We start from the raw sequence: 72089 nt of genomic DNA, 5'->3' as shown, positions 1-72089 counted from the left end.
TTTTTTATCACAATATATCATCATTATCGTCATCATCATTCACACAATAAATAAACTTGGTAATAATTGACGCGATAAAAAACATCTCACCGCCATTGTTTATTGTTTTACCGATTTTAATGAAGCGTTGACCTTTGGGCACTTCTGTCGGTAATAATCGATGCTATAGAAGTTTTGCATTGCGATTATTTATCGTTTTACCGATTCTAATAGAACATTGACTTAAATGTATTGATCGGGAATTATTCATATTTTTATATTGCCACGCTTCACGGAAAATTCTTGAAGAGTGCAAAATAAAAGACAAACGGACAGACTGAAACTCGACTCGCGTTGACTTAGACATTTTGTATTTGGCCACGTGACCACGATAAAATAATCCAGTTGCATTGTGATCGATCAAGTTGGTTAAGAACTTTTTATCAACTTTTTACCTCGATAAACATTTGTAATTTTACATCATGACGGGATTGAAGAAATATGGATGCTAAAACATAAGCAGAAAAATAGCCACTTTAATCAGCCAATGACAGATTATAAGTGCTGTAAACGCGTAGTCTTTCATATTCTCTTTTGTAAAAATGTTCTCTATCTTTCAATAATATTTTAAAATTGTCCAAATTTTTGTACACAAAAACTGGATTTAGCTCCTTGGGGAGCTGTTTACATTTACACATTACAACAGAGATAAAGAACATTTAAGAGAAGGTAATACAAAAAGTCTAGGCATCTACAGGACTTATGATCTATCATTGGCTGGTTTAAGTGGATACGTTACAGGCTGTATTACATTCACCATTTTTCTCATATTTAAACATCTCTTTTCCTTTAATTCTTTCATCTTACAAAATTAGATGAATAATTCTTATTCAGTATATCAGAGCGTATAATTCTAATTCAATGTAATTCAATTAGATAAATCTCACCCGCATAAATAAATAATTCAGCTCTCAACCTTAACCAAACATCAACATTGAAAGCATCAACCACATACCCGAATCTGTTTTAAAGACTAAATGTCTTTCTTAGGATTCACTTATAGAAACGAGCAATTTTTTTTTTTTAAATTACGAATTGATTATATTTCATCCTTTACTTACCAAATTCAGTTAGGAAAAGCGCGAACAAATATTTACATTTACAACTTTCAATGTCCCTTTCACTGTCGCTCTAAAACCACCCCTCATCGTCTACAAGGTTGAGACAAAGCGAAGTGTAATAAAATAAATAAATAAATCTTTCGGCCATTTCAAACATTTTTATGTTGGCAGTGATAGGAAACTTTAGTGGAGTACCAGAACGCCCCCAGGTGACACTCAAGGCCAGTCACCGGCAGCGCACCCAAAAACAGCAGACTTACCCAAAGACTACTGGTTGCAAACCAACTTTTGCCACCACTCATACCTACTCAAACTGCAATTATTGAAGAGTTTTACCTCATCAAACGAAAACAATAAAGGAGACGTATATCCCATGCTCAGGGAAGTCCTCAACAAAAGATATCCACTCACAGGGGCACCCGCAATCAAAAACCTCAGTCCCCAGACGCGTCCAGCGACTCCTGTTTAGTAAAGGATTAATTACCTCCACCTTCCCTTAGATGGGGACAAAGACGGCGCAAACAGTGAGAGTTCCGCACCTTGACCAGCATGGATCCATTCCTCCCATATAAGAGCAATCTACTGGTACAGTAGACTCGGGGGTTATCTTTATTATCTATTCTGTGGGACTGCCCACTCCTGGACACGGAGAGGGACATGATGGTTTGTAGTCTAAGCAATGTGCCAAAACCAGTTTGGTGTACCGATCTAGTGGCAAATAGGAACAACTTGAAGGCATTTTCTGCGTTTGTGGAGGGGTGGGTTCAAAATTGGGATCTGTTGGGGGCCCCTTGATCTCGACCAAACATCAACAGGTGAAGGAGTTGAAGTAATATAGATGTTAGGATTTGGGCAAAATGGTGAATATTACACAGTGTGCAAAGTGGCCACTTAAACCCGCCGATGATAGGTCACAGGCTCTGTAGAGGCCTAAACTTCTATATTACCCTCTTTTAAATGTTTTTTGTCTCTGTTGTAATATGTTCTCTATCTTTGTTGTCATTAGATGACAAATTATGTAAATCTAATATTTATAAAAAAATGAAATTTTATATCAGTTATGCTACAACATTATAACGTTGCCGTTTTATCTACTTTCAATTTTAAATTCTAATTTCTCAAGAGATCAGTTTACATTTTAATCATTTTAACAAAATACACAATGTTAATATTTGTTTTAAGAAGATTATATGAACCGGTAGGGGCATATCTCTAGGGACATAGCCAAATTCAAAAAATCGATCATTGTATATAAATTATTCAGGGTCAAAAACATAATATATTGTATTGGGAATCGTTATAGGTCCTGTTGAATATACAGATCTGGTGGCTTCCAAAAAGAATTTCAAGACTTTTAAAAAGTTTTGTCATCATTTTGGCGAATTGATCATGTCCAATCAATTTAATCCCAGTCAGTGAAGAATTCACTTCCCTCTCTTCTCAATTCATTGAAGTACATATTTTGTACTTCAGGATTACTTTCTTTCAGCACAAAGATGCTAAAACCACCAGATTTCAGAGAGCTCCTTCAAATCCAGAGCAAATTTTCCGTGCATGTGAGCACCGCCAAGGAGACTTATGTCCTCAGATGCGGTGTGCGGTATGTGGTGGGCAATCTGTATTGGGAATTGTATTCTTGGTTTTTTCTCAAATATCATATTCTTACTATCCGTCGTTTTATTTTCTTGAAATGTAATCACAAATTACTTAATTAAATATTTTATTGTTATTAAAAAATTTCGTTTTACCGTAATTTAAATTAATTGTTTATTGCGACATACGAGCGTATAATTAGAAATGTAATTATCATCATCATACTCCTCTTTTTACATCTGATGGTGCAAAGGACACTATATTAGAACACCAAACGCAGCGTATCATCAGGACAAGGTACTAGTTCAATGAGAATATTACAGTGTTAAACCACTTTCAATATTTCGCGTTGACCGGGAATTGAACCCGAGCATGATAATGTAATAAGTACAAATTTCAATAGCGAATAATTATATTTTATATGTTAGAGAATATTTTGTATAAACATGGTTTTTCAGGGCCACACAGTGAAACTTCAGAGGAACATTTTTTGTGATGTACTTTTAAAAATACAAGAACGGATTTTGTGTAAAATCTCATGTTTTTTAATTTTAAAAAAAGCAATTAAAAACGTATTTGACCAACGAAGCGATACGCACCGGATGCGGACTAGAGAAGCGGCTGGGTAGAAGTAGGGAAGGGGTTTGTGCAAGGAATACTAGTCAAATACATTAAGGATTATCCTTATTTTCAGATTTGTATTATAAAAAAAACTATCAGAATTTTTATTCAAGTTTTCCATGAGAAATATTTCTCTGACGTGGCCTGGCCTTAAAACACCGTGTTCGTAAAAAAGTACGTACTTGCGTTCTTATGATTTACCCGATGACGCGTGATCAAATAGACACTTTACAAGCGCGTAAAATATGGCATTTCAATTCGCAAGTAGTTCCCTTTCTTGCTTTTCTTTCTCACATAAATATTTGCATTTACGTATATCGTAATTTGAACAATTTTTAAAAATTGTTTAGAGCAATGCAACATTTACTAAAACTAAAATACGTTTAGTAAATAATTAAGTGTTTATTTATTATAGGTTAATGGATATACCCAAACATCAGTTTTGGGGCCATTTTATTTTATGTATTGGGTGTTAGATAAGTTTTGTGCGTTTTTTACAAATTAAAAAATAAGTACCAAAACTTAAACAAATTTGTGAAATTATACGTCATTTAAAAAAAAAAAATGCTTTACAAGGTATTATTTTTGCTGCGTTATGTTTATTATTTTATTTGATAACAAGCATTTAAAATGGAATGTATAGTTTCCGAATAGCACAATTTTTGACACATCTAAAATAAGAACTGAAGTTCGCGTTCAATCGAGGAAATAAAGGAGAAAATAAATTGGGAGAATACCTTATTGACTTATTTATTGTACAATAATGAAGAAGAATGTATTATCGACTAACTTCTTGTTAACCAATTTTTTCAAAAATTTACCGAATCTTTAAAGCAAAAAATTATCTTTCAAATGACGTACATAATGTACTTTTACCATTTTGTTTACTTTTGGTGCTATTTTTTTAATTAAAAAAAACGGACATAACGTATGTTAACGTAATTAAATATTTAAAATATCGGCCTTGTATTTTGTTTAGAGAATGTCTCCGAATGTCTTCAGTTGGCGATTGAGATCATACACAACATTTTGTCTTCCAACCTTTAATAATAATATGGCCCACTTTAATACTGTATCACGTATTTTAAAATTATATAATTATGAAGAAAGTAATGCTGATATTGATATTTATAACAATATTTTCAATAATTAATCACTCTTAAAATTATTTATTTTTCTTCAGTAGAATCAATAATAAGATATGGTATAAAGTCGTGGGGACATTCGACTAAAACTAATATTAAAATGATCCAGTATTCTATAGTTAAGCGAATTGTACCTGCAGAGATTTACAAACAAAGAAGTAATAATGATCTCCTGTACAAAACAATCAAAACTCTGCCTGTTCGAGGACTACTGTGGCTTTGCATCATTTTGGAACAATTTCATAGTAATTCATTCAAGTTTCCTCTCAAACATAACCATAATACACGCTTCACGTCTAATGATGGCTTGGTAGTACCAAAAGTATGTAATAAATATGGAAATAGAACTCTCAAATATTTAGTACCTAGAATTTTTAATTTATTACCAAAAGAACTTAAATTTAACTCACATTGTAACAAGAGCAAAATAAGAGAGTGGCTGAGATCAAGAGTTTATATATGAATAGTAGCTTAGGTGTAAATATTTTATTTTTTCATATATTTTCTTATATTTAAAAAATAAATTTATGTATTATTATTTGAATAAACATGTTTATTCTGATCTTTCCGGCTGTTAATTTTTATATGTTATTCATTGTTTTTATAAATGTAAATAATATTATTAAGTCAGTATAAATATAATCTTCACCAACAAGCTACAAAAAGTGGCTTGGTGGGATTTTAGTTTTATGAAAAATATAACAAGTGAAATTTTTTTTAAATTGTAAAAATGTATAATTATGCTATTAAATCAAATTAAAAAAAATATATAAGAGAAAAGTAAAACAATTTAGTAGTAATAATAATAGTAAAAAAAAAAAAATCAAATAGTCCTTTATGTTAGTTAGGTAAAATAATTTGTTATAACCTGTTAGTATAAATAATTCATATGACTTTCATAATATCAACATAATTTAATTAAACTAGTCAATTTTAAAAAAAACTTATTTGCACTTGTTGTGTTCACAAATAATTGATGAACAATGTCTGAACATAACATATTGTGATTATTATACCAATATCGTATGTATTGTTTATTGTTTGTGAACCATAATAAATCAAATTAAATAAACACCTAATGTTAATGTTCGTCGTAAATTACCGTGTTAGAAAATACCGAATTTTTGGTAGCGCGTAGTCGAACCTTGGATCTCTTGTCTATGAGTTCCGTGGGACCCCAATCCACCTTAGTTAATTTCCAAAGTATTTTTAATAAACTAATGACATTAGAATTTAATGATCAGTTTTGAATAATTCCATCAATATTAGTTTACAAATAAATGTGCAAGTGAAAATTCTTGATGGAAGTTCATTGTTATTTATTATAGAAAGTAAAAGACGAGTGATACTTTAATCCACAAATTTGGAATATCCAGTGACTGGTTTCATCGCTTTCGAGACTAAACTTTCAAAGATTTTGCAATGGCGATGAAACCGGTCAATGGATATTCCAAATTTGTGGATAAAAGTATCACTTGTCTATTATTTTCTATAATAAATTACAAATAAATAGCTTCAAATGATTTTTATGTTATCATAATATGTTATGATAATATAAGAATATTTGGCTTGTTTACTGTATTAGCAACATTTTCTCCATGAAAAAAGTTGAAGAAAATTTTGTTTTTAGGCAGTATTTTTTTTCAATTAATAATTTATTTATTATTTTGAGGTGAACCACATCTTAAACATAATTATAGTAACTGCACATATTCACTCAATAAAGTGCAGAACATAATTTTTTATTGCTCTTGGTACGGATCTGGGATAGAACAATATTGTCTTGTATATTGTATTGTCCTCCTCGAGTGATCCCAGCTTGACTTGTGCTAAAAAAATGATAGTTTTTAAAAACAGAGGAACGTAAAATTATTCTGAAGATTTTCTTTTATCGTGGTATTAAGTTATTCTCTTTACTAACATTACCTGTAGATTATTGAGTAAATTTCAAACATCAAACTCACATTATTCATGATAAACAGTTTTGTCAAAGTTTATTTCTTACTCTATTTGAATGTTGAGCCAAGAAAAATTTAAAGATTCTTTGTTTTCTTTGCCTTCTTCAAATAAAATAGCAAGTCAACTAGAACGAGACCAAAATATTAGAAAACTAGGCCACAATACTAAAAAATAAAGATGTAAAAAAATTATTTAAGAGTTATAAAATCGTATTTCAAAATAACTAGAATATCAAGATTTAAATAAATAAGACTTCCGTTTATTATTAAGGTAAAAATTATGTTTTTATACTTCGGTTAAACGAAGAATTTTTACACCATTTTAAGGAAAAAAATATAGTTACGGTATTACAATTTACAAAAATATTTTAATTTTGGGAGGCATTTTCAATGAGTTATGTAGAACATTTGATTGATAATTATTATCAACACCGTGGATTCACGTTAACATACTATGGAGTCATATTTGTAGATATTTACTCAGTAAAAACCAAATACCGCCTGCATAACACTTATTCTCTTCTACGGATGCGAATCGTAGCACCTCACTAGGGTCCAAAACAGCAAAATTCTGTATTTCGAGATTAGATGTCTCATCACAAGAATATTGGCTGTGCGGTGGTTTGACTGTGTAAGGAATGAAGTGATTAGAGAACAGACGCAGCAAACTTTGGTGACAACTGTCAACAAGCGGAGACGAAACGATTAGCTAGACCATGTACTGCGGATGTCTCCTGAGAGCCTTCACCACACTTGTCACCTTACAAGGCATCAGATTTTTGACTTCCTGGATGTCCACTCCTGACAGCTTGTCGGCAATTCGTTTTAAAACTACGGTACGTGAACCTGACTTGGAAGGATACGCAGAAGCTGGTAGACGACAGAGATGCCTAGAGGATCTTTATAACCACCATATGCTCCAAACAGGAAGCGGGCATAGAATGATGATTTTTATGCATAAATCTAAATCCATTCGACGTACAATAATTAATATTCAAAACTACACCAAAATGAATCTGAGCCTTCAGGATCCTAGTCTTCAAAACGGAAATGTTTCAAGCATTTTGAATTATCATAATAGGTTTATCCGATTTCTATTATGAGATATTTTAAGTTTGTGTAAGTTCAAACTAAAACTACGCATGAAACTATGTCCGTTACTTTTTTGCCGTCCTAATACAACCTGCGGCTCAAAATATTTCGTTACAGCCATTACGTACTATGTTGTATTTATGGAGGAAGCCTTTAACGATGGTAATCTATCATGCCCCTACGAGGAAAGTTGCATGTCTACGCAGAACGAAACTCTCAAAGTTTTGGGGAAAATTGAATTCACGTTTACATGATACCATTATGTACGGCCTACAACTTAAAATAAAACTGACATCCATCTTAATTTGACAATGACACTGAAAAGCACCACAATTTTATTTTATAAATCATGATTGATTTAAGAGTCTGTTTAAAATGTGTTTGAAGTCGTTTTATTTCGCTTTCAGTTAAAATTCATCAAAAATATGTTTTTACGTTCAATTTCCTTTTATTACTAAATGAACTATCTTAACTCACGTTTGAAATAAAATATTTTCATCTCTACAAGCGTTTTAATTCTATTAAAAATGACGATTCCACAGACAATGATAGGTCATAAGCCTTGTTAATAAACCGATATTCCCTTCTTTAAAATGTTCTCATCTCTTTTAAAATATACTTATTTATCAAACATTTTATGAGCGTATACATTTAATCAACATGTTAAGGCGGGCATATTGCCTTAGGGCAATTTATTCCTAGAAAATAAGTAGTATGTGGGCATATTCTAGGTATATTTTTATACATAATCATCACAGAATCCCATAATATTTTCATTTTATTTTATTAATTTTCACGTCCATAAAGCTTTTAGATACATGGAAGTTATATAAAACATGAGTATATAAACAACATAAAAGTTAAAAAATACAATATAAAGCAATAAAAGATAGAACAGTGTTAAGAAGTAAAGTTGGTATTAAAAAAAGAAGATGAATATATAAACAACATCAATTTTAAAAAATGCAATCTAAAGAAATAAAATATAGGAACTTTTTTTAAGTATGGTTGGTATAAAAATAAAAATAAAAATATGAGTGTATAAACAACATAAATTTCAAGAAAAACAATGTAAAGAAATTAAATATAGAACAAAAAAAATATATAAAAGAAGCTTTAGAACTAGATATTAGAAATAAAAAAAAATAAACAAATAAAATACAAACAAATTAAAGAAACACAGTCTAAAGCTTTTAAGCAGCTAGGTACATAATATTACAATACAATATTAACAAAATATTAAGCTCAGTTTGATATGGAACATATATAGGTAAATTGATTTTATAAATTTACAAGCCTCACGTCAAAGACATCGATGTTGTTAGCATATTGGTTCACAAGTACATGCATCCGTACTACTGGTGGATTCGCGCTGTAATTGGTCGATGATGGACAGCAGTAGACCAAATATTGATTAAAAATTTGCACATTACTGTTAAGAAAAGAGGAACGATAGGGAAGAAAGGAGGAAAAAGGAAAAGCTTTAATGTTCATTCAGTGACATTTCAATATTAATTTAAATTGAAATAAAGAAGCGGCGCGGCGTCTCTGACATTAGTGGGTAGATTATTAATCTAGATCTGTATAAACTCCCTAGATGATTAAACCCAGGACATACGAGTAGGTACTTAAAATACAATATTGGTTTTGTTATTTTTATTCAAATGACCGTTTCGATTCGCAATTTTCCATCCCTGTCCGTACCAAATAATGGCGCGTAGAGCAGCGGTTCCAAATTTCTTTGGCCGTTGAACCATAATTGATCTACCTTTTTTTATAAAACCCCATCTCGGCGATAAAAAAGTAAATTCAAAAATTATATTTTTAAGATCCATGACACCTTATTGTTCGCATGTTGTTACGTTAAACTTGAAAAGAAAGACTTTTTTTACATTTAAACGTTTATTGCACGTATTTATTGTGAAGATTTATTTTTTTTCGGGGTCAACTGCCTGTTTTTTACGACAAAACCCCTTCACTCTAGGAATCCCTGTACCCTTCCATGGAACTTCAGGGTTCTGCTGAACATTTATTAGGAACCACTGGCGTAGAACACTACATCGAAACTCAGATGACTGTAAAAGTTATCATTTAAAATAAACATGGAGATAAGATTATAATTCTCATTCTTTGGATGCCAGTAATTGACTAAATATTTTACTTTAACCAAACTAGGAATCAAACCCGAAGCATAGAAAAAAACTGCACTATAAAGCGGAATTATTTGCATACGATTTATTTCACCGAATTTTCACCTGAAAGTTCCATTGAGTGGATGGCTCTTCAAGTTGCAGTTTAAATTTTGCACACTACGCTGTATTCTTCAAAACGTAGCTATTATTACCATATTTGTTTTACTGATTTTTTTTAATTCGTCATCATTATTTTCTTATTTGCAATCATTGGTGCATCATCATCATTCCCTTTCCGCACCTAATGATGCATAGGAAACTGGATAAGCACATCAATCGCAGCATATCTTGATCATGATTGTTACATAAAAGTAAAATGATCAGTCTCACGCTTCAGGTATCAGTCCAGAGACTATGAAATATGTTAAGTGTAAAAACACCCTTTTAAATAAATATTTCATATCAACCATGTCGGGAATCAAACCCGAGACCTCTTGCATAGTAGCCAAACGCGCTGACCATTACACCGCAAGGCCAATTTTGTCATCGTAATTTTCTTACTCGCAACCGTTGGTGCATAGGGCACTGTATAAAGATAAAGCGTATAAAGATCACAAATCACAAAGACAAAGAGCATAAATACCATAAATATAATAAATCTGGAATATACCAATTAAATTGTAATGATTGCGATTTAATCTACATTGGAAAAACTAAAAGAAACTTCAATATTAGAGTAAAAGAACACTTAAGATGCTTAAATAATAATAATTTTTCTGAATTCGCAAATCATCTGATTGAAAATAATCATTTCTTCAATAAAGACACTGGATTAAAAGTACTTCATGTTGAAAATAAAATATTAAAATTAGACAACTTAGAAATCTTAGAAATTAAAAAAGCTATTTATAATAAAAAATCAATTATTAATAACCAAATTAACAATATTTCTTTTAGTCCTCTCCTAGCTTACTTCGAAAATAAAGATATCAAATTACCACCCATGTAAGAAAAAACCACTTGATTTATTGGGTCCACGTGTAGTATTTAGTGAACATGATAGAAATAAAATAAAAAGGAATCAATTCATAAGTTGCGTAAACCTTGACCAAAGAAGCTTGTTTGCTTTGAAACCGGTCGGTGAAAAATAAAAATTAGTGGTTATTATTTATAGGTATAGAAGTCAATTAACTTTTGCAGTGTAGATTCACTTTCAAAGCCAATATTTTACGTTCACCCCACCAAAAATTGAACCAATGACTTCAAGAGTGGTAAACAATCGCGTTTATCACTACGCAACGAGGCAAACGTATCTCCACTAGATTTCGATAACATGGTTTTATTTCACATTCTAAGATCCCATATCATTCGAAACGTTTTTCCGTTAATTAATATATAATTTATTAATTACACACACAATGTCAATTGAAGTACTTGATTTGCCTATTCCATTTCTCAACAATATGAAGAGCTTTTTTTTACTGTCTTTCCCTTGAATAAAAAGGTTCAATGTTAGATATATATGTCAACATTTTCTGTGCTAGGAGAACTATATTCCGCGAGTCACAAAACTGAGGCATACACATACATCACTTGATACGTTAAGGATACGAGTTTCAAATGAATTAGTTGCCTGTCGGAAGATTAAGGTTTAACTTACGTTTGAGAGATCCAGATATTAGGAAGGAACACACGAGTCGGCTTTAATTAATTTCCCGTACGTGATGTCATAAATTTATTTTAATCCCTTAAAATAAATTTAACGTATTAAAATATTTTAATTCGTTTTTTAAAATATTTCAATCTTCCAATTTTCTCTTAAAGGGATGCGAATATTTAAAACTATGTCATCATTTATTTGGTTAAACTGTTTTATTTTAATTTTTTTAACAGGGTTTCTTATCATTTTTATTCCTATTGATTTAATTCACTGGATTATTTTTTTGACTGCATCTTATTTTCATATTTCATAGTTAAAAATCATTTTCTCGAATCAGGTTGTGGTCCCGTGGCTAATGTTGTGGACTCGCTAAAGTCTGAGGTTCGAAACCCACTCTGCCTCAACTTGATTCCCATTTTCAATAGTGAGTCGTTCATTGAAAATCATTATTTATCATGAAAATAGACAACAAATACAACAAAGTAGAATATTAAAGTTAGTATATGACCTTCCTTATCCAACTGCAACTAGAAAACGGTTTTAAACAAACTAACCAATTAAATAATATTCAAAGCGTTTTGAAATCGCCTTGTAGGTGAACATGCCGCTCCCATCCTTACTAAAGATTTATTATTAATTAATGGTTCACCGAGGAATACTGGGCTAATGCACATAATGTTTCAAGCAAGTCGTAAAAGCAAGGAAGAGACTGCTTCTGGAAGTGGTAAAATATTTTACTTCCAGTGTAGCTTACAAAGTCAATACTATCTTTTGGTGAAAAACGGAGATAGGATTTTTTTAATGGTGGGTTTTTCCCCTAGAATGTATTCATCAGTGTTTATTTAAGATATCAAAATAAAATAAACTCATCATTTGAACTTTAATATTTTGTTTTCAAAAACATTACAAATTTGTTGTTTCGTCTTATTTTTATATTATCAAACCAACTTATATCTAATATTATTTATTGTTTCAGCATTTACTGTGTGGAAAATTTATTCTCAAATTAACATTAAATCATACAAACAATATTTACACCTCATTATGGGTAATTCAGAATACCTGAAACTATTTGTATTGTTTAATTTTAGATAAATTCATTTCAATAGTTGTATTTAAACAATTTATATACATTCAAAGGGCAGGCATATTGCCATAAGGCAATTTTTTCTTACGTACCCAAACCATTCGACTTGAGTTAATAAGTAAAAAGTATGTATGAGTATATTGTAGGTAAAATAAACTAAATAAAACAACTCAACAAACAACTAACCAAACACAAAGTTGTTTTATTTATTTTACTAAATGAAAAACCACAAAGTTAGTGCTTCAAATATAAACTTTATAATGTAGGTATATTAGATAGTTTGATGTAGATGATACTTTCGTTTGATATCATATTTTTTTTGTTTTAATTGTTTGTAAATTTTTTAGGAACTTTATTTTTTAATAAAATAACAGGCATGGTGGAAATCTTGAGAGGTGGGGACGACGTGTTGGCCTCTATCCATATATCTTCCTTCCTTTTTCTCAATCAGCATAGAGTTTGTATTCCTTAGGAATATTAATAATAGTTTTCGTCTAAGCGTAACTGACAGAGAGTCCCCTAGGACTCTAAGGATCTTCTAAATTACATAGATTTATTATAATCCTTTAATTTTATTATAAAATAAAACCTGCCTATTTTTTTTATGAAACAAAAATTTACTCAAATCTACACTATCATTGATAGATGAGGGGGTAAAGGTGAGAAGGAAATAAGAAGGAGAAAGGAAAAACTCAAATATTCAGATGACAACATTTCATTAGCGATTTAAATGTGAATAAAGAATATTGATGATAGTGGGTAGATTGTTCTTCAATAGAACAGCCACTACTGTCAAAGAGGAGGCAAAGAAATAAGCGCGGTTAATAGGTATTGAAAGGGTTCACTTTTACTAAAACGAAGAGGTAGCCCATGTTGTAATTGAGGTAAGAAAATCTCTCTCGGATAAACAGGCGGCGAGGCATTATTCAAAATATTACGAAGAAGTGATAGAATTTGAATGTTTTTTCTATATCTAATATTGAGCCAGTGTTGTTGCGTGTGGCAATCGGTTGTGGTCAAATTTGCAAAGATTAAAGATTTAGCGGATACAGACATTTTGTTTATTTTTTGTCCGTAAATAATTACATACTTTACAAAATTGCAATTCAAAAAACTTAAATAAATAAGAAGGGGAATTAGGTTTATAGTTTTCTAAAAAAGATCCAATTGGATACGCCATACCATCCAACACCAGGGCTTGCTCTTGTCCATTGTCAAAAGAATAATTGAGAGCAATAATCATAGAGTCCCTTCGCCTCTCTTGATATGGTTACATCGACGAAATAAAAATGCTAGCTGGTGACATAGATGAGTGAAAAGATCGAGCATTAGGTGCAGACTCGTTCTAGGATTGAAACCCAGTAAAGTGATTGTTGGGACTTTTGCCTACTATGTTTCCGGTCCCGTTTTATTTCTGGTAGAGTCAATATAAAATATTTGTTTTAAATGTGTGTTTACACGGCAGTATTTCGTCGGTTTTAAAATGCGGTGTTATTTGCATTATTATGGAGTTAATATTTTTATGACTTGCATAAAAGGCGTCGGTAGAGTTTTTCTTTCTAGTAGATCTCTTAAAATAATGATGATTATAATCTAAATTGATATTGTAAAATTTATATTTACTACAATAATAAAATATTTGGGGAAGTACGCCGCGTTTGACAATATGCCACACGCCACAATAAATGGCCTAAAATTCCTTAGTTTTTGCACTGATTAAGTGCATAAACTGTAGACTGCATGGGGATCGCAATCAAACATGTATTGAATTACAGCTGAAAATCCAAGATAAGCCTGAAAATATATTCACTACAAGTTTCTTGAAACTATGTTTTTGATAGTTGGTTTATTAAAAATAGCCGCTGTAGATATTTTTTTCAGAATAAATTTGGAAAATGAGGTCTTTAACTCGCAACTATGTATATGTTTGTTTGTGATGCCATTTTGCATGCATTTTGTTTTGACGTTTAGAATGTCAGGCGGTGGCTGTTTGGGGTTATATGCCACAGTTAGTTGGGGATTTAATAGTAATGTGCTTTTGTTTTTTTTAGAATGCTTCGACAGTACAAAACAAAACATCTTCAAACACGATGGACGGTGAAAGCACTGCAGAAAGCCGTATAAGATATTCTGCAGAAAGGGGGCTTTTTTCGCGAGATCTCTAGACGTTTCAACGAACCTGGATGCACTTGAATGTGGCGCATAAATTATATTAATTTTCAGGAGATTTTTCTGGCTTGTAAGTGCTATTTAGGACAAGAAAATGAGAAAAAAAGACTTGCGGAAATGCAATAAACCTTTGTGAGAAACGTACGCCATAATTTTTAGTTGTGCCATTATACCCCACTAGTGGTGTATATAGTATTTCGACTGTGTTTTTTTTTTCTTTAATTATAAGAGTTTTTCATATTTATTTTTACTTTTTAGTCATTTCGTGCCTAATAAATAAAAAAACTTTTTTCTGGGACTTGACTTTCTTCCCAAATCCCAATTCTTTTTTGTTACCATATTTTTATATTAATCGATTTTTTTCTAGTAATAGATTTTGGTTCTATTTTACAAGCAGAACTGATTTCTTTGTTTGTCTCAATATGAAAAAATACTGTGATGCTTACATACTTTATTCACATGCAAAATAGTAAATAATTCATTCAAGGCTTCCAAATTCTCTTGACTTCGTTTTCCAAATCTGTTGAAATATCTACTAAAAAGTTCTGAAGTCCGATATGTATTTTTGTGGTGCAAAAATATAATAAAACATGACAACGAAGACCGCTATTATTTAAACATCCTTAGATTGTTGTCATATGTGGAGAGGTTTCGTTATCTGCTGTTGCCATATTTATTATTTAAAGCTGTACTTAAACGCGGTTAGGGGGTATCTGCCGTGTTATGTCGAATGAGTTAAGGGCTTCGGGCGCTGACAGAGGAGTTTAGTGTTTTCGTGTTTGGTTAATAACTGAGCTTTACGGGAACTCGACAATTGGCTGATGAATATTTGAAATTTGAAAAAACTCGTTATCACAAAAACGTTATCAATTATTCAGTTTGCTTAGTCCACGGTATGTTATAAAATTTATTTATACTGCTGAATGTTGGCATTCACCTTAGAGTAGATTTTCACACCGTGGCGAAGCGAGATCCTAAATACGATCAGACGGATTGCGTTTTCACAAATTCATTTTAACTTTAATCAGAGAAGTATACTTATTTGAAAATCATCGTTTTTTTGGCTGACGAATTCATTTTAGATAACTGATTTTTAATTGACAGCTTCTGTGGTGCAGTTGATTGGACGGCCAATTATAAAACTGGTATCTCGAGTTGTTATACCCTATGGTGATATATAAAGATCAATAATAAGACTTATTGTATTTGACTGTAATTTATAATAAATGCTTAATATACTGTGGTTAGAGAGTGATTGTTTACTAGGACAGACAAATCAAGAATGACTTGCCAAGCTGTGTAAGTATGCAGACGACTGTAGATATATTGTTGTCACCATAATATACCTACATTCCTTACAGATTCCCTTCAATTGCGAGAAAAAATACAAGTAAAATTTTATCACAATTGGTCTGAGTGTATATTTCGTAACTTCCTACTATTTCCCTTCTTTTCCACCTCCTGGCAATTCTCAATAATAGAGTCATAAGCTCTGTTGATGCCTAGACGTCTATATTATCTTCTGTAAAATGTTCTTCATCTCTGTTTTAATACATTCTGTTTTGAGAATAAAAACGTAATCTAATCTTTTTAATCTAAGACAAAGGTAATTATTATTTCATAGTAAACATATCATGTTTGTCTATTGTGTTACCTTCCAAAATGATTTGTATATTAGAGGCTTAGTGCTAAATAGCCGGCAGCAGAGAAAACCTTTTGAATTTCAACGCTCGTGGGCGGCAGAGATTTTCGGGCATGAAATGTAAATTTTCTATACTTCCTTAGGCAGTTTTCTAATTAATAAACCGTCATTTCTTTTTTTAAAGTAAAGGTATATTCTATGCAACCGATACTGGATGGCGATGGACTGGTTATTTTTTAATCAGATGACAGAGCAAGTTCTAACATCTCTAGCAATGAAATGTTAGGAACTGGTGGAAAAACCTTATCATTATTGCTAACAGTAGAAACAGTCTCTTCAGCCAGAACCGATTCGTTCGAACCGGCAATTCGTTGTCATTATTAGTGTACGTATTGTTAGTTTCTGATGATGATGACACAACTGCATTGTCTTTACAAATCCGTTATTTCTTTGCGAAGTAGACTTTTAGGTGGCAAGCTGAACATTTATTTGTCACACTCAAACACGTGGCAGAACATTTAGATGCTGCTTCCTGATCCCGCAAATCCCGAGAGATCCCGCACATGCAATCTCGCTTGAACTGGGATCAGAAAATTATGCGAGATCCCAGTATAACGGAATCTTGGTATACCGAGATCGGAAGCCTTAACGAGATCGCATAAGAAACACGGACATTCGAAGCACGTATATTACGAGAGACATCGTGAGGTAGGGAAGACAGTGGGAGCGATACTGGAATGAACATGTCAACAGAATGCTAGTACACTGGATTTCACGTATCGTACCTCAAAGAAATCCCGAAGGCTGAAGACTTCCAGGCAGACCCAGCGGGATAGCTGGCAGTTGACTTCGCAGGAGACGGATGTAGCTGCACCAACAGATTCTTCGGATTGATGTTCTTTTTTTATATCAAACTTTTTGTACACAATTTAAATTGTTTAATGGTGGGCTTATTCCCAAATGGTAATTTTTTCCAACCAACCAACAAAATAAAAGTTTTATTAATACATATAATTTAAGTTACAAAACGTATTCAATTGAAAATAAAAAACGCTATAGATATACAATATGAATATCTATACTTGTATATAAATTACCATAAATCAATACGAAAAAGAGAAGAGATTAAGAAAGAGAAAGGAGATTTTTCTGTATCTGTAGAAAGAAGAAGAAGAAAATTATTTTTTGTATAACTAGCAATAGTGCATGTCAACTTTTAAAATCTTATTACAAAAAAAAAACACAATATGATATTTTATTCTATAATTATAACTTTTTTTTTAAACATAAGGTTGAAAATCCCGTAATCTAAACTTACACTTTGCAGTGAACGGAACAAAAATGGTGTTCGATACTTATTGCTTCGTGGTTTTCAATCAGTTAATTACGTACAGATTTTTGAAAATAAATCATTTAATTAATTAACTAAAGGAATTCGATAGTTCACCTAAAACAGAACAATAAAGCAATAATTTTCCCTACGGGTTTGTTATTATGATATATGGAATTACAGTGAAATGCCTTCAAATAAAGCGAGATTACTAAAATAATGAGACTGTCAATAATAGTTATATCTTTATCCAAATTGGATTGTTCAAGCATGTCGATAGTTTACGCAGTGAAACATTAATGTTGAATATCGCTATCATTATTTAAGCAACGTGTATCTTTTCCTTTCGACTCAATGATTTTTTCAAATAACTCGGTATCATAATAACGTTTTTAATTAACCAATTAACGTTCCATCGTTAAACGATGAAAGCTTGTTAACTGTTTATTTAATAATACTTCACCATTAAAGTTAATTGCAGTACAAACAGATTTGATGTAAGATATCAGACCCCTCTACATAAAGCTTACAATTTTTCTAGAACACGAACTTTTTAGGTCGAAACGCAAAAATGGTGTTGAAAAATTATCATTACTATACAAAATAATTATCGTTTGTTTTAACGCAACTAATAAAACATGTCAGCCTCGTGGTGTAGTGGTCAGCGCATTTGCCTACCATGCAAGAGATCTCGGATTCGATTCCCGATATGGTTGACATGAAATATTTATTTGAAAAAGTGTTTTTACACTAGATTATTTTATAGTACGTGGACTGGTACCTGAAGCGTAAAAGTTGTTATCTTACCTTCATAAAGCAAAAATGATCAAAACATACTTCGATTAGTGTACCAATACAGTGCCTTATGCACCATTAGGTGCGGAAAGGGAATGATGAAGATGACAAATATTGCATTATTTTCATTGATTTTTTTAATCCCGTGAATCAGTTAAATTTTATGTGATGTTGACTGACACAAGCACTAAAAAAAATTCCGTCATGCATACTTAAAATAATTATTTGCCTGCAATCTGTTTGTAACGCAGCAGCAAGACCTATTTTTGGAATCTGTATGTTCAGTCATATTACTTCACTAGTTTGAAAATTACCTGGCTGCGTTTTCCACATAAGTTGGAAAACAATAGCTTATATATAAAAGTCACTGCTCATCTCTGCTCCGGAATATCTAAAAAGAAGTCTAGACAAACCAGCTGACAGACGTCTTACATTTAGATCAGTAGCATTTACGGCTATACGTAAAGTTATTTTACCTGTACGCTCTCAACTAATATTACACTATTCAGTAAACGGACATTAGCGGTCGCAGGACCTATGGTATAGAATGCTCTTCCAGCAGAAGTGCGAAACTAAAAGACTCAAGTGGTATTCTGGAAAAAACTTTTTAAAATGACGATTTTTAAATTTGTTGTTTTTTTAATATTTATATTTACAATTTTATCTACGTTTGGTACATTTTTTATAACATAACATATCATTTTACTTGAAAACAAAAAAAATCCGATATGAGCATAGCCTGTGCGTGGGTATATTTAAACTAGAAAACGTTATGAAATCTATGGTGTAGAATGAAGAAAAAAAAATGAGGTCTCTGGGTCATGCAGAGCACTTCATCAGCAAGAACAAAACTCCAATTCCTAAAAATCACAGCAGGTTAGTTCAGTCTTGCATCATTTTTTGCCTCATAAGTCCAATTTCGTTCCCATCCTCGACTAAACAAGACAATCTCGTCCAATTTCTTATAATAACCATATATTCATTTTAAAATACATGCGAAATTGAGAACACTCAGATTTCAGAATGTATTCAAACCGCCTTTGTTTTTAAGCAATGTTACATACCATACACCTGTAGCCCGCATGTGTCGGAAATATAAAATAATATACTGCCAAAATAGCAAGATAGACGTACTTCTTTATTTTATCTCATATTTAACGGATTACTGCTTATAATTCAATTTTAATTAACAATATCCTTCAATTTGAAATGAACATCTAATTTTGTTGAAAAAAATTGTCCAACACCCTTATATTTTACTTCCAAATGTGATTTTATTTTTTCTGTTATATAAAATATTTGCATGTGGAATGGAGGAGTTTAGTTCTACGGGAAATTGCGTTTAATTTTATTTTTTTTACACTCGGTAAAAATGATTTTAATAAAAAACGAACTACTTTGAACAAGGTCACTTGTTGTTCCAATTCAACTTTTGATAGAGCGTTGTGATAGATTTTTAATGTACGGGAAGTCAATTCACCAATAATCAAAACACACTAATGTAAACATGTGACGTCACACGCGTAGTAATTTTAAAATTACAAAACTTAAAAAATCATTATGCTGACTATACGATACATAAAATACGAATATATTTTTGATATTTAAAAAAACACTACGTTCTCATTGCATCGACAAAAATCTAAAAATTGTTTTGTTTTTTTTTTAATTTGTATCTTTGGTGAATTACCTTATAAAATAAAGTAAAGAAATTAAATTATAATATTGCAAATTAGCTATGATTTTCCAATGTAATTCTGAATGCTTAAACAATTTTTGATACTAATGGTGTAGTGAAAATTAAGTTTACATCGTCAAATGTGAGTGTAGTTTTGTCCTACCACATGAAATATAATAAACCGACTAGTTTGTTCCTCGATGGCCATTTGACGATAGGTTTCTTCTTAGGTTCTATCAAAAAAACATATAATATGTGAAAATAAATCCAGTCAGCTGAAAAACAAAAATCATCTTTTAGTATCGCTTCCCTGCCGTTAATATGAAATATCTAATTTCCTTGGACAAAAAGTGCTATGAGGGACAGTAAATTCAGATTTTATTATACACCCTCGTAAAAGTTCTCGTTTTATAGTTTGATTCACCTCCGTCCTGACCCGCCTTATTTCAAGCCATCATTACGTATTCAGTGTAGCAGGAGTAACTTATTCATTACTCTCATATAACGATGCGCATAACTGATACAATACATATAATCGAATCATAAAATACCTTATTTTAATCAGTTTTAATTTTTTTTTCGGGTTATGATTTGTCATTAAATATTTATTATTGGAACATTTGAGTATGTAAGTGAAAGTTCTCGGTGGAAGTTCTTTGTAATTTATTATTGGGTTATTCTAAAGATTTTTTAGAAAAAAAGTCGCCAAAGTAGTTTACCAAAATGGTTTTATTTTACTCTAGTCATAATTAACGTTTGAAAAGGGTATCGAGTTATTGTACAGCGGGAATCGATTTATTCTCATAGGTTAATTTTTAAAATGTTTCCAATAAAATTGATTTAATTTAGTAAGCCTCATTCCTTTACTGTGAAAATAAAAATATTTAAGAGCATTTGTTTTATTTTATCCAATTTTTTTAAGTCACAAACAAGTGATAAATACTCTTGTATGAAGTACGTATATCTCGAAAAGGTGTCTTTATGTAAAATAATTATTTTTTCCGGAGAAGTGAAAAACCATTTTCCTCCCTATTGTGTTCAATGTTTAGTAGTTCAGACATTGTATACGTAACTATGAATACATTTAATTGTTTACGATATTTTTTATTGGAAAATGTAACACTTAATACAAAAAATATATAAAAATAAATCATTTTAGTTGGTAAAATAATTGGCAGAATTAATTATGCTCAAAATATTGCAAGGATATTGTCATTTTTTCCTTCATGCATTAGTATTGCAATAAAAACCCTTTTTGCAATAAAATAAGCTTTTTTTCTATTTGCATTATTAAGACCCCTTTTCGAGGGATGCTTTAAAATGTAAGGGGTAATTGGATTTCTCATCATTGATTTTAAACACGTTTTATTTTATTCTAAGATAATAATGATAACTAGACATTTATACATGCCATAAGAGATTTCATTAGTATTAGTTTGAATACAATGCCACATAAATTAACTCAATAAATCAATGAAAAAATATTGTTATATACCACGTTTAATATGCCTTATTAAGTTTATTTTATTTATTAGTTTCACAATTTATATACAAACGAAATTTATACACCTACAAGAGCGGGAATATTGCCTTAATGCAATATCTTCCTACCTACCTAAACCGTTCAGTTTGAGAAAATTACAAATACATGGACATATTCTAGATTATTATGCAAAACCTTATAATTTTATACAAAAATTTAAAATAAAAATTAACTAAAAGTTCAAGCTTTACAATGGAGGGAGGAGAGAAAAATTGATAAGAGACAACTTTAACATTTTGATGGTGACATTATAGTCTTAATTTAAAAGTCAATAAAGAATATACAAATATATAAATATACAAATATTTAATAACATTTAGTTATTAATATTTAATAACATAGACCAAAACTTAAAATGGAAAAACCATATTAGTGAAGTAGTTAAACGAATAAGGAAATAAAAAAAACATATTTATTTGATTAAGGAATATTTAAAAAAACAAGAATTTAAAAATAGCTTAATTCTCAATTGTACAATATTTGTTACAATATGGTATACAATACCAATTGTAGGTTGGGGTAGTGAATATGCCAATATATTAAACCCTCTTAAAATAGTGCAAAGATAATAAAATGTTGAAGATTCATACAGTAAACACTCTTTATAAAATAAATTTAATTTTACAAATTTATAGGGAAAAAAATTAAAAGAAATTGAGATGAATAAGTCACTCAGATACTAACATAATATTAAAATTCCTAAATTCCATCATGGTCAAAAAAGTCAAAGTCATGGTCAAAACAGCTTTGTCTTCAAAGGTGTAAAAAATTATAATAGTCATCCCAATGAACTAAAAACTATCAAAAATAATATATCAATAAATAAATTTAAAGTAAATCTAAAGAATTTTTTTGAACATGCGTAAAAACTACATTAAATTTTAGTTAGTATGAATGTATTATTGTTTTTTGTTTTTTTCTTTATAAATCCTATGTTTTTTTCTCTTTTCTAACGTACTCGTATTTAAAATTATATAAACTCTTATAAATAAACAACAACAACAGTGTAAGTAACTCTCGAAGAAAAAAGTTAGTTTCTTTTTTTGGAGAGTTACAGTGATAACATTTACTAGGTGTGTAAAAGTAGTTGTGTACAGAATTTTAAAAAAACATGTATCTTTAAAGAAATTTAAAAAAAAAAAGTGATAATAATGTTTGACCACAGAGTTAATGCTTTGAATATTAATAATAAATTAATATTTTTTTTCAATCATGATAAAATCCTAATAAAGCACTCATTTTCATTACCATCATTTCGACAACCACAATCAGTAGTGCAGATGGTACGTTTGTTGATCAAAGGTAAAAAATCGGTCTTATCCTTCAGGTGCCGTCTAGACATAGTGAAATGTTACAATGTAAAACCATATATTTGATTAACATATGTCGAGCTTGCCAGAAATCGTACTTGGAACCTTAAAAATGATGGACACATGCTGCAATCACTACTTTATGAGGCAGACAAATTTCCATTTGATTTTTTTCTTAGAATTTTCAACCGAGTCAAAAGTGATCGTCCAGATTTCTGGTTTTGCTTCAAAAACAGAACTGAACTTTTTATCAACCCAAGCACAGAATATTCAGTACTTGTCTATGAAATGAATCGAAATATTAGTAAATATCGATTTCAACAAACGTAGGGTATTTAAAATAATATTTACGAAATAAATATGAAACCCGTATGTAATCTAAATAAATAATCGAATTATTCAATAAAAACACACGATCGCATCACTAATCTATGCATATATAATATGTATAAATATACTCGTTTATGGCAATCTGCGCCATTTTCTATACTGAAACAATTTCTGTCAAGACGCTTTATATCTTAATTTTCTTCGAATTTCCTTAGACGAATTTAATGATGAAGTAAAAATAAATTGTCACTTGAAATGAGTTTTCACGGATATTTTTTGCTCCTAACAAAATACTTCACGCTCAATTTACAATATTCTACGAAATTAAACAATTGTTAAACTTTGATTGGAAATTTTAAATGACCAACTCAGTGGCTTGGATAATTAGTAATAAAAAAACTCAAGCGATTTTAGTTATTTTTTAAATTGTCGTTTTATCTTATCGTTTTTAAAGTGAAAATTATTGCGTCAAAGAAAGAAAACATTTTAGAGGGAAAAAATGTATTTCTAGGCATTTTAGGGGTTATGGCCTGTATTAAGCTGGTTTATGTGACCAATTTACACACGGTAACATTCACCATTCTATATATGTTTAAACATTCATATTTTCTCAAATCTTCCATCCGTTGACTTTTGTAAACAAAAAAAACTGAAACCCATATAAATATGAGTAAGATTCATACGTCTGAATAAGGTCACCTACATACTAGGCATCGCCTGAAAATACTTTTCAATGTTTATTCTTTTATTTTTAACCAGTTGGTTTTATGAACAATATGTTTGGTTCATACGGAGCTATTGTAATATTTATGTTGATTAAATACTGCTTTATTAAAATTTGGTAAGGTATTCAAAATAAAACACTTTATTCGTATTATTTTTACTTTCACTTTTTTTCCATTTGTTTATAACGTGTTTTGTCTTATTGTCAAAAACGTGTTTGAAAAGGTCCTATCAAGACAAAACACGTGATACATATTTAAAAAAAATAAAAACAAAATAAAATCCAATAAAAGGGTTATATTTTAGATACATTTCCAAATTGTAATATGGAATTCCACCAACTATAGCATACATAGTAAATACAACTTTATTCTAACAAGAGGCAAAACAAGTAATAATATTAAAGGTACATAGTAAAAAATTGAACGTAGTTATGCAGAAAGCAGCCAGCCATTGAAAAAAGAAACTGAAATAATAACTTATTTCTGAAAATAGTGAATAATTAAATCTACACAACAGTTGGAATGTTCTTTTACTTTGAATTATATGATAAAGAATTCATAAATTTGTTTTTTTTTATAAAACAAGAAAGATTTGCATCATTTGACCAACTTTAATGGTTTTTATAGCCTGGCTGTCCACACAACTTAAGATGTGTATTTTGCAAAAAACAGCCAGCCCTGGTAAAACTCTGACTTGTGTTGTTTCATTACGTATTGAATTTATTATTTTATATTTATATTAGGAAAATCGCTTAATTATTTGTTATAATAAATTAAAAAATAATTTAATTATACACAAACTAATATAAGCGTTTTGCAGAATAACGACAAATCTAATATTGAATGGATACCTCATTCGAACAATGAATGTATGATGTGACATTCTGTATTAAAACATATATAAAGATGTTTTGAAATAAATGAATTTTTTAAATTTAAATTCTTACGTACTCATTTGCTGAAATTATTTACGAGAACTATATTTTTGGAGACATTAATCATCCCATCAGCATTGAAAATTAAGTATCGTAAGATTTTTCCAGTTCTTTGGGTGTTTTGTGCAGATTGAGAAATGCCGTTTATGTGAACAACACTATTTTATTTTTTATTATTTTATTATTTAGAAAATGGTTATTACATTTTTTTGTATTAAAGCGGCCTGGTTGTTTTTAACAGAACATACAATTTACATTCCGCACCCGCTTACACCAATATTATATTTTTTTCAAAATTGTGGACTTGCTGCTTTCTGCATAACTATGTTCAATTGTAAGGTATTACCCGTTCTGAGATAGTTATCAATTATTCCTCGGCTATTTATATGCATTGTATTTACTATCTTTACATATATAATTCCTCTGTACGTGTGATGTTTGAACTTCTCCTAAACGGTTAAACTGATTTACGTGTGGTTTTCAGCGAAATGTAGGTCTTTGCGCTGCGTGTGTTCGTAGATATTAAAATGTTCAATTGAACCCGTAAAAAAAAGTTGGAAGCATCAATTTTTTTTAACAACCTACCAGGGTTGCATTCGATGAGAATGCATTTACAAAAAAAATGGAAGGATGTTGTTTTTTTGTGTTTAAAATAAGTTTGTTTATAAATGTTTATAAACAACATTTGCTTTTTATGGATGCCAATCAGATTATATTTTTACATTTATTATAATTTCTTCCCATTTATTTATTTTTAAATGATTTTTGGTAATACTAAAATAATATTAACTGACACTAAATACAATTTCGAAAATCGCATTTATGAATAAAGTGCACCCCTGTTGGTGAGAATAGCCGAGTTTGACATTTGCAAAAAGAATTCTATATTTAAAAAATATTTTTTTTATGTTTTGGTATTTAAACATAAACAAGTACCTAGGTACCTACTTATATTCAATATTTAAATATTGATAACTTTAAGTTTTGGAATTCTTATCAATGAAAAATCTTTTTCCAAAGTAATAGCAGGCAAGCACACGTTCGAGCAGGACAACGTCTGTTGGGTCCGCTAGTGTTATTATAAGTACAGAAATTAACTTAAAAACATAAATTATGATTTCAAAATACCGCTTGCGCGTGTTATGTAGGTATGCATTAGTATCAAGAATTGTTGCAACCCTGCTTACCTAAGTATTAATATCTCAGTATTCCTTCAAAACCCGCTATAACCGGACCACGAGTGTCATGTAATTGTTTGTTAATTGCCGCGCCGCTTTATCTTTATTGTCCATCCAACCGCGCCAGTGTGGCGCCACAAGCTCACTGCAGAAGGCCTTCTGGTTTATGCGTATTCGGCTCCGCATACTTAGTGGCAAGTGTCTGGACCCAACCACCTCAGGAACGAGAAACGACTGGAACAGGTCAGTGGCTTTCCTTCCTAGTACATCTGCTTTGTTAGAGGTTGTGGTTGACGATCGACACCGCATCGCTACGAGGATACTCACTTATTTTCATAAATTACAGTCCACTCCGATCAATAATATTGTAAAAGCCTTGGGGCTTTGCCCCGAGAATTTCGCGCCCATGGTATTTCAAGGAAAAATTATTTAGGTAATTAATTGGTTGTGTCCATAGAATTAAGAATAGTCCAGAAGGAGCGTAGAATTATATTTAAATACATCGGACTGTGTTTAATAATTTCCACACTCCGGCTTACTTTCGCCGCTCGTATTCGTAAAGTTGCCGGGTAATGTTGCTTAATTGGAAAAAAAAATCATAACACAAATGTAAAGTAAAAAAAAGTAATCTGTTAATTTCTCTAAAATTTTATTGTGCGCGCGGAAACATTGATTGACACAACAGAGTAGATAAGTAAAGGGTCATTTAGTAAGAGTAATTGAATTAGTGAACTTTGAGCTTATTACATGAAACAAATTTTATTTGACATAAAACGGATATTTTTATATCATGTTAAATAATATTTGATGTTTTAAAGGTGATGTCGTTCAAATGTTCCGCACAGCGTTGTTTAATCAAAGGTCTAATTTTCATTAGTTCTTTTATTAGATGAGCAAAGTAGGATAAAAAAAAATTCTACCCTGGCAACACTAACGAAATTTCCATTTTGTTTCTTCGACAATCTGACAGATGGAAAAATAATTAATTTTTTAAGTAATGCATTTGTTATATACACATTCTTTTGCAAATTACAGATGAAATGTAATTGCATCCTATTTCTTTTAGATCCTAGCAGTATTTCTAAACTTTAAAAGGACACAACACGGCATAGTTGAATTCAAATCAGGAGTTGCGTACTAAGCGACGTCTATAATGAAACTAAGTGGTCAAAATGTAAACCTACTCATTTATGAGTAGCTGAGTTGCCTTCTGTTTGATGTGCGTATGCGGTTTCTGGACTACTCTTAATTCTATGGTTATGTTGAGATTTTCCAATGAGAATTTTCCCGCTGGAATGATATATTTTATTGGGATTAAAAATAGGTTGGTCTTCCATCTATCGCTATGAAAGAAATACAATTTGAAATTTTAATGACATGATAGATTGCCCTAAGATTCTATCACTTATTAATTTTAGAGTCCCAGTAACGCAGACCAGAAACCAATCTCTTTTTAAAATTTCTAAATGTTCCACTAATTTTTTTCAAAATTCATTTGTAAATAGAACCTGCAATATGTGTAATCGGAAATTAAATTGTATTGATATAAATGACAAATTTTTAACCTCCTTTACAAATGAAATTTCCAAAAATAATTCAAGTTATGATGTTGCGCCTTGAATCCGCAGCCTATATTATGCAAGTTGTGCAGTTCTGTATGTAGGCACATAAAAAATGTACACTGTATGGTCAATTATAGTTGTATCACATATTATAATGTGCAACTGTGTGACCAATATTCAGAAGTAGACATATTTTTAATAATATGTATTACATTTACATTTCTAGTAATATTATAAGTTTTGTATGATTAGCTATTTTATGTTTTGCATAATTTTTATGTGACAACATTCACAATAATAATATTTTGTGGAAGCCTTAAATTGGACGTTTTGATATGTATTTACAGTTTAAATGTTTCTTTTAAATTTTTAAAAGTCTTTTGATTTTCTAATGAAATAAAATTAAAAATAAAATAAAAATACGATAATTTGTTAACAGTGGTGATCATTATTCTGTTCACAAACCCAAACCAAACGATCCATAGATAAAGCAAGTTAATTATAGAAATTTCAAGAATTAATTTCAAATGGATTCTGTTTGATATCCCACCTTACCGCCTAGTCATTTTTAAAAAATGTTGTTCATTATTGATAGGTATTATATATTTTATTAATCGTATTTTTTTCGTTCGGTGTGAAAAATAAGTTTTTTTTTACTTTTCGCCTCTCTGGCTATGCAAAAAAATATGTCAATCGGTCATTTTGCTGAGACGTGAATGAAACACAAACAACAAACACATTTTTGCATTTACAATATCAGTATGGATGGTTTAGACTCATGAGAAAAGGGTTTTTTTTATTATTTGAATAATTGCTTTGAAAATACAATTTCTTTAAGTAAAATATATAGTTTTTTAATTTTTATAAAATACTTTTGTGATTTATTTTTTCATTCCATTAAAATTATTCTTTATTGCAAACTATAATTTTCATAAAAAAAAATTCTGACAGCTTTATATACCACCTATTTTTAAATACCAATCATTTTACTTTCAATCTAGCAGCTTCGTGGTTTTGAGGCTTTACTAAATTTTTTTTCTAATAAATCGCAACATCTCTGATAAAATTATTTTAGCTTTTCGGGCTTTGTTGCGGACCTTGTAGGCTCGTTGAGGGACTTGTGGACCGTGTGGACCTTGTTGACCTTGAGAGAAATTTTAAGAAAATAAAAATGAAGTGGTTCCAAACAATATCTGTTTTTGCACTGCAATTTCGTGTTGCAATAAAATACAATTATTGTATCTTGATTACGAGTAAAGGGAGGTTAGTGTAATTTCTCTTACGCTTTATGTACCAGTTCAAGGACAATGAAAAATCGCAGTATAAATCCACCTTACAAAAAAGTATTCTAACCGGGAATCAAACCCCGAACTTATATGCGAAAGACAAGCATCGTACCTATTCAAATTCTTTATATTTGTATCAAATGTATTAATCGGTTTGTGGTCCCGTGGCTAGTGTTGCGTACTCACGGATTAGAGGTCCGAGGTTCAAACTCCACTCTACTTCAACTTGATTTCTAATTTTTTAAAGGTCAGGTATTTACAACTCGTTGAGTATGGCCACCAAAATTGAAATATTTGGGTAAATTAAAAGAACGCAAATATTTCTTTATAGATTTTTTTTCAAAACTTAATACTCATACAATGTTGTACTATGTTAAGGCGCTACTTCTTATGATTTATTTTGGCACAACCTTTTTAGATCTTAAAAAACAGGGTTGACAAATTTGGGCAGGAGCTTTGTTGATGAATGATAGCGAATTCTCGTTACCGCGATGTAATCTGTAAATCTTAAACCCTGTCCCATCCGAGCTGTCTTCCCCTCTTCTTGTGGCCAACAATGTAACGATCAGCCGAGATAAGGACACTCAGCTTATCACATCTTGCGCCTACAGCCACGAATAGTGTTGCGCAAGCCTAACTGGTAATAATAATAGAATAAATCTTTAAAATTTATTAGATTAGGCAGAATGGTGAATGTTACACAGTATGTAAAGTGGCCACTTAAACCAGCCAATTACAGGTCATAAGCCTTGTAAATGCCTTGACTTCCATATTCCCTTATTTAAGGTATTCTCCATCCCTGTTGTAATTTGTTAATAAATTATTTAATTTGTAAAAGGTTTCAGTTATCAACATAATTTCCCTATCTGCACCCAGTGGTGCATAATGCAATGAACTTCAATTGAATCTTGATTACTTTTGTTACGTAGTGGGTAAAGTAATAAGTCGCACGCTTCAAGTGCCAGTTCTTTAGGAAAATTTAAATATCGCAGTATTTCATTTCGAAATTATTATTTCACGTCCACCCTGCCAGGAATTAAAGCTAGGACCTGAAGCTCAGTAGGTTAACTCGCCAACTACTACACTACAAGGCGGAGTTATCTCCATTTGATTTCCTTTTATGAGAATAGCGATCGAGTAGAAAACACTCGTCCGGTTCTGGTTCTATTTCACACCTAGAATATTATGTTTGAGTTTGTATATGTTGTTAGGTGTAGATTTTAGTAAAAATGAACACGTCCAGTGCAAATTTTCTAATACTCAAGCTTTCCATCATAATCGATCATTAAACCAGTTTTGAAAGAGAATAATAATTTTTCATACTTTGAGAGCTTTTTTAGAGTCCTTTATAGGATACCTTGATTAAAAAGGGTACATATTTTATAATAATATACCACCAGAATTGATGATTTTACTTTTTATGATTTTGAACAAACAATAAATCTGATATCACAAGAGTATCGTTACAACTTACATTCGTAGAACAGTCCACCATTTAGATTTTTAAATATGTTTTTTATCTAAAAAAAAACATATTTTATTAGATTTACAAATTACAACAAACATGGAAAACATTTAAGAGAAGGATATGGATGGAAGGAAGGATAGAGAGTACAAACCATAAAAATAACGATTAAAATGTTTTATGGTTTTGATTATTTGAATTATTTTTACAAAAAATTATAAAGAAAACTATTTTTTTTCAAGTGAAAAATAGTTGGGAAATTTACTTAGGAAATTGACTTTTTGTAAAAAAAAATGTGTACATCTTTATTTATAAAAATATAAAAGCCAATGTTCGTTTCCGTGTCTTCGATAGATTAAATAACTACTGAACCTTTTGGCCTAAATGGTCCGACATGAAGTTGTCTTTATCGCACAGTATTAGGGAGGCATCTGCAAGACAGTGACAGAAAAACAAGGTTCAAATACCAATTTATCGTAATTCCCCATTCACTCACAGTTTATGTAATTCGAAACGTAAAAATAATGTGCTCGTATATATACTCAACTTTTTTAAACAAAATATCATAATTGATCAAACTTTCAATTGTGTTCATTTAATCTATTTACTTGTGTTCATTTACTGTTTTTTTTTATTATTTGAAAAATTATTTATCAACATTCTTGCATTTATTTTACGAAAATTGTGCATATTTTTTTTTCATACTGTGTTGCTGATAATATAATTTATTTCATCTTTGAAAAGTTTGTCTGAGTCTTTTGTTTAGTTTTGTCCGGTAGTTGATTGTATAATTTCAGTCCCTGATTTATTCATCTCGATTGTCCTCGTCTCGTTTTGGAATGTTTTATTTGATATTTTTCTGATATTATGTATTATGTCCATGTTTATAATTTTTTTTTTCTACAATAATATCAGTAGCTAACTTATGAATAAATTCTTAAGATTCTAGATGAAAAAGTTCATGAACATCGGATTGTTAAGTTTTTGTAAAGAGCTTTTTGGTTGGCCTTAGAAACATAGATACAGGAGGTCATGTACTAGCTTGAATATTTAATTTTGCTGTCGTTGTAGTCTGTTTATGTCATTTTTCGTTTTTGGTTTCCTGTTCCCACAGTCATTGCACACGAGTATAACATATTAAGGATTAGACATGGGCTTTATTCATAAGTTTTTTTTCCGTTTTTGGAATAAAGTTTTTGACATTTGAAAAAAGACTCGATAATGTTGCTATTTTGCTAATTATATTATTGAAATGAGTTGTCCAATTGTTCATGTCAATTGTTTGTCTATTGTTAGTTCTTAATAGTATTATTTTTATTATTGTTGTGTTTCTGATCCTTTATAATATTTGGGATGATATACTATTGTGTCTGTGTCAACTTATTGCTCGTCAACTAAAGGACTTTTAGTTCCATGAAGCTGGGACTTATGTCTTGAAAAATATTTAATACACTGCCTCTAAGTAAATGAATATATTTTTTTTAAAACGAGTATGTTTACTCAAATCTAGCAATGGTAAAGCATTGCCGGGTTCAGTTCGTAGGTTAAAATTGAAAATGTGAAGATTTTTATAATAATTAAACACACATAAAAAAATTATATTAGCTGTTAGTTTTCAGGAAACCGATTACTTTAAACTCTCGAGTAATGACAATTTTCGATTAAAATGTTCAAAGAACCACGATGCCATATCCGTTATTGGACTGAAACATTCTGTTTTTATTGAACACTTTACCGTTCGGAGCGTCATATCGTACAAAACGCTTCTCGTTGTATTAGCCTATTTCTACCCTTCACATCCATAAAACCCTCTACGCTTAATAACTACATGGGGAACACTTATGCGTTGATTAATTAGCGAAATTTCGAAATTTCGTAATTACGATACAGGTAACTAATTTGAATTAAACGAATACCCTGCCATGTTATTTTCACAAAGCATCCGTTAAATCGGTATAGGAAAACGACTACCTTTTTTTATGCAAAACACCTTATTTAGAATTTACTCCGTGAGTTTATTTTTTTTCACAAACGATTAAATGAGCTAACTGGTATTACAATAATTTTGCCATTTGCAATTAAGATTTTATGGTTAATAAATGTTTTGAATATATAATTTGTAATATTATTGTGGTGTACTTAGATATTTTTTTTACATAAATTTTAATAATCCCTATTTTATAAATATACTACAACAGAGATTAAGAACATTTTAGAGAAAGAAATATGGAATTTTGGGCATTTCAATGCCTTATGACGTGTCATTGCCTGGTTTGAGTGGCCACAGTACACACTGTTTAACATTCACACCATTTTATCCATGTTTTAACACGCATATTTTTGCAGTTATTCCGTCTGTTGGTCTTCGACTTTTGATTTGATTTTTGATCTGAATGAAATATTTTACTTACTAAACAACACCTAAATTTTTTTTTTTCAATTTTTGTACTTCTTGATTCACTTGGTTTTATCAACAATATTTTAAGTTCATCCAGTGTTTGCAAACAACATTTGAATTTTACTCCCAAGAAAGTTATTGAGATTTAAACATCACAACAGAGATGGAGAACATTTTAGAGAATAAAATATGGAAATCATAGCATTTACTGCACTGTCATTAGCTGGTTTATATTATTGCTGCCCAGTTAATCATTTTGAAGATTTACTGATGGATTTACATTGTACATAATTACTCTTCGATATATATTTATTTGCATGATTGAACGTTTCTCATACGTCAAAAGTATCATGAGATATTACAGTAAAAATACAGCTCCATCAGGAATCAAATCAGAGATATCGTGGTGTTTTATTATACTAATCACTACACTACAAGTAAAATAAAATAACTGAAATTAGTATTTTTAGTTATCTAACACAGCGTTATAGTTATTTTTACTTATTTATTTCACTTGTAAACTTACTAGTATAACATTATATTAATAATCAAAATAAATATACCTAAATTGACCTTTAAGTTAACATAATACATTATTTTGTATTAGTATTAAAAGCATTTTGATCGAAAAGTGTAGAATGTAGATGCTTCCAGCTTCTCTACTTTCAGGGAACTCATTAAACATTTTTATACCTTTTTAGTAAAAGTTGTTATGAGCTCCAGTCACCTTGGGATACCTCAAATCAACTTTACTTCTCGTTCCACACTTGCGGAAATCCTCAATTTAATATATTTTCATACCTTTTAACATAAATCTAGGAAACAATTCATTTTTCAACTTGTCAGGGTATTAAACATTTTTTTTTTTTAATTTTAAAATATTTGTTTTCTCTAATATTAATTTAATTTTGTTGTATTAACCGTACATAAATACTAATTTTATTGCTCTGTTTTGTGTAAATTAATGTTTTATTTTACTCGTGATTACAATTGTTTTATTAATTCATTGCTTTATATTTGTTTTATTATATTTTATTCTATATTACTTATGTTTCAGTAACATGTATTTTTGGCACATAAATTTACTTTATATTTGTATAAAATTTGTTTTTAATTTCTTACATTTGATTAGCTAGGCATTTATAATTAAGTAGTTTTAGTTTTTCTTTTTTATGTTATTATTTTATTATTATAGGACTACTTATGCTATAAAGATAGAAAATCTCCATCTTAGAACAGGCTGTGCCATTTAAGATGGAGACTATTATAAACAGAGAACTTTCCGTTTTCATTTTACATTAATTGGTTTTATATAGATTCCCTGATACTGAGTATGTATATTATTTTTTTGCAATAAATTTATACATAAATAAATAAAATAAATGATCGTTAGTCAGTTTTAATATTTTTAAATATAACATATCAATCTTATTTTTGTTTTTGTAAAAAAAATCCTTCTCTGGAAAAACTAAAATGTTTAATTAGCTTATCATATAGGTATAAATATATTATGTGTTAAATGGGTAAATAATACCTGTCACAACTTAGTTTCTGTTTTAGCTCTAATCATGACACCTTAACTTTAATCTGACATTAACTTTTTAAGCCCGCCCGCCATAGAGATAATGTTACATAAAATTACCTAATAGATTTTAAAACTTACTCAACGCTAATCTCCGATTCCGGTACAAGTTTCCTTCTAGGTGAATAAAACCCTTTGAAAAGGTTTTACTTCGAACATTGTCGTTAAAAATAATGTCACCCTTAAATCTCTTAATATTAAACGTAAGTGTTTAATTGTCTTAACTTCAAATTGATTTTATGTTTATTATCAACAATCATTTAAGCTGGCTAAGGTGTACATTGTACGTTTATTTAACTTTGGAGACGCGAAATACCCTAATAAAATTTATTCGGGGGTGATTCGAAGATTAGTTTTCAGGGCATTATTTAAACTCCGTAATTAACTTAGCTTTATAATTAAACAAGGCACAAAGAATATGTAAATTATTCTTGTTCGGAAGGAGCGTGACTGTTATTTAATAATTAAGATTTCCAACCGATGTATTATTACGTTTTAAGCAAATCGAATTAAATAAAAAACTAAACTTATTGATTCCATTACAGGTTATTGAAAAAGGATATCATTTTCGTATTTTCAACCAAAAAACAAAATATTATCCCACATTATTCTGACCCGCATTTTCAAAGTATGTTTTATGAAACACTAGATTTTTCCCGCGGTTTAACTAACTGTGTGTTAGGAAGAAATTATTTCGGAAATTAGTGGTGTGTTTATCAATAAGAGTTTCCGTTTATCAGAATGTTTTTTTTCTAATGGAATGATGTATTTTTTTCAGGATTGAAAGAAACTTGATCTTTCAACCATAGCTATGAAAGAAATACGATGATTCGTTAGTCTACGGTGACGTAGCATAACTATTGTGTTCACAAATCCAAAATCCTACAACAAACTGTAACGAAAAACAAACCAACGCAACCATAGGGGAAGCAAATCAGTTACAGAAATTTAAAGAATAATTTTCAAATTGATTATATTTTACATCCCACCTTATAGCCTGCTCATTTTCAAATAATGATCCTCATTGTTGCTGTATTTAAATTAGTTTCAACAGAGAGGAAAAACCTCTTTGAGAAGGCAATATGGAAGTCTAGGCATTTACAGGCCCATGACCTGTCGTTGGCTGGTTCACAAAAATCAACAGATAGAAGAGTTGGGGAAATGAATGTTCAAACATGAGCAGAATGGTTTATGTAAACACAGTGTGTATAATGTAAATGCCTAGACTTCCATATTCCCTTCTCAAAGATATTTTACCTCTCTGTTGAAATTAATTTAAATATTAATAAATCCCTAGGGAGGAAGTCCAGCCAGTCTGCAAGCATTTGGACATGCTCAAACATTGTTGAGTTACTGTATTTTATTATTTTCATTGTGTACTTTTTTCGGTTTTCGGGATAAAAATAATAAGGCAATATACTTCAATTTGACTATACAACTATAATTGTGTATGTCACTCTCCAAGCACAAGAGCTTGTCTCTTTTTTTTAAGTTTACGGTTTTAATGATCAAATAAATACAATAAAGTAGATTGTTACGGGGAAAAAAACAAAAACAATGTTAAGTACTGAATTAATTAACTATAAATTAAAAATTTAAAATTTGTTGGCCTATTTTACTTTCCATCTCTCCGGCTATTCTTGTGCAAAAATCTAGTCAATCGGTCACTCCGTTGACACTTGAATAACACTCAAACAAACAAACAAACAAACAAACAAACAAACAAATAAATAAACAAACAAACACACTTTCACGTTTAAAATATGAATTTGGAAGATATTAGTCCACAATAACTTTGACTTTACTAATTAGGACAAAATCATAGTTTGTATTGTTGTTTTATAAATTCTAGAACTGTTCAGAGTACGGTTTTACGCTCATATTTGCGTCACAAACTCTAGCAGAGATTTGACGTTCAAACCCTGGTCTATCACAACGTGTTTTCTATTTTATGGCTGGTTCATTAACCTGCAACTTAAGTTCAGTATTTGTGAGTGAGAAAAGTGAGAAAGTGATGTATTTGATTTGATCATAAAATCGCAATTTTTTAAGTAAACAAATATACAAATAACATAAATAAAAGAAATTTGCGTATCGCTTTTTCGTTCTTTCATTCTCATCATCGTGGATCAGAAGATTCATCAGAGATTCGCACCTCTTTTAAACAGATTTGCCGACTCAAAAAAGGTACAAAAAATAAAATACTATGGTACATCATAATAACACAATGTTTCGTAGCTGGTTTGTCTGTTATACGGTAAAAAATAAGTTCTTACAGCGGATAAGTTTCTTTTAAATAAAAAATATCCATGTTTTATTGGTACAAAAAACCTTTCTTTAGTAATCTTTTTCCAACACATGTTGCTACGATATTTTTTCAACGTAACTTACACCATCTACGTCAGGAAATCGAATGCGCGAAGCGGAAAATTGGTTCACGATACCTCACAACTTTTTACGTTTGAGTTTGTTATTTATCTCGATACTTGAAGTTTTTCACATTTTGTATTTACGTTTTTAAATAAAACGCATTAAAATAAAATGAAAAAATAAAACTTTTATTAAATTTGTAAACGTATTCAAACTGGCTCAATTCGTCGCAACAGAGAGGGAAACGTTTTTGAGAAGGGAATATGGAAGTGTTTGCATTTGCAGGAAGTAGGTAATAGGCCCTTTAAATGCCTGGACTTACATATTCCTTTCTCAAAAATGTTTTTTCTTTCTTTTGCAACAAACTCCCTAAGGAGGAAAGGCAGCCTCGTTACAAACATTTGGAAATACAATAATTGATATCGAACTTTCGATAATGTTCATTTAATATATGCACGAGTATGTACTCAAATCTAGCAAAAGCAAAGCATTGCCGGGTTCAGTTCGTCATAAGTAAAAATAAAATAAAAATTGCACCGTTATTCTTTTTGAAATCATCATCTTCTTTATAACTTTATAATGGTCCAAATCCAAATGTTATATATTTTATAAATCTTCTATCTTGAAGTTTGATTGGGTCGAGGGAAAGATGAGAAAAAAAACGTAATCGGCGAGGAATTATATCGATAAATGCTGTTTTATATTAAACACAGGAATCGGATTTCAAATACTCCCAGCTTTGTACAAAATTGAATGATATTAGTTTTACATTATTCAGTCCGCTTTTCGTTAACATTCTGCCTGACCCGATTTTAAATATTGGATTTAAGGGGACTAATTTTCATTATAATAATTGCTATTCCTCGTAATGGATCTGAAGCCAAAGCATTTGCACCCACAAAAATAAAAAAAATTGAGATATGTTTAGATTAAATAAAATATTTTACATTAGAACCCCCTCAACCAATATTTTGAGTCCGCCCTGACAAAAATTGAACCTCAAGCATAGCAAACGAGCCAACGCGACGTCCATGCTACGAGGCGGACTTATCTACCCTCGATTTCCTTTATCAGGATTTTAATCTGAGAGTAGCGATCGAGTCGAAAACGCTCGCCTAGTGCTCTAGCTCTATTTTACACATATAACTGTATACTTCATCCATCCGGACTGACAAATGCATTGCCCTATGCTTTATTCGGTATGGATAAGGAAACATGATGATGATGATTTTAAAGAGATTAAGTACGATTTAAAATTTGTTTTTTTATTTATGATTTCAGTACTTAGCGATAATTTCAAGACAGTTATAGTATGAACAATGTTTTTAGTATGTCCAAATGCTTGTGGACAGGCTGGATTTCTTCCTTAGGAGTTATTTAGATCCAAACTTGTTGCAAAAGAGAGGGAAAACATTTTTAAGAAAGGAATATGGAAATCTATGCATTTCCTGGGCTTATGATCTCCTCTCGGTAAATGACAAAAAATATTGAAATATCGAACTCAATGTCAAATGTCAATTAGTATAAGTTCGCTAGTGAAATATATAATCGATGCAGTTATGAAAAAAATTACCTCAAATGTTAGGTTTCCTATTCTGATATTCAATCATAGCACTCATTGAACTCTGTATTTTACATATAATCGAAGTCATTTACAGTTTGCATCTACCGTTTGGAGCCTTCAATGTAAAAAATACAGTATCCGAATTGAATCAATCAAAATTAATATTGTATAGCAATTTTAGACGGTTGGCTCTGAATTGGCTGGTCCAGACGAATCTAGGTACTTACCTAAACTCCAAACACTTCAAACCCTTAGGAACACGGCTGACATCATTTTTATGTTTTTTTATTTTTATAACAATCTATCACCTCTACTTTACGAGTCACAGTAGCGCGCAGATCAGAAAACAATCTTCATTTTAAAATTTTAAATGTTTCACAAATTCGTATCAAAACTTATTCGTAAATAGAACCTACAATGTGTATGTAATCATCGATAAAATCTTTTTTATAATTTGTCTTTAGGTTCACTTAAAAATGAAATTTATAAAACCAATTCTAGTTATGATGCTATCCCTTGAATCCAGAGCCTAAATATATAACACATAATAAAAGTACACTCTATAGTCAGCTTTATTCGTAATATACACATATTAAAATGTGCGACCAATATTCAAATGTATATTTTTTTTATTTCAAATGACATATATGTATTAATAATACAACAAATTATGAACTATAAGTTTTTTTACAATTATTGAACAATATTTATGTGACAGTTATTTATACTACCAATATTTTTTTTATTTTATTATTTAAAAAAAATAAATTTTTTCTTTACATTAAACGCCCATAGGGCTTTTACAATACAAATATGATACATAATAAAGTTTATAAACAAAAATAGGTAGCAGTTATGCGACTACAAAGGTTAAAAAAATAAGTTGATAAAAACATGTTTAAGAAGTTATAGTAGAAGTAATTCAAGAGTTCGTAATTTACTTGTTGGAATGTGTAATTTAATATAAATTTATTAATAGAAAGCCTTCAATTGTACGTTATAAAATGTATTTTACTTATGTATCCTTATATTTTTTTAAATATTTGTTAGCTTTCAATCAAAATAAAATTAATGATGTAGAATATGAACATAACAAGTGACAACACTGACATTTTGTGTCTTTTTTATTGCGTTTTTCTGAGGCAATAGTGTCTTATCTCGCGTATATTTATTTAGTATGATTTAAAGATTTTTTTAACCTATATGTTTAAAAAAAACATATTTTAAAATCTATATTTTAAAAAAAAAATCGCGGTCTATTGGGGACTGCCATAGCAATATCTAGCGGCAGAGAAAATATTAAAACACATTAATAATAATAAATGACTTTTTAAAATAATTTCCGTTTTCCTGAAGAAAAAAAAGAAACGTTTAAATAGTAGGTATGAATAACGTAAAAATACGTCTTTAAAAACATTGTAACGGTATTTCTACAATTCGAAACACGAACATTCCATTTGTTTGTTATTCAAATTATTTGTCTTGCACGAATAAGCCTACCTGTTACAATCATACTTAGTTGGCTCATCTCAAACCACGGGCTGACATTTTCCGGCATCAAGGGTTGACTTAATTCTCATTCATAATACAAGACGAAGGAAATGTCAAGTTAATATATTGAGAAAAGCTGCCTTTGCTGACGAGTACCAAGTGACGTCTTCAGGTAAACATAATTTTAACCAGGATATTAGCTAGAATACATTATGAATACTGTGTACCTTTATATCGAGCGTTTCAAAACCTAGTTATAGGTTTTATGTATGTGTCATGATTGACACATTTTACTTTAAATCGCTTTATTTTTACAATATTTTATTTTTACGTAAAAATCTTTTGCTAATATAGAGAGCTCCGGGAATCTAGTAGTCAAGATTTACTAGGATTGTTGGCTGTTATGCAACTGTGCTCTTGCATTAAGGCTGTTTCGATGCATTTACGTATGCATCAGTAAGTTTATAAGTTTTTCAAATTGTTTGTAAGTTGGAAAGTTTTTAAGATTAAACGTTTCTTATTTGCAAAGTTGATAGATTTTCACATAGTTAGTTTGTTTGTTATTCAATTAATAGGGCAATAAGTTGGTGAGTTGGTAAGTTAGGTAGTTGAAAGGAAGCACGTTAGTAAATCAGTAAATTAATTAGTAAATAAGTTAGTGAGTTAATAAGTTAGTTGGTATAATTGAGTTAGTTTGTAAGTTAGTAAGTCAGTAAGTTAGTAAGTTAGTAAATTTGTAAGTTGGTAAATTATTAAATTATTTACTTGACAAATGAGTAAATTAGAAAATTAATCAATCAGTAAGGTATTAAGATGATAAATTATTAAATTATTTAGTTGATAAATAAGTATGTTAGTTAATTTATAAATCGCTAGGTTAGTAAGTAAATTATTAAATTATTTAGTTGATAATTAAGTTAGTAAATTAGTATATCAGTAAGTTAGTTAGTTAGTAAGTTGTTTAGTTAGTAAGTTATAAGTAAGTAGGTTGGTTAGTACGTTAATTAGTTAGTTGGTAAATTAGTAAGTTATTACGTAACTAAGTTAGTTAGTTTATCAATGTGCAGCTTAGTATGTAGGTAAAATAATTCAATTAGATGAATCTCACTCGCATAAATAATGTTTTCAGCTCTTTAACTTCACAAATATCAACAGGTAAAAGAATTGAAGGAATATAGATATTAAAATATGGGGAAAATGGTGAATGTTACAGTGTGTAAAGTGGCCACTAAAACCAGCCAATGACAGGTCATAAGCAATGTAGAAGCCTAGACTTCTATGTTACCTTCTCCAAAATGTTCTTCATATCTGTTGTAATATGTTAGGTTAGTAATATGGCATGTTTATAAGACTGCCAGTTTCTTCGTTTGGTACTATGTTAGTGTACGTTTGCAAGTTTGCAAATCATCCACCGTTCTGTTGGCATCCACTAATCAGCATCATCATGCTGTAAGTTTTTTTTTTTGCATAATGTCACAGAATATAATAATTGATAATATATTAAAAACTACTTAATTTAAAATCCAGTGCATTCTAAATAATATACATGACATTACCTCTTTTTTATCATAAAAACATAATTTAATCTTAATTGTGACATTTAAAATATTTCATTATTACTAGAGCATGATGTTTTGTATAATAGTCAACTGAATAGTATACAAGACAGTTTAAAGTTAAGAATTCCAGTGGGAGATTAGAGATTCTTCATTCCTCTCATGAAAATTACGGTGATTGTCAGAATTATTTACTCGTCGTAGATCGTATATAAAATTTACAATGAACATTTTTTAAAACAATGATTTTTATTTATTTTATTTTATTTTCTCGTTTTTTTTTTCTTTTTCGTCCATTTAACTCTATGTGTACATGGGTATTTTTTGTTTATAAAAAGAATAAAACGAAAAATCTTAATCCGATACGGAAATTTGATTTATTGACTTGCCCGCCTAGAAATTGAAACCAATATTCGCAAGAAGTAGAGCAAAGTGGAGTCACTTGACACAGGGGTCTCGTGAATCACTGGTAGTACAAGTACTATGCACGCGATAAATGCCAGGCATTCCAAGGGATGTGATAACTATGCTGGCTTTGTATTACTTGCCAAGTGACATTCAATATGATCAAATGCCTACAAAGTTGTTTTGACCCTTAGAGTGTCTCGCTTGACCACCTCATAGGGTTATTTGAGCATTAAGACCTTTACTAACTTAATGTACGTTTGCCTTTTTTGAATAAAGATTAAAGTTCATCATATCATTTCGTATTTAAAATTTTACATTTTACGGAAACTTTTTACCGCCTTCAAATAAATTATTATAAATATGAGCAAATTCGAACATAATAAAAATTCGAAAAAAATTAGTTTGTTAGAAGAAATTCTCTTTTTCTTTAGAAATCCATTAACTTAGCTAAGTTTATTTTTTTATCTGAATTTTTTTTTTCCTATGTGAACACCTTACTGGGCACAATTCGTGTCGAGGCATTCATTTACATTATTTATATTAGGTTCCTTGTTATAAAAGTTGTTATCTAAATTGTATACGCATATACATGCACACACGTAAATGTATATATTTATAAACACATACAATAATCATAAATATATTTTTTTAAATATATAAGCTCAAAATATAAGTACAGAGCAGCAGTGGCAAATGGTGATTTTATTTACGGGTAAGCTATAAAAAAATATCATATATTTGTACCTACATTGGAGGTACATAATATAATGTAAGTAATATATACTATAAATTGATAGTTTTCAGTGGTTCTGTGTGATACAACAACTCTCATCCATAAAATCAACTCAAACGATGTTATTTTGTGATATATACGTGCTTCTTTCCCCCCTCCGGCAACTACACGGGGACCGGACATCCTAGGAATTTAGCAAAAACATGTGTTTGCACATGTGCGATACGGCGACAGTGGCTAGTGACTACGAAAGCTACCGTTCGGATATTGTTATCTGTTATCCATAGTGTTGAAGTGCTTTATCTGTTTAGTTTTTTATTGTTTACTTTTTAGCATGAACACTTTACAAATTTACTATTATGCTCAATGTTTGTTTTTGTAAATTTATTGATAATTTTAAGTTGCCAGAATTTCACTCGTTCATGCATTTTGTAGCTGCAAGACGATTAGTAATCTAGCTTCAATAGGTAAATGTTATCAACGATGAAATATCCAAATTTAGTAAATGAGGTCTAGAATTCCAACCGTCCATGCGCTCAGTAGCTGCAAGACTTGTTGTTATCTAACTTCTATTTTTATCAATTTCTTTATTTTTTTTTTAAATATCACTAAATCGCTAAACTTTATTGTCAAATAAAAAATAAAAAATGTAAATAGGGGCTAGATTTTTTATTGTCTATGCGCTCTGTAGCTGCAATACGTGCTGAAATCTAGCTCCTGTATATCATAATTGGAGACGAGGAACAAGAATCCAAACCGTCCATGCGCTCTGTAGCTGCAAGACATGGGATATGTATTTATTGTACAGCGCCTTTCAGGTAATTTTCACAAAAACGGCGCTATATAAATTATCCAAATATATATATAAATATCTATATATATGTATATATATTATATTATATAGATATATTATCCATTACTTTAAAATATAATTCATTAAAAAAAAAAAAAAAATACCATCATGAATTTAGTCGATATTAGGTATTTAATTAAAATGTCAACTGGCCGCATTGTTCTTGTAATTAATAGTGCTAAAAACGGCCGCGTGGAGCGCTATATGTCCTGCAATATGACGCATGAAAGTAACTAATGTTAAAAGTACCATCTTAAAAAAAATTGTCGTTAAGAAAAAATGTTTGAAATACTCTTTTCCGAATCAAAAATCTTCAAATAATTTGTGTAATATGAAAGTTTAATCTAGGAGAAAAAACCCGCTCTGGGGTTAATACATTCAAAATATAGTATACTTATTTGTGTGAAAAATAAGCTGGAATAATCTGCTAGTTTCTTGGCTCACTGCGGGTGCTGAGCGCGCTTTATTAACATTTATATTTATGCTAGGACAAAAATGCAAACGGTGGATACGATTGAAAATAAATGTTAATTATTTATTTGTTTTTCTGTAAATAAAGTTACAATAAAACATTATTATGGTTAGTCAAATATAATAGTTAGCTGCGCATAATTGCTTCTATACACAGTTTGCCCCTGCTGAGCAGACATTGAGCCGAAAAACAAGACACTGTCGCGGGGTTTGGGCATCTCTACACCGGCCAGCTCCTGGTATTCTAACATCTGCACAAAAACTTAGACACGTAAACGACAGTATCATAGATAATAATAACCTATCATTTTGTTTATAATTTGGGATTATTAACGTGTTTTTTATCCAAGGTCTTTGTTTTACACTGTACAACTCCACCAAATCTTTTCAAAACTAATTCGATTTGGACCATAACATTATTCAATTTACCTTGCTATGTCTTTTATACTATTTATCCACATGTTATAGGTATAAAAGGTTTATCGATTTTCAAACAGTCAGTGCATTTATTGGAAAGAAAACCTTCTAAAACCGTAAGTGTATATGGCGTTCCATTGAGATCAACATCACTTTCTCTTATTTCAGGAAAATCCGAGGAAACTGCTGGGTTTTCAACCATTTGGTTTTTCATCTTTAAAATAAAACAAAGAAAAAGACTTAAGAATGTCGATGTGTCATCTTTTATCTTTACATTCTCAGTTCAAATTCTACAAAGTTTGTAAAAAACAAAAGGTTTGTCTATGGAAAAAATGTAATTAAATTTTGATAAACAAATACAATAATAATTGTAAAATAACAAATTCTCAAACCTGGAGATTTTATTGTTATTGTCTTCTGTCATTTATAAATGAAAAAACTAAAAATATTATAATCTGTGAAATATTTTTTAGTCGCCTATAAATAGGATTAATTTATTTTATGATTTTACTCAGAAAAAGTTTTTAACGCGTCCACCCTTATATTTACTTATATTTTTTTTATTTTTTTTACTTCAAATAATTTATAAAAGTAATTAATTGTATTTTATTCAGATACATAAAATAAACTGGTAAAATGGGTTTACCGCTGGGTTGTACAGATTTATTTCTTTAAAATTAAAAAAACGAACATAAGTTCCCGAAAGCTGAGCTTCTTAAATTCTTGAGATTTATTTTCTGGGCAGGGTGTTAAAATTAGTTTTTTTTTTACTTTAAATACATATCTTATCCCTGAAAATGGGTTTTTTCTTGTTTCTTGTGGAATTTAGAACCGTCATAAATTTAATATACCTGGTAAGGCCAACACTTACATGCTCTGGGAGAAATGGCGACACCTTCTTTATGTTTGCAGTAACATAAAACTAGTTGTCGCCGGGAAAACGAGCCATAAACTCAACCGTTGAGTTTTTTTTTGTAAACCTTCCGAAACTTCCAGAGTTTCAAATTTTACAATCGCAAATTCTTTATTTTCCTTATAAGACTTTATTTTCTGGCTGGCAAATATTAGGTTCTTTTATCATATTATGCAATAATTTATTGGATTTTCCTGTTTTTTAAATAAATAAAAAACAGTGTATTATGTACATTAACGTTATTGATTTACTTTTCTCTATTTTCATAAAAACATATTTGGAGGCCTCCGTGGTGTAGTGGTTAAGACGCTTAACGCATACACGAAAAATTCCGGGTTTGGTTCTCGGTGAAATCACAAAAACGAAAAGTGATTTATCTCAAGCCTGGGTGTTCTGTGTTGTAATTCACAACTGTAATTAGGCTTTCTGGCCTGTTGCTGTGCAATTTGCAACACTGTCTTAAATCATTAATTTAATGATAAAATAATATAACAGCACGGATCATGAAAATTTAATATAATTATTTTGTTTTTAATTTTAATTAAGTCCTTTATGTCTCGAGCTTAAATTCAATATGTGCTATTTAAGCGAAAATCAGATACAAAAAGTTTGTTTTTTTACAAATCAGATTGTGCATCTTACTAAAAACTTTTATTTGAATGTTTAAGAAATAAAGGTAAAAATAAAAAAAAATATTATTATATCAATTATAATAAGGCGACCCAACTCAATGGTTAACTTTTCTTGAAATGACTGCCATCTATATTCTGCGCTTGTAAAGTGTTCGTGGGGTAAAACATTTTCCTGTTTTTGGAAATCAAAGACGCAAACCATTATTTCGTACACGAACCATAAATTGGGAAAATGACAGGTTTGGTAATATGGTTTGCTTGAAAAACAAAAGCTTTTCGCCGAAAGGTGAATTACGTAATTACGCGTTATTAAAAAAACGAAAATGATTGCACTTTAAATGATTATAAACATTTTAGAATTCATCAATTAAAAATTATTAGTATAAATAATATTTCCAATACGTCAAAAATTTTACCCTGGTCTACTGCGTATAAGTCATCGTCTCATCATCATCATTTCCTTTCCGCACCAAATGGTGCATAGGGCACTGCATCGGTACACCAATTTAAGCGCATCTTGATAATTTTTGTTACATTAAGATAAAATTATCAGTCTTACTCTTCAGGTACCAGTCCAGGGACTATGAAATATTCAATTGAAAAAACACCCTTTAAAATATGTATACCATATTGCAAAAATGTTTAGACTCTAACAAAATAGTACAAAAATTGACATATTTTATGATAGACCAAATGATTATAAAAAAATATTACTGTATTTCTTTAATCAAATGTCTTATCTTTATTTGCGTGTAAGTAATTTAATTTTGGTTTATTTTATTACTCCTTATATGTTCTTATTTCTTCTTTTATTTTCTTTAAAAACAATAAGTTTCGTTCTTTAACTCAATTTTATTTCTTTAACTCAATCTTTATTATTATTTTTTACTTCATCTTTATTATTATAGAAACTTCTAAATACATTTTTTTTAATGTCGCGAATCGAACCCGAGAATTCTTGCATGGCAGGAAAACGCGCTGACTATCACATCACAAGGCCGCTTATAAGTAGAATACATAATAAATAATTCGGATTTTTTTATATACATCTTAAAATATCTACATCGTAAAGCTTATTACGGAATGAAAAAGGATTGAAGGGGTGTGAATATTCTTATGTAATAACATGTTGAGTTTTGCGTAATGTGTAAAGTGATTTTTTACACCAACAGTTCACATAAATCCCATAAATGCTAAAGATTTTATATTTCCTACTCTTAAGATTGTCTAACTCTGTTAAGATGTTAATCTAACCGCTTTTTCGATCGATTGATGTGTTTTTCTAAAGGAACAACCCGCTAAGCTTCTACTCTAGAGGCTTGTCAGCTAGTAAAAATAAAGGATATGGAAGGAAGTTGTAAATAATGCACCACAATACCCAGACCAATTGAGAAAAAATCTGTGTTGAGTTTGTTTCTTGCAACTGGCGGGAATCGAACCCATATAAGTCAATTTTGTAATTTTTCCAATACCAAAAGATAAAACAAAGTGTAGCAGGGGATACGCAAAGGTTTTAATTTTAATTTCTTTTTATTTTATATTTCAAATTTTTAAATATTCAAAATATTTATTTATATATCTGCCCGGTTTTCACCTCTTCATTAATGAATTATGTATTAAATACTTGATTTATTTTCAGACAAAGCCATGAGAATCCAAATTTTCTTTTTGAGAACCTCACAAGTAATTATTAATATAATTTTACACAACTTGTGTGGTATTTCATAAAGGTAATGATGACGGTGTTTTTCTAGTTTTTGAACAAAATGTCTGCTTAATGTCACTCAACTTTGAGCTTTAGATTCATTAGCTGAATGGGGGGCTCAAGACTTCACATTAATCCAGTCGGTGACGTTTCAAATTGTTTATAATGAGAAAAAGGCTCCGTTTCATTTTGCTAAAAGACTTGATTTATTAAAATTAATCGTAAAGCATTATAAATCTGATGATGCCATAAAACGGCGTCAGTACCTTTGCATTTTTATTCAATAATATTTTTCTTATTCATTCTGCGTCCAGCGGATTAAAATTACAATTCTATGTGTGAAATAGAACCAGAACTCATGATGAGTTTTTTCCATTCGATGGCTACTCTCAGGTGAACATTCTGAGAAAGGGAATCAAGTGGAGATAAATTCGCCTGGCAGAGTATTTGGCGGGTTGGCTTTTTATGTTTTAGGTCTTAAGTTTGATCCAGGGTTCTGGTTCTATTTCACTCACAGAACTGAGTTCTTCATCCTCCTGAACACAGACAAAACTGGATTTGAAAAGTAATTTGTTTCTTCATTTAAAATTACTATAGAAAATGTTTCGTCCTAATTGATATTCATCTCTATCGCTAAAAACTTTCGTCATCAAAACTTAAAAAGTTTAATTCTGTTTATATAAAATATCAACCCTTGCCTAAGTTTTGTCAAAGTAAGAATTTCTTTAAACAGAAGTTAATTTCAGATGCTTTTCAAATTTCCTAAATTGAGAATTTTATCATAAGTTTCTTTTATCTTTTCGTTTAGACTTATTTTTCAAATTCTTATATAAATCTTTGAAAATAAAAATACTGTTCGTGCACAGGAGGAATGAGGAATACAATTCTGAGCGTGAAAAAGAACCAGAAATCTGGCAAGTGTTTTCGACTCAACGGCTACTCTCAGATTGCTTGGAGCGCTAACATTATATTATTACTAAAATTTATTGCAACGGAGAGGGAAAATATTTTGCGAAGAAAATATGGAAGTTCTAGCATCTAACATTAGCGCATGACCTCTCATTGGCCGGTTTAAGTTTCAACACTGTAACAATGTGTAACATTAACTATTCTGCCTATGTTTGAACGTTTAAATGTTTTATTTAGATGGAAGTTGAAAAAACATGTGTAGCAAATAAGTTGGTTCATAAAAAGTGTATTGTGCATAATTGACTAAAATTGATAGTTTATACAAAGTTTAATTATAATTAGATTTATATTTATATTAGGACTTAACCACTTAGCGACTATCGGATCTACCGGTGTCGAAAAGTACCTGTCTCTTCGTCAGGACACTCACTACACCAACATGCAAACACTAAAATACACTTTTACCATTACCATCACCGTAGTATTGATAGTTTTTACGAAAAAATAGATAAGTTACATGCAAAGGGCATGCAAACATTACCATGTCCGAACAACAACAAATATTTTGGTGGTTACGTGGTGGTGTTTGTATCCCCTTTAACTCTGAATGTGATTTTTTCGTCAATACTATGTATTCTACGGTGATGGTAATAGTGAATGTGTATTTTAGTATTTGCATGTTGGTGTAGTGAGTGTCCTGATGAAGAGACTGGTATGTCTTGAAACCGGTACACATAAAAAGTCGATAAGTGGTTTAATATTCACATTTTCCAACATAAATTTAAACTTTGGACCACAAAGTTAGTGCTTTAAACACGAATAATATATTTTGAGTTTGTCCAAATTTTTGTAGACAAGGACTAGATCCAACTCCCTAGGAGGTGTTTATATTAACATATTACAACCGAGATGAAAAACATTTTAGAGAAGGTAACTTGGACAAACTCAAAATATGGTTGATAAATCCACCCGGTCCATAAAGAAGTAAATAAATTGATAAATAAGATTTTCAGGCGTTGCCTAGTATGTAGGTGAAATAATTCAATTAGATGAATCTCACCCGTATAAATAAAGGTTACAGCTTTCAAATCTTCCATTTGTTGGTGTTAGTAAAGATAATGAGCTGAAACTTTTAATGGTGCGTATAAGATTCGTCTTACTGAACTATTTCACCTACTAGGCAATGCTTAAATACATTTATAATTTTGTTTAACTTCTTCGAAAGGCGATTTTTTGTCACCTCAAACCAAAAACAACTAGCTAAGGGAAGGTAACCCCGACAGAAAAATCCACCAGAGAAGGCAACGGGAAACCACTCTGCTCACTTTTAGATAGCGCAGAACTGAAATGCTATCGGTTCGGGGATTGCCAACGTCGCGTCGGGGAGACCCGACAAGGCACCGGAAGAAGAAATATGTTTTTTGAAGCAGTTGGTTTTATTAACTTTATTTTATGTTTGTTATTTGTTATTTGTTGTTTGTCGTTTGTCGTTTGTCGTTTGTCGTTTGTCGTTTGTCGTTTGTCGTTTGTCGTTTGTCGTTTGTCGTTTGTCGTTTGTCGTTTGTCGTTTGTCGTTTGTCGTTTGTCGTTTGTCGTTTGTCGTTTGTCGTTTGTCGTTTGTCGTTTGTCGTTTGTCGTTTGTCGTTTGTCGTTTGTCGTTTGTCGTTTGTCGTTTGTCGTTTGTCGTTTGTCGTTTGTCGTTTGTCGTTTGTCGTTTGTCGTTTGTCGTTTGTCGTTTGTCGTTTGTCGTTTGTTGTTTGTTGACAAGAACTCGATATTCCAGTGAAAATTGACATTTTAAATACAAACTCGGCACCCCTACCGTGATAGTTAAAAGCTTTAACTTGTAAAGCACGAGGTGGACTGACCTCTACTTAATTTTATTTCACATACTTTTACCTTATAGTAGCCATCGAGTCGTACACTCGTCCAGGGTTCTTGTTCTGTTTGACACAGAAAACTGTATTCAATTTATTTATTTATAATTATTTATTTATTTATTTTACATAAACGGCATAAATTGCCTTTAACATATATTGAACATAAATATGAAAGAAAAAAAAAATACATACATAAAAACATAACAAAAAATTATAAAATTGCATAACAATCGTAACAAGTAGGTAAATACATTAAAATATTACAACAGAGATAAAGAACATTTAAGAGAAGGTAATATAGAAGTTTAGGCATCTACAGGGCTTATGACCTGTCAATGGCTGGTTTAAGTGGCCACTTTACACACTGTGTTACATTCACCATTCTGCCTATATCTACATCTATATTCCTTCAATTTTTTAATCTGTTGATGTTTGTGAAGTTGAAGCAGCCATTGACAGGTCAGAAGCCCTGTAGATGCCGAGACTTCTATATTATCTTCTCTTAAATGTTCTTTACCTCTGTTGTAATATTTTAATGTAAACAGCTCCCCAGGAAGTTGAATCCAGTCCTTGTCTACAAAAATTTGGACAAACTCAAAATATTGTAGGTAAATACACATAAGCAACCAAAAATAATTACGAAATAAAAACAAAAAAGAAAAATATTTATAAATATAAAGAAAAGTTTAAGAATAATATTGCGAGAGAAAAAAAGAAATCAGACTCGTTTTATAACTATCAAGTCCAGAACCAAATATATCAGCCTTGTCCTCATACTGATTGCCATATTTATGGAGCCTAGGGATAGGCGAGTGAGTGATATCTATATTTACATTACAAAATATTGCATCTCAATGCAAACTATACATATCATATAGGTACATATATTGAACTTCTGGAAATCTGTAGATAAAGCCCAGACACGGCAAAATATACAGACGCGATCAGCGGGACGGATTAATTACCTTGGCTTTACCACTCACTCAAAGCTAGTTCAAAGAAACTTTACCTTCCTAGCTCCTAATTTTTTTAATCAACTTCCAGCAGCCATAAAAAACTCCACTATTGCCAATGTATTTGAAAAAAGGTTTGCTATTGGTTGCTGCACATCGATAGGGACGAGGTTGTCAATCTTTTTCATGTTCAAGATTAGCCAATGTTGACTAATATGCTTTCTTTCTTTACCTTCTTTTGCTTTTTAAATATCTTGATATTTTTTATGTTTTTTCTTTATTTATATTTTGTATTATTTAATGAAGTACTCTCTTATTATAGTAAAGAGTGAGTTTCTAGAAACCTTGTCTCAATTATCATTTCAATTGTGTTTTTTTTTTTCTATTAATTTCAATGATACTATTATTTTGTATATTTGCTTATGCATGAATCCAAATTTTTATTATTTATATACATTTATATATGTATATTTTTTTACATTATCTTTTCTGGGATTTAATTCTTTATTATTAATACCTTGTTTTTCTTGATTGTTATTCCATTGGATCACGAGTCATTATAATTTAATTCAATTCATTTTACTATATATTTTTATTGTTAAGTATTATGGCTTAACACGGGCGCAGCCTAAAAAGCCTTTATAAGTTCGTTTATATTTAAACAAGAGTAATTTTGAATGAATTAATAAATAAATGTCTTAAGAAAATGTTAAATAAGATAAGAATAACTCCTTCAGAGACGTGAAAAACATAATTGTCGAAATTAATATTATTCAATAAAGAGGCGGGCATAATTATTGGCAGGCTGGTTCTGTATATTGGAATGTAAAACAATTTTTATGTAGGTCGACGCTGTTCAGAACATAAAAACTAATGCTCTGCATAATTTCAGTTTTGACGACGATACCGTTATACTTTTACATAAAAACTCAACAATAACGCAATGTTATTTATTTTACCTGGAAACGGAAAACACGCAAAAATAATTTGTTTTAAAATCTCAATTTATTTTCAGGGAATAAGTAGGAAGGTATATTTTCTCTATTTCTTCCACTCTTTAATACAAGTGCCTACCACTTTTCAGGTTATATAATACGGAACTCAACCACAGCTTAAATTATTTTCTTGAGAGATATTTTACAATTTCCCAGGAAACTTATTTGCGTATCAAAGGAATGCTACGTTTTGCGAATTTATTGCTTCAAATTTAGACTCAATGAAAACAAAACTTGTCTCTTATAGTTTCCATCGAATTTTAGGTTTACTTCCGGAGTACTGTTTCTACGTTTTACTCCTTTTATCCATGACAATTCCAATTTTTAAAAGTCAATTATTTTAGAATTTTTTATTTTATCAATCATTTCAAAATGTTATTAAAATCACTTTTTCGTTGCCCGGTGTGTTTTAGATACGCTGCAATTGGATTACCTGAAACCTTATTCCTGAGTTTCTTAAGAATGCGGAATATCAGTGATTTTAAGAAAAAGAAAATTTAGAACAGATTATCAAATTGAGCCAAAATTAAAAAAAATAATATTTGTGTTCCTATTATATTATCAGCGCCATGATTTTTAAACTTTTGGAATTTTGAAACTACTCCGCCAGGACATTACAAATTCTATTCAGTGAGTTCTGCTGATTGGTGAATTGGTTTCCCAGAAATAGAAAATCTATGACAACACTCTATCATTGGTTGATTTGGAAGAACTTGTGACGTAATTCAAAGTAGCCCATTTAACTTTTTTTTTTCATACATTTTCGAGATTCTTCAACTAATAACCCTTTAGAATCATTTTGAAAAAAAAACAGATACACGAGGGTAAAGTCGATGGTAAATGAAATGAAATTATTAACATATAAACAAAGAATATTTTACAATACAATGATATTTGTTCATAAAATTATAAACTCTAATAAAAAAACAGAATTTTGGAAAAAAATTGATCGGAACGAGCATGAACACGATCACAATACTAGAGAAAAGAACAAAATTAGACTTCCATTTAGGAAAAAGGCAAAGTCACAAAATTCAATTTTATTTAAAGCAATTAAAAAGTATTACGAAATGGAAAAAAATATTTATGAAAAAAAAACATATCAAAATTCAAAATAATGGTCAAGACATTTGTGATAAACAATTTATAAATTAAATATATTTGCAATGTTATTATTAGAACACACATAACAATATGTATGATATGTGTGCCCTACTTTAAGATTTAAAATTAAAAAAAAAAAAAAAAAAATGCTCTAATTTTTTTTCTCGTGTGAGAAAACATTTTTATATCCAATTTTCCATAGCACGGAGCTTCTTCATTGACTACGGGATGGTGGTGGTGACAGTGTTAAATAAATTTATCATTTGCGAATTAATTTAATTATAAACATCACGTTTAAAAAGCATACAAAGGTTATTAATTTCCCAAAAGATAATATTTGTGATACGAAATTAACTGTGAATAACGTTTTAACTTCATTTAACGTTGACGGAAATGGAATTTCTTAATTGAAATGACCGAGTTTTTCGTTTGGCCAAATTGATCAAAGCAACGTTTTTGCTACCATTCGTCACAGGTATAGAAATATGTGAAGGCGAGCAAAAAATAAAGTGTTTTAATTTATACCACTAATGCTGGTCATGGAATTTTCATACGACTTCAGTCTTGTCATATGCAATTTTGGTTTTGTTCTTTGTAAGGTATCAAAATATACTCCAAAAAATCATTCTACGCATAACATAAAACATCAGATAAAATTATGAGTGTGAAATAGAACCAAAACCCTCGACGAGTGTTTTTAAATCGTTTTTTTTTTTTTTTTTTTCATTTTTCTTTCATTTCATTTTTTTTTTTTGCACCACAACAGGCCAGGAGGCCCAATTATAGTGGTGAATTACATTACAGACAAACCAGGCTTGAGAAAAATCACATTTTAATTTTTGTGTTCTCACCGGGAATCGAACCCGGAACCTTCCGTGCGTGAGTCAAGCGTCTTGACCACTACACCACGGAGGCCGCCATGCTCTCATATAAAAATAAAAAAACGAAATTGAGTTAAGATAATTCTACCTCATTGTGTAGTGGTTGGTTTTTTTGGGATCCTGGATTCGATTCCTGGAAGGGTACACGTGAAACATTGTTTTTAAATATTGTTTACACAGCTCACTGGACTGATCACTCTACCTAGATGAATCAGATGATCGAAATACGGTACATTTGGTTTACGAATGCGATGCCTTATGCACTACTGGGTAAGGAAATAGGAATGATGTTGAACTCTTTATAACTGTCCACAACATGCGAGTTCCAAGATTTAAAATTGAAGAAAAATGCGTAAATTTTAAGGATTTTCGGTAACGATGAAAAGTTAATTACTTTATTTTCTTTTGAGAATCTGATTGAATCCAAAAATTCTGACAAATTTTAGTACTTATGATTTTGCCGTAAACTAAAAACCTCTGGTAAATTTAATCAAGAGGAAAAACGGTCTTACGACCAGCATTATTGGATACTTGCCAGATACAGAAGTGTATTTTTAACCAGTCGCAAATTACAACCTTGTTCCGTCAAAAAAAATATTTCAGCTTCAAAGTTATTTTTTCAAGTCGTAAATAAAACAACTGAAATGTAAAACAGTATTTTTATTGCTTATTTTATTATAACAAATTTTTTTTAAGAGTAATATTCTCTAAACAAATCAACCCTTAAAACTGTAATATTTATATTTGTTTTTTTGTTGAATTAGCTAGATAAGATTTGTTTTAATTCATTATGGCATGATTATTTTCCTCTTATTCGCCGTGTTAAAAAATGGGAAATAAGTTAAAGTTAAGTAAAGTTCGAACTGCGGACATCTTATTCGGAGTCCGTGACATTACCCATCTTTTTTTTCTGTATGGCGCTGTTGAGGCGTGCAAATTGAGAAACCTTACAAATGTCTCAAAAAATCATTCAAATATTATGAATATGTATGTAAGAGGAATTATTAATATAAGTGGTTGATCTTTTTAGAATTAAGACAATAGTTACGCGAATCTCAAGAGAGAATCGTAAGTGAGAGGCAATTTACTTTACTGGCTCATTTGTTAAAAATGCCTACTAAAATCTTTAAATGCAAGCCTACTTATCAAGGCGCCAAATTCTTAAAGTTAATCGTTCATTATTTAAAAATCTGAAGTCTGAAATTAAGCTTGCGAACATGAATCATGTAAATAAACAAGAAGGACTATTATTATTATTATGGATAACCTATATAGCGCCATTTTCGTAATATAATGGCTCAAGGGCTCTTTACAAAGTGATTATACAAAGATATAAATTTAATTTTAACTTTTTAATGTACTTTGTCACCACATGCTGAGAATTTATTCAATGATTTAGAGAACAAGTGGGTTTTAAGTTTCTTCCGAAACATCACTTCACTCTCATTGTTTTGAACCTCTGCTGGGAGAGCATTCCATGCCGTAGGGCCTGCGACCGCAAATGCGCGTTCGCCGAATTTAGTGCGTTGTTTGCGTAGAGGTATAAAAACTTTTCCTGCGACGTAGATGTGGCTGATCCAAGCGCAAGACGTATGTCAGCTAGTTCATCTGGAATGCAAAGTTCCCTTAGATATTCTGGAGCAGAATTGTGCAGTGACCTAAACATAAGCCAACAGAGTTTGTATTCCACCCTCTGTGGAAAACGTAGCCAGTGTAATGGTGACTACATGAAGTAAAATTAAAAGGTTCAATTAAAGTCTTATGTACGAGGTTCCCGGATTTAATTCTAGTGAGATTACAGAACTATTTTTTTACAAATATTTTGTCAAGCTTTGGTATTCTATGTTATAATTATTGATTATTCTTAAATGCACTCTTGACTTTCTGTATGGTAATGACATGATCTAGTTACATGTGAATCAAATACATGAGTTTCAATGGTAAAATGTCCATGCTCTCAGTAACTACAAGACTTGTTGCAATCTAACTTTAGTTTTTATATTTTTGTTTTTTATTTTATTTAAAAACTCTAAACTTCATTGTCAAATAAAAAAAATGTAAATTGGGGCTAGATTTCTTATTGTCCGTGCGCTCTGTAGCTGCAAAACGTGCTGAAATCTAGCTCCTAAATATCATAATTGGAGACGAGGAACTATAATCCCCACAGTACATGCGCTCTGTAGCTGCAAGACGTGCCGGGATATTTATTTACTATACGGCGCCCGGGGGTGATTTTCACAGAAACGTCACTATATAAATCATCCAAATATATTTATATATATAAAAGGTTCAATACAAAAATTAAAAGCTTGATAACTTTGAACTAAATATTGTAGAAAATTTCTCGTGGATTTAATCAACATAATTTTTCACCATATGTACATACGTCATACGTTACATTCTTTTTTTGCATTGACGAAATAAAAGTGTTAATCAAATTGGAAATGGTTCATATCCTGAATTTCGTGAATAAAGTATGGTGCATGCGCTTTGAATTTCGATGTAGAATATGAACTCTAACGAAATTTGAAATACATGTATATAAAAAATACTTGTGGTTACGGTAAATGAAATTCCTTTCTTTTTGAAAATTGAGTAGAAAAAAATATAACCTGGATTGTTGAATTTCTGTGAGGCTTTAAAAAACTTGGTATTAGGAAATTTAAAATAAAATTATTAACATATTTTTCGTGGGTTTTTATTATTGTATGACGGTATTAAAAATAAAAATTTATCTTAGAAATGAGTTGTCTGGTAAAATAAGCTAGGTATTAGCTTCTCACAGCATGTATCTTATTTGCACGTTGGTTTTTATATTTTTGTGCAACTACTTTGGTGAAGATGTAGAGTGGGATTCGCATGTTAATGTGATTATTGTTCTGACAAAGAGACGGACACATCTCGGAACTGGTAGACATAAAAAATTTGGTTAAAGTTTAAATGCAAGTATTAACCAACATTTATTAATAATTGTAAGTTTGCTTACATAATCAATCCATGCAATAAAGGTGTGCAAAATAGAAATAGTCATGTTGTAAAGGAAGGTTGTATGGAACACCATATGTGGAATAAAGTATTACCTAATTTATCATCCCAAAAGGCAATGCGTCTTTTCCAGCTACAATCCCAAAAAGCATTAAGGTTTCTTCTTTATGCCGACCCTCTCCACCCACAACCCACTTCCTATTGAATTGACGAAACAACTAATAACTACCCCTATTGAAAATTCTCTAAGCCTTTTGAAACACAAATACGTTTCTTAATTGAATCACAGTTTCGCAGTTGTTTGAAAATGTAGGGAATCAAAGAGTCCTGTATGAGATTCAAAGATTAATTCGACCTGAATGCGATTGATTACTGGCACTTACCCAAACTAACCCATCTAAAGATTACATTTAATCAGTTGAAAATAATCACGAATAATGTTTTATATAAATACTTGCCGCCCTGTGGTAAAGGGAATTAGGGCTATCGGAGACTCAATAACGAGGGTTGATTTTATTGATTTCAATCTGAGTTAGATTTCTATCACATGATGGAGTTGCAAAGTTTTGACTAACTTAGTTACAATTTTGTAAAATATACTGTTATGTCTATTAATTAGGTTTATTTAATCACTTTTAACAATCTTCGTTATGACATTATCGAAAGTTACGTAAAATTTTCTTACAATGTACTTTAATCAATTTTGAAAACATTAATTGGTGTCGTTCGTAAAACGTCTACTCAAAATGATTTTCATAATTGTGAACCTAAATTTATATAAAAGTTCAACTTTACGCTGGATCATTTTATTAGTTTTACTTGGAAAACAATATTTCATTTACCCGTTCTATTATTGACGTACAAATAACAATAAAGTTTTTATAATGTCATCATCGTCATTCCTTTTCCGAACCGAATAGTGCATTGGTACACTAATTACAGCGTATCTTGATGAACATATCAATGAATCAAACGCACTGACCATTACACCACGAGGCCGACAATTTTTTGATGTCGTAATCCTAAAACTTTAATTATTTTAAAGTTACAGAGACTAAACAGTCTTGTCAAAATCATCCTTTTATTTTTTAGAGAACAAAACTTTCTATTTAAATTAGATGCTAGGTAAATGGTTTTTAATTGAGACGCCGTTCAACCAACCAATGTAAACAGCTCGCAAAATTTGATGATGACACATTTATTTTTTTTAAATCAATACAAACTTCTAAGATAGGCTCAAAAGTTTTCTTATGATAGAGAAAAAATAAAATCAAGTATTGTGTTTTCTTTTAAATCTCTGTAAACTTAAATGTTCATAACGGGTGTAATTTTAAAAGGAAAGAGTGTAAATGTTCTACAAAATTTTTAATGTTTTTAATACCTATTACAATTTGGTATGGGGAATGTTAGAGGTTGTTTAATCGGATCATGTAATTTATTTGCTCGCATTGTATCAGTAAAGTAATGGGCAAAATGTTTTAAATTTGGTTAATTTCAAATCACATTTTTGAAATTGAACGTGCAATAATACTTCCAATTTTAAGAAACTCTAAACTTCTTCATTAGAATATTTTATTCACTTTCTTAGATTGTACTTTTGTACTTAATGATAAATTTATTCCTGCTTGTAAAATCCTTACCCTGCCTTTTAACAGAGTCAGGATTTATACTCCAATCTTTTTTCAGCGGTTCTGAAAGTCTTCTAGATTTGTTTTATGATTTTAGCGGTAGTAATATTAAGAACACTTACCGAGTAAAAGCCTTATGATGCTCGCTACGAGAAGGTTTGGGTCAATCGACGACCCCATTGTATCTTCTATGCTGTCTTCTTTATCTTTACGTAACTGATGATAATCATTCCTCTATCTTCTTTAATTGGAAAGCTTTTGTCTTATATCTTAAAAAAATTTATTAAGTCATTTTTCTTTTTCGCCAAAACTGTTTTATCACTTTACTTCACATTAGTTTAAATTGTTTAATGTTTTCATTTTAAACTTGATACTGTGAAAAAAACACTTATTTTATCGTATCTATTTTACTAAACTTTTTATCCACGCGCTGGTATTCGCAGACATCAATTTATGGTTTCTGAAACAAAAATATTTTATTATGCTTCACATTTATTGGAACCTTTCTTTGAAATGATCATCAAAAGTGCTTACAATCGGAGAATAAAATATTATGCTTTCACTTTTTATGCTCAAACTTTTTCGTGAGTAAAATCTCACCCAATAATTTAACTTAGCGTAAATTGGATATATTAACTCATAAAATTATTTGTGTTTTTCACATTAGATTTCAAAGTAAGCACGAATATTTTATGATTAATGGTTTGAACGTGAAATAATTATTTTCGTTCAGTTTTTTAAATTCAACAAAATTTCGATGGAAATTCTGAGAATTTTAGTAAAAAGTAGTCAATGTTCATTGTATTTTCATCGTTACCACAATAAAAAATACTTGTTCGTTCACGGATATTATTTTTTTATGGTATTCCGATTTCTTGTTAGAATCTTTTTTTTTTGTTGTATTTTTTAACAGCACCAAAAACGTGCATTAATTTTATAGAATCATATACATATTAACTACTTTTTTTTAAATACTTCTAGTATTAAGTAATTGTTTTTATAATAAATTTTTTTTTTGGTTGACAACGAAACGAATCAATAAATTTGATTTTTATTTGTCAATCATTTCGATTGTTAAATAAACTTAAAATCTATTTTTATATGGGACTCGTTGCACATTATTCATTCAGTGTTTATAAATTAAATTTTAAAGTAAAATGCTTGTTTTTCAGAACAAGTTTTTGAAATTTACCATACTTTTAAAAAATACAATTTTAACATCTTTATTTATTGTGTATGCAGACAATTGGTAGAATACCATATTTAAAAATATAATCTACTGTAAGAGATTTGTTAGTGATATTTTAATTTGTTGGAAAGGAACAGATAGAACCCTGGACTCATTCGTTAGTTTTTCAAAATCACTTAATAAAAAAATTAAATTCACATTAGAGATCGAAAAATATAGAACCATAATTTTCTTAGACCTATCTATTAGTCGAACATTCGAAAACAAACTCAATTTTAAAATCTATGGAAAACCTACGTTTACAGACACCACAATTCATGCATCCTCAATGCACCCATGGACACATAAATGAGCAGCATACCATTTCATGATGCATAGGTTAATAAATTACCCACTAGATATAGAGTCATTTAATCAAGAATTAAATATAATAAAAACGATAGCAAAAAATAATGGTTTTAACCCTAAAATTATAGACTATATTTTAAAAAAGAAAATACATAAAAATAACTTAAAATCAATTTACCCCAAAGATTCGAATAACATAGACGAGAAATATAGCCGCTTAGAGTATCTTGGAAATATTTCAGAAAAAATCGTAAAAATCTTCAGAAACAATAATAAAAACGTTGCCTTTAAAACAAATAATAACAAAGGGAAAAAATTGAAAAATTGTAAAGAGAATATAAACATTCTTGATAAAAGTGGCATTTACAAATTAACATGTGAGGAATGCGATGCCATTTATATTGGTCAATCAGGCAGATCTTTTAATATTAGATTTAAAGAACATAAAAGTGCATTCATTAAACAAAAACCTAAAAAATCCCAATTTGTAAAACACCTCATAAATAACAAACATAATTCAACAAACAAAAACAAACCTGAACCATTACACATAGAAAATAAATGCTTTAGACTCAATCTGTCAGAACTGCTAGAAATAATAAAAAATGACAAAAACCCTGCTAATATACTTATAAATGAACAGTTAAACCTAGTTAATTCACCTTTACGTAATATTTTCAAAAACAAAAACTAAATTATTTATAATTGTAATCTTGTTATTGTAAATTTGTTATTCCATATTATGTACGAGTATAATATTTATTTTTTATTTTTTATTATATACCTACTAAATATATAAAAACTTGTAATGTTCCCAATAAATTAAATTAAAATGAAATAATATTATAAAATCTGAATGTATTTTACCTTAGTTGACATTAAACATGAATGAAACCTGTGTAAAACACCAATGTAGAATTTCAACAATAATTTTCAAAATAAACCTGTATAAATGAAATCAATATTTTTATAATTATTACATTAATTTTAAAGTCATACCCTTACAAATGTTTTTAAATAATGGAAGGTTTTTCCCCAATATAACCAAAATATTCCTCTAATATACTCAGTATACCCTAATTGAATTTTAATTATTCTACTTATTTTGGCTTGTATAGAAATCCACAAACATAAAATAGCAATTATTTTTAGTATATAAGGAAACTTTGTAAATATTTTAGTTAGTTTGTTTGAAAATGTCCTAACAAGACGAAATGCGTCACAATATACCCTTTGTATGTTTTATAAAAAATAAAGTAGAATTACAATCCAATAAACTTGTTTTATTTTGGATACATTACCAAATTTTAACATCTCTTAACCAAAATATCAACAAAATGGTTTTGAAAGTAGGTATAAACTATTTTTACTATTTTAAAGTCATCAAACTTCTTACCAAGCTCTTTTCTGTATCCTTTTCAATATAATTATAAATTTTAAATTGAAAAAACTTACCCACTCACACACACAAACTCTCTATCTCATTCATTCACACACGCACATACACACCCTCCCTCATTCGTTCACGCATGCACACATTCACACACACACACACATAAATACAAACGTCACACATATAGTACGTAAACTCTTTTCCTATATATTATGTTTTATTATTATGCTCTAATATTGTTAGTATATTTTAACTTATTTTTTCAGAAAACGGAAAACATAGATGTCTGATCATTAACAGGGATAAGCTGGTTTAAGTAGCCGCTTTTCACACTGAGACATTTACATTTTTCCTGTTTGAATATCACATTAAAAAAATGTTTTACCTTTTTATTTCTTATTGTTTTCTTCATATATTTATTAATGATGTGGGGAACAGAGAGTAAGTAACGAGAACGTTTTGTTGTATATCGCGCAGTGCCCAATGGACCTATAAAAGGGCGCGCAACGCGTCACTCGCCCTTCTCGGCTTCCACCAGAACTCAAATTCACATAGTATTCTTTATTCAATTCGTAAGACCACTGTATTTTCTTCTGTTTAATAAACTTGAAACTGTAAGTAACTTCAAATTTTTTATTTCTTTATTTTCTTGGGGTTAAATCTGTTAAATCCTTTTAATCATACTTGACATTAATTTCGCCGCGACAAACTTTTAGAGTAAATGCACCTCTACAAATTGGTAACCAATGACACAGGGAAATATCGCATACTACGAATACCGATAAAAATATATAAAAAGGATTAAAAATAATTGATTGCATCTTCTAAATCAATATTAATATTGTCGAGAAATGTTTTCATACATAAATGTAAAAAATATATTTGATAAAAAAAAAAATCTTGATAAACGCGACGTGTTTGGCCTTGGTTGTTGTGACGTCAAGATTTGTGATAATATTAAAAAAACAAATTTAAATGACCAGGAACAAATAAACATGAATCATGACGTATTAGGGGCGTGGCCAACGGAAGGGCCATTTTTGCGAGAATTCAAATTTAATTTTAAAATATTTTTTGTACTACTAATAATTTTTAAAAAAATTTTTTTTACTGGAGATTATTTTATAGAGTGATATTGATAAGTGATATTTTCCTATTTTAGATACGAATTGATATTATTGGAAACCAGAATGTAATTTTATTGGGCACAGCCCAGAAGGTGGTTTAAAAAAAATTAAGGTAAAAAAGTTAAAAGCTAAGCTTATGAAAATAAATATTAATTTTAAAAAATATATAAACAAATGGCAATCTTGAAATTTGGCATTATAAATAAATTGTCTATGTTTTATGAATTAAATATATTATTTGTGTACAAAGACTTCAATAAACATGGCTTAGTTTTGCATTTAACCGGTAGTTTTCCATATTAATCCATATACTCGTATGCTTACATCATGTAGAACAAACTCTCGTATAATATAATTTACTTCCAATTAAATTTGTTTCAGCCATTCATTTTAATAAAACTGAAAACTCGATCCAATTTGTTAATTTTAATATGCAAAACGTTTCGTCCATTTAATTCCGCAGAATTTATATTGTCAGGAAATGAAAGATACAGTTCCCCACGAGATTTAATAGTTCTCGCTTTTATATATGTATGTTTGTACATAATATATACACTACTAGCGGACCCGACAGACGTTGTCCTGCCCGAACGTTGCCTTGCCTGCTATTACCTTGGAAAAATATTTTATATTTATAAGTAGGTACCTAAGTACTTTAATTGTGATAAAATTCCAAAACAAAATATTGTTAAAAACAAAAATTTAATTTAAATAGGTACCTAGGTACTTGTTTATGGTTGTTTTCCAAAACATAAAATTAATATTTTTTCAAATATGGTATTCTTTTTGCAAACGTCAAACTCCGGTTTTCTCACCAACAGAGGGGTGTACTTATGTAGGAATACAATTTTAAAAAATGTATTGAATTTAATATTATTTTAGCATTACCAAAAATCCAGTAAAAATAAATAAATGGGTAGAAATTGATATCCACAAAAAACAAATACTGTTTTTAAACATTCAAAAACAAACTTTTTTTATACCCAAAAAAACAAAATCTTTCCATTTTTTTGAAATTGCATTCTCCTCGAATGCAACCCTAGTAGATCGATTAATAGAAAAATTATGCTCCTTCTTTTTTACATATTAGATTGAAGATTTTAATATCTACGAACACGCACAGCGCAAAGATCTATATTTCTCTGAAAACCGCACGTAAATCGGTTAAGCCGTTTAGGGAGGAGTTCAGTGTCATCACACGTACAGAGGAATTATACATATAAAGATGATGCAGTAGGCATGTTCCTTGATAGAATAAATTTATCGCTGTAAGAAACGAGCTGCAACTTAACTTAAGTATGATTTATTGCAAGCCTTTGTGAGCCCAACATATTTTACTCAAGGAGTTAAAATGTTGTAAATATTTTTCCTAAACAATTACGGATTTAAAAATACGAGTAGAATTTAAGTTTGTTACTGAAAATATTTTTTTGATTAAAGTGCATGAAAATTTATTGCAGACTGATCTGACCAGTCTCGAAGATGTCGCAAAAGGTTTAAACCAGCCCATGACAGGTATTAATCCATGTAAATGCCTAGACTCCCATATTCCCTTGTCAAAAATGTTTTCTCTCTCTGTTGCAACAAATTCAAATATAAACAACTCCTCAGGAAGAAAATCCTGCCTGTTTGCAAGCATTTGGACATACTCAAAATATTGTTGAATAAAATATTTGTTTAATACAAAATACGATTATCAAATGTCGATTGAAGTCACACATAATTATTTGAGATATTTCCTACAATATTACCATTTTAAAGGGATACATTTACAATATGCGCACATGTTATTTTGTATATAATGTAGTGGGTACATCGAAGCCTTTGAACATTTTTCGTTCAATAAAATCCTGTTAGGTACATAAGTCAAAGTACACGAACCCTTTTCCATATTTTTCCTCTTCTGTATTCAAAGGACGCTCACTTTGTATATTTCCTGGCAAAATATCAAATAATATCACAAAAGTATCTCAAAACACTATGTTTTCCGTTTTTTTCCAAATACCTTCATTAACATAAGACCCAAACGCACTTAAAGTATCCCCGGGGGTATTTTTATTACAAAAAACATAAAATCAATATTTTGCGTCATTCTTACTGAAATTTATGGACATAGTTATAACATTACTTATTTTCGTTTATATCTTTTTCTTGTGGTTTTCAGTAATATTGCTAAATGGTTTGTTAGTAGGTTTGTAGGATAAAAAGTTATATGTTTTTGTTTATTATTTTAATGCGGTAATAGATTCATTGCAAATTTTAGTGAAAAAAAAAAAATTATACTGGAAGACGGACAATCTTACCAAAGAAATATACTATACAAAAATAAATTTATTTTTTATTAATGGTATGTTTTATGTGCACATTGTACATTTTTTTATAACTGCGAAAATATTTTATGTTTAGAGCCGTTTACACTTAGGCAATATAATAGGTTTAAAAATGCTAATATTGTCTTGTCCAAGCTCCGTGAACAGCCTCGACTGCATGCGACAAACTGCTAGGACAACACGGGCATACGGCCGTAGTTCACACGTGAGCGCTGCGTTTTTTAAATTTATTTTAAAACAAGATGTATTAGAATTGCTAAAGAACCAACTAAATAATAAATAGGATTTTTTGCCTCCGTTTTCGGCAGTAAAAAATTGCGGGAACGACACGTTTGCATCGAGCGAATCGCTTTTGTGGCGAGGTTCTGTCCGTGCGTGTTCACACGAGGACTTTGCGACCATGCACGGTGGTGGGGTTAATTATTTTTCTACGAATATAGCTTGCCCGTCTATCTCAGTGGTGATGTCTTGGAATATTTCTTTGTTCTATAAATTATTGTATACACGTGGACAATGGTCAAGTCTTGGGACAAAACTATATTGTATTGTCCGCGTGTAAACGGGTTTTATGTCAAAATCTAATTAGTTTTCTTTACTGGTGTTAAGATCTGTATACAAAATTTCGGACATGATAAATATATTGCGTATGAATTCATGTATTACTACTAGAATTGTTATAATTTCTGTTTTTCTTTTACATGGAAAGCCGTAAGTATAAATAAAGTGTTAGAATCCAAAATATTCACATAAAAAATACAACTGTGGCCTACAAAACCCACAATTCCCTTAAGGTTTAAATTTGAAAATAATTTACAATAAAATATTGACTGGGTGACTAAAAAATCGCAGAAGGTACAAAAGACCCACATGTCATTGTAATTATTTTTCATTCACGAAACAGTTATTTCATTTAAAAAATATAGTTAAATAAAGAATCTACTACAAATGTTTCAAATTACGTGATGCCAAAAAAAATCATTTGATTTTATTATGCCGCGCGTTTCCAACACTGCTTTACTTTGTCTTTCCTCTAATCTAACATAATTAATAGATACTTATATTGCCGTCGTTGCTTTTGTAGCGACTAAAAAGCCAAGTCAATCTATGAATTTTAACTATAAAAAATATAACCTTAAACTATGTCTTATTGTGCCAATTTTAATACTTTAAGGGCCTTAATCATAAACATCGGCATAAAGTTACGCCTAAGTATAGTGGTATAATTTGTTTCGAAATACCATTCTTATTTTACCACTATAATAAAGATGGTATTAACATCCAAATTATACCACTGTACTTAAGAGTAACTTTACGCTAAGTTAATGAATAAGGTCTTTTTTAAAATTTATATGAAAGTTTTTTAGGATAATTTTTTTTTTTTTAAATCTCTCTTGTATAAAACTAAAAACAAATTACTATCAAAAATAATGCAAGATATACCACAAAACAGTTTACTTTTCGTCATGAACGACGTTTATTATCTACTCAAATCAACTAACTTCATTAAAGAACACCATTTAATGAAGTCAGTTATTTTACTTCTGAATTATGCATTGTTATCCAAAATTCCTGTCAAGAGCCCTTATACATGCAGCATAGTAATACCAAGATGAAACATCGAGAAAGATAAGGGTAATGTGCCTGCTGCTTGACATCCAAATCTACCCTCGTTTTACCATCTTAGTTTATATGTATAAACTTTTAACTAAGATATTTCAGAACAACCACACGTGCACAAAATACCTACATGTACACATCTTATTGTCTCTGACACGTGTTAGTGTTCAACAATATCCATGTATGTGTGAAAGTACCACGTTTGAGTAATAATTTACTAGTGCCCTACATTTATGATTAGGGATACCCTTTATGTGTGTGTGTGAGGTATTCGGGGTTTCTGGAAATGGTAGACAAATGAAGGAACCTCGAATCCTTAGATATATGAAAACTCGTGAACTCAATGAAAGATAGTCAATCACTACGTCTTGGAAAGGCTTGTGAGATATTGTTGGCGTGTTTTAATATTCACTGCCCAACCTGACTTAGAAATTATCACACTTAGCGAAATTCAGAAATTCAGGTTTAATTTTGGGCTTGCGTTCGTTGATCTTTGTGTTTTTGAAATGATGTTCTTGGATTTCACTCTAGAACATTCATGTATTTTGTAATACAACGAAAACTGCATTTATTGCTTGATGACATTAAATGCAGATGCAATAAAAGTGTATGAGATTAGTTGTATTTTTGTTGTTAGAAAAAATATTTTCTTTTACTCCTTTATTTATTTTTACAGAAACGATTGGTTGACAATGGTGTAATTACATAAAAAATTACGACTTAAAGACAGACCAGCGAAGTTTTGAAATAAAAATCATACATTTTAAATTGTGATACAACAAAGGAGTGTGTTTCTGTGTATTTGTATGAGAGTAAGTGTAGAGATATGTTTGTTTTTATTTGTGTGTATTTTTATTTGTATTTAATTTACATATTTATTATATTTCAAATACACGCAAAAAAAATTGACAGTGCAGTAATTTCTTATCTTATTATTAAAAATAAATACTCATATATCCAAACAGGTTTATAAAAACAGCGTTTTTTCTGTAAACGAAATTTGCATTTATGTAACTTATACATGAGAATATGTGAAAAATAACGTTTCACCATATTTTAAATCTACAATGTTTGTAGACAGGTTGGGTTTACTCCTTGTAAAGATCTAAATTTGTTGCAACAGAAAGGGAGAACATTTTTGGGAAGGGAATATAAAAGCCTAGGCATTTACAAAGCTTATGATCTTTCATTGGCTGGTTTGAATGGGCAAATTTACCGTTCTGCCAATGTTTAAACATCCCTATTTCCTTAACTCTTCCATCTGTTGACTTTTGTGAAGTAAAAGAGCTAAAACCTTTCTCGTGTGGGTGAGATTCGTCCGGTTGGACCGAATCACCTACTAGGCAAAGTTTCTCAATTGTTATGCTTCTTCTTATACCAGATTGTAATCAATAATGTGTTCAATATGTCCAAATAAATCAGTCAATTAGATGAATCTCTACCACATAAATAAAGGTTTAGGCTCTTTTACTTCACAAAAGTCAAAAGCTGAAAAAGTTAAGAAAATGTCGATGTGTTTTCTTTCACCATAACATGCCAGAAGACCCAATTACAGTGGTAACAACAAAGAACATCCAGGCTTGAGAAAAATATATGTTTGTGTTCTTACCGGGAATCGAACCCAGAACCTTTTGTATAAGTCGAGCGTCTTAACCACTACACCATGGAGACCGTCAAACAAAAGCAGAATGGTGAAAATTACAATGTGTAAAGTGGCCACTCAAACTAGCCAATTACAGGTCTTAAGTAATGTAAATGTCTAGACTTCTATAGCTCTTCTGATTTTTTTTCCCTCTGTTGCAACAAATTCAGATAAAAAAAAATACTTTATTTATTTAGTTATTGGGTATAAGTAAATACAAGTATATAGCTAAATTGACTGTATTTCAAATTATATTCATAACTAAATCATACGTATTTCTCGTGAAATCCCTCTCATTCTCTGAAATAACATTACACTTCATTTCAAATTTAATAGTTTAATTAATTATATCAAAACATCGCTTTTCCGTTGGGGTAGACGAATGCGATATATTGCCTGGCTATTTTGTATCCTGACATGAGTGCATCCTAGAATATGTTTTCAGAGAAAACAGACTTAATCTTATTTCATAATTTACATTCATTTCACAATTATATTACCTTTTACGTCCTCTTTTAAGCACTTGATAAATGCGTATGCTCAAACCTAAAATTTATCATTAATTTTTAATGTACAATACAGCAATACTGCCAATTACAGTAAACATATATCATATATTTAGGTAATTACAAAAACATGTTTAAAAAAGCACAAAAGATTTTTGAGGTCAAACATGTAGCAGAGGCGAATCGTCGAAATGAGCAATTATGCACAGCTTACCACTGTGTTTGACTTTTATTAATGTTTTTTTTTATTTTTTTATTTAAAATTTTGTTAATTACGGGTTACAAGCATTTAAAAAAATATTTTTTATTTAAAATTTCATATTCTACGGTTAACGATAATATTTTTAACATCTTTTGTGAAGGTTGTCTGAGTCTTTTTCTTAGTTTTGTCTGGTAGTTTATTGTATAATTTCAGTCTATGGTTTATTAGTCTCGACTGTCTTTGTCTTGTTTTAGAAGGTTGTTTATGATATTTTTCTGATGTTATAATAATATTTTATTGTGCTTTCTTTGTTGTCTGTTTATGTCATTTTGATTTTCTGTTCCCCATGGTAGTTGCAAATAATATATTTTAGTTTTTACATAGGCTTTGTACATTCGATTTTTTCCGTTTTTGGAACCAAGATTTTGATTCAACAAAAAAGACTCGATAATGTCGCCACTTTGCTAATTAAATTGTTGATATGAATTGTTCATGTCAGTTGTCTGTCTATTGTTAGTCCTTAGTATTTAACATGTTCAATTTTAGTAAGTCGTTCATTATTTATGTAAGCATTTACTTTATAACATTTTTCCAGATTTAAAATGGAAAATATTGCTTTCTTTTCATTAAGTATAAGTAAGTTTGTGTTTGTCCATTTAGTCAACATGGTTGGTTGTTTTTTAGTAACCATGTTAATAAGAAAATGAATGAAATAATTGTTATTTATTATAAATTCTTTGAACTGCGCCTAGTCCGTTCTCGGTAAAATATAAAACTAGCAAATAGCCTGAGCTTATTTTTCCATACAAAAAAGGACACTTTGTTTTACATTTTTAACCCAAGTCTTACTAAAACAAGCTTGCAGATTACAAATATTATTTGATGATTCTCTATTTGGTAACTTGTATTTCGAACATCAGTTATAAAGGATTATTTTTCTTTGATATGATACCGTTGACATATTATGTATCAGATAGGACATGTGGCCTTCGCAGAGGCCGTTTTTGGCATTTTTTATTTAAAAGAGAATCGGCCAGTGCTTAGTCTTAACAGTTAAATTATAATAGAAATATTTACTTATGTCATTATGGCATTTGTTAATAAACATTTGTACAAGTATTGTATTAAAATAGTATAGAATAAAGCGACGTATATTGCGAGGTTAATAATAATTGTTGTTTGAGTTGACTTTCACAGAACCAGAGAAAAAATAGTCATTTTTACTTATATTACTTATAAACTTTGTACTTATATGCAGGTGCAAATTAATTAAAATTAAAAATATTTAAGTTCATGAGTGAAAGTTCTTGATGGAAGTTCAATTGTAATTTATTATAGAAAATAAAAGACGAGTGAAACTTTAATCCACAAATTCGGAATATCCAGTGACTGGTTTCATCGCTTTTGCGACATCTTCGAGACTGGTATCTTGGTTAATTCAATGTATTTATACAAAACAGAGGTAAGGACAGAGAATTCCAAATTATATGAGAGTAAATAAAATAAAATAATTTTTGTCTTAAGGATCATTTACATTTTGAATTGCAGTTTTTTCAATAACAATTTTGAATTTTCTATCCTTACCTCTGTTTTGTATAAATACATTGATTTTTTTAAATAAAGATACTCAATAATCAATAAAACCGGTTACTTGATATTCCAAATTTGTAGATCAAATTATCACTCGTCTTTTATGTTCTATAATCAATCAACATTTTTTGTATATTACCTATAAAATAAGTCACCGCTTGCTACTGACATATATTCCATAAAAAAGTAGTAAACAAAGCTAGAGAAGAAGAGTTTAAAACTGATAATCCCAGCATTAGAAAAATCCACCTCTCTCGATAGGCTGTTAAACAGACCCATCATCTTCCCTACAGGCATCATCAACGAAATGTTTCATCGGTTATGTGAAAAACAGTACGAAATATAAGAGCACACTTTATATCTTTATTATAAATTTAAAAATATAAGAAAATCAACGAAACTACACAAATTTCGTGTTTGTTAATTTGGTATTATTAACAAAATATCCATCATAATTAATTTATAGCCAGGATTCAGTGACCAATTTTGTAAGTAACCCTTTTCCTCCGGGGATTTCTTTCCTTCAACCCTTGTTTCTCACGCGATAAATTAACGGCTTTTGCACAACCTCCTTAATTAACGCATTTCACACCAGTTAACTGGCGATTACTTACGGCTTACTATTTTCAATGGAATTGTATAATGAGAAGAATTATCAACTCTGGTGTGAAATATTTTTTTAGAAACATATCTGCACCATTTATTTAGATACAATCAATATTTGATTACAATTTTTAAAAGTTCATATTGAAATCCCCTCATAATTTTAAAAAAACATTTATTTCTTGAAAAAATAACTATAAAATATAGTATATTCCTTAAATACACTAAAATAATTCATTTTTCAAAAAAACTGCTACCTCTTAAATACCTTTTTTGAGTCAAATAATTTGCTGACTGTCAGAGCTTTATGTCAGGGTGGTTTTATTAACTTCTGGTTTCCAATAAAGAACAGAACTCAACAAAATATTGAAACACCATAGGTCTTACTTATAAGGTTTCTTTTTACCAATCTTATCCCAAGAAATAACTATTCCCGTTATAAGAAGAAGGTTACTTATAAAAATATTTGTGACCTAGAATAACTATATTTAACTTTTTCCATGGTTTATTTTTTGACCATGCAACATTTTTGAGTACATTTATGAACAAGCTGCGAGCGTATGTGCAGTTACAAATACTAATATGTTAGTTCGGATAAGTATCAAAACTAAAAAAATCATTCATTCAAATATATAAGGACCTATTAATCTTCGTGTTATTATGGATTAGCACGTGTGCCGTCAAATATTCATGTTATGTCGAATACGCGGATCATTTATGTTACTGTCCCAAACATAATGTCTTATATCTAGATTTTCTCATGAGAAAGAAAGAGATG

This window comes from Micrasema longulum, unplaced genomic scaffold (assembly GCF_059751315.1).
Source record: "Micrasema longulum isolate JH-2025_06_02 unplaced genomic scaffold, ASM5975131v1 h1tg001003l, whole genome shotgun sequence".
Taxonomy (NCBI): domain Eukaryota; kingdom Metazoa; phylum Arthropoda; class Insecta; order Trichoptera; family Brachycentridae; genus Micrasema; species Micrasema longulum.
This window is presented reverse-complemented; position numbering follows the sequence as displayed.